Source organism: Plectrocnemia conspersa, unplaced genomic scaffold (assembly GCF_051122295.1).
Source record: "Plectrocnemia conspersa isolate PC_06_02 unplaced genomic scaffold, ASM5112229v1 ptg000012l, whole genome shotgun sequence".
NCBI lineage: Eukaryota > Metazoa > Arthropoda > Insecta > Trichoptera > Polycentropodidae > Plectrocnemia > Plectrocnemia conspersa.
Window position 1 is genome coordinate 234,314 of NW_028277176.1, and position 60,948 is coordinate 295,261.

Here is a 60,948-nt window from a genome sequence, read left to right on the forward strand (position 1 = left end):
CAGTTCGATCGTACCCCCATACTAGCTATTTTGAGACTTTCGGAAGAGTTAACGCTCTTAACTGTTTGTTTTCGAAGATAAAAATTTAAATTTTAAGTATCGCATAGAACTAACGTGCAGCCCCTATACGTTATGTTTAAAAAAAATATATAATTTTTTTTTAAAATGGCGGCTAATGTAAAAATTCAAAGTGTCATAACTTTGCTAAATGAAATCCTACTAAAAAATGTCTAATACAAAAAGTGTTTGGAATTTTAATTTGCATATTAAAGCAATTTTTTATTATTTTTTTTTTAATAAAAACCGAGTCTTACTATATATTGACCGAGACCTCGAACGAGCTTTAATGCGACTCTGCATATAGTTAATGCTCGTACGAGGTTTTTATTTAAGAAATCGACTTGAATTTTTATTACAAAATAGAGCTTTCGACTATACTTACGATACTATAAAAAAAAATTAAAAATTAAAAAATAAAAGTATTTTTTTTTCAAAACACGTTTAGTGTGATGAGTCGATCGACCCACCATACATACGCTCATAAGATTTTCAATATAGTTAAGGTCAGTGTGAGCTTATTTATACATATTTGAATTTCAATTTTTGTGACAGTATAGAATTCTTAAGCATCCTGTGTATGTTTGTTAGCAAAATCCATTTTGTCAATTTTTTGCAAAATTGCGACAAGTATTGAAATTCAATCACTTATAACTCAGTAGTGTTGAATTTCTTTAAAAAGGTTTCTATACATGAAATGTTTATAAGCCTAAAGTTTATCAGAATAAAATATAAAAAATATATATTTTTGCTTGAAAACAAGCGATGTATCAGTTCGATCGAACCCCCTTACTAGCCATTTTGAGACTTTCGGAAGAGTTAACGCTCTTAACTGCTTGTTTTCGAAGATTAAAATTTTAATTTTGAGTATCGCATAGAACTAACGTGCAGCCCCTATACGTTATGTTTAAAAAAAATATATAAAATTTTTTTTTAAAATGGCGGCTAACGTAAAATTTGAACGTGTCATAACTTTGCTAAATGACATCCTACTGAAAAATTTTGTATGAAAAAGTGTTTGAAATTTTAATTTGCATATAAAAGCAATTTTTAATTATTTTTTTTTTTATAAAAACCGAGTCTTACGACATATTGACTGAGACCTCGAACGAGCTTTTATGCGACTCTGCATATAGTTAACGCTCGTATGAGGCTTCTATTTAAGAAATCGACCTAAATTTTTGATACAAAATAGAGCTTTCGACTATACTTACGATACTATAAAAAAAAATTAAAAATTAAAAAATAAAAGTATTTTTTTTTCAAAACACGTTTAGTGTGATGAGTCGATCGACCCACCATACATACGCTCATAAGATTTTCAATATAGTTAAGGTCAGTGTGAGCTTATTTATACATATTTGAATTTTAATTTTTGTGACAGTATAGAATTCTTAAGCATCCTGTGTAAGTTTGTTAGCAAAATCCATTTTGCCAATTTTTTGCAAAATTGCGACAAGTATTGAAATTCAATCACTTATAACTCAGTAGTGTTGAATTTCGTCTAAATGGTCTCTATACATGAAATGTTTATAAGCCTAAAGTTCATCAGAATAAAATATAAAAAATATATATTTTTGCTTGAAAACAAGCGATGTATCAGTTCGATCGAACCTCCCTTACTAGCCATTTTGAGACTTTCGGAAGAGTTAACGCTCTTAACTGCTTGTTTTCGAAGACTAAAATTTTAATTTTGAGTATCGCATAGAACTAACGTGCAGCCCCTATACGTTATGTTTAAAAAAAATATATAAAATTTTTTTTCAAAATGGCGGCTAACGTAAAATTTGAACGTGTCATAACTTTGCTAAATGACATCCTACTGAAAAATTTTGTATGAAAAAGTGTTTGAAATTTTAATTTGCATATAAAAGCAATTTTTAATTATTTTTTTTTTTATAAAAACCGAGTCTTACGACATATTGACCGAGACCTCGAACGAGCTTTTATGCGACTCTGCATATAGTTAACGCTCGTATGAGGCTTCTATTTTAGAAATCGACTTGAATTTTTGATACAAAATATAGCTTTCGACTATACTTACGATACTATTAAAAAAATTAAAAATTAAAAAATAAAAGTATTTTTTTTTCAAAACACGTTTAGTGTGATGAGTCGATCGACCCACCATACATACGCTCATAAGATTTTCAATATAGTTAAGGTCAGTGTGAGCTTATTTATACATATTTGAATTTCAATTTTTGTGACAGTATAGAATTCTTAAGCATCCTGTGTATGTTTGTTAGCAAAATCCATTTTGTCAATTTTTTGCAAAATTGCGACAAGTATTGAAATTCAATCACTTATAACTCAGTAGTGTTGAATTTCTTTAAAAAGGTCTCTATACATGAAATGTTTATAAGCCTAAAGTTCATCAGAATAAAATATAAAAAATATATATTTTTGCTTGAAAACAAGCGATGTATCAGTTCGATCGAACCCCCTTTCTAGCCATTTTGAGACCTTTGGAAGAGTTAACGCTCTTAACTGCTTGGTTTCGAAGATTAAAATTTAAATTTCAAGTATCGCATAGAACTTACGTGCAGCCCCTATACATTATGTTTAAAAAAAATATATAAAATTGGTTTTCAAAATGGCGGCTAACGTAAAAATTCAACGTGTCATAACTTTGCTAAATGCCATCCTACTGAAAAATTTCGTATGAAAAAGTGTTTGAAATTTTAATTTGCATATAAAAGCAATTTTTAATTATTTTTTTTTTATTAAAAACCGAGTCTTACGACATATTGACCGAGACCTCAAACGAGCTTTTATGCGACTCTGCATATAGTTAACGCTCGTATGAGGCTTCTATTTTAGAAATCGACTTGAATTTTTAATACATAATAGAGCTTTCGACTATACTTACGATACTATAAAAAAAAATTAAAAATTAAAAAATAAAAGTATTTTTTTTTCAAAACACGTTTAGTGTGATGAGTCGATCGACCCACCATACATACGCTCATAAGATTTTCAATATAGTTAAGGTCAGTGTGAGCTTATTTATACATATTTGAATTTCAATTTTTGTGACAGTATAGAATTCTTAAGCATCCTGTGTATGTTTGTTAGCAAAATCCATTATGTCAATTTTTTGCAAAATTGCGACAAGTATTGAAATTCAATCACTTATAACTCAGTAGTGTTAAATTTCTTCAAAAAGGTTTCTATACATGAAATGTTTATAAGCCTAAAGTTCATCAGAATAAAATATAAAAAATATATATTTTTGCTTGAAAACAAGCGATGTATCAGTTCGATCGAACCCCCTTTCTAGCCATTTTGAGACCTTTGGAAGAGTTAACGCTCTTAACTGCTTGGTTTCGAAGATTAAAATTTAAATTTTGAGTATCGCATAGAACTTACGTGCAGCCCCTATACGTTACTTTAAAAAAAAATATATAAAATTTGTTTTCAAAATGGCGGCTAACGTAAAAATTCAACGTGTCATAACTTTGCTAAATGACATCCTACTGAAAAATTTCGTATGAAAAAGTGTTTGAAATTTTAATTTGCATATAAAAGCAATTTTTAATTATTTTTTTTTTTATAAAAACCGAGTCTTACGACATATTGACCGAGACCTCGAACGAGCTTTTATGCGACTCTGCATATAGTTAACGCTCGTATGAGGCTTCTATTTTAGAAATCGACTTGAATTTTTGATACAAAATAGAGCTTTCGACTATACTTACGATACTATTAAAAAAATTAAAAATTAAAAAATAAAAGTATTTTTTTTTCAAAACACGTTTAGTGTGATGAGTCGATCGACCCACCATACATACGCTCATAAGATTTTCAATATAGTTAAGGTCAGTGTGAGCTTATTTATACATATTTGAATTTTAATTTTTGTGACAGTATAGAATTCTTAAGCATCCTGTGTATGTTTGTTAGCAAAATCCATTTTGTCAATTTTTTGCAAAATTGCGTCAAGTATTGAAATTCAATCACTTATAACTCAGTAGTGTTGAATTTCGTCTAAAAGGTCTCTATACATGAAATGTTTATAAGCCTAAAGTTCATCAGAATAAAATATAAAAAATATATATTTTTGCTTGAAAACAAGCGATGTATCAGTTCGATCGAACCCCCTTACTAGCCATTTTGAGACTTTCGGAAGAGTTAACGCTCTTAACTGCTTGTTTTCGAAGATTAAAATTTAAATTTTGAGTATCGCATAGAACTAACGTGCAGCCCCTATACGTTATGTTTAAAAAAAAATATATAAAATTTTATTTTCAAAATGGCGGCTAACGTAAAAATTTAACGTGTCATAACTTTGCTAAATGACATCCTACTGAAAAATGTCGTATGCAAAAAGTGTTTGAAATTTTAATTTGCATAGAAAAGCAATTTTTAATTATTTTTTTTTTAATAAAAACCGAGTCTTACGATATATTGACCGAGACCTCGAACGAGCTTTTATGCGACTCTGCATATAGTTAACGCTCGTATGAGGTTTCTATTTAAGAAATCGACTTGAATTTTTAATACAAAATAGAGCTTTCGACTATACTTACGATACCTTAAAAAAAAATTAAAAATTAAAAAAAAAAAGTATTTTTTTTTCAAAACACGTTTAGTGTTATGAGTCGATCGACCCACCATACATACGCTTATAATATTTTCAATATAGTTAAGGTCAGTGTGAGCTTATTTATACATATTTAAATTTCAATTGTTGTAACAGTATAGAATTCTTAAGCAGCCTGTGTATGTTTGTTTACAAAATCCAATGTGTCAATTTTTATCAAAATGGCGACAAGTATAAAATTTTAAACACTCGTGACTTAGCAAAATAAAATCCTACTGAAAAATGTCGCTTTTAAATAGTGCTTAAAAGCTTAATTTGCATAAAAAAAATTAAATATTTTTATTAATAATTATATCAATATAAAAAATAGTTTTCTATATTACTTTGTGAAATAAATAACATATAACTTGCATATGACACAATTTTATCATAAATTCCAGTAATAAAAACATTTTATACCAACGTTTATTATAAACACTATAAGTTATTTTATAATATTTTTTTTTATATATTTTTTTTGTGTAAATATAAATATGTAGTTTTAAATTACATTTACTAAATAGAAAGAAGCAATCAACTAAAAAGATCGACCCTCTAATCTGTTGCTTTAGACCAAGAGGGGAGAGTAAGCACAATATGCGCTTTATTAATTATAATAATTTTGAGATCTTTGCCTATTTTTATTACAAAAATATTTTGATTTATATTTGTCAAAGTAAAGGTTTTTTTTGCTCTGCATAATTTATCCTAATAATTAATAAGGGTAAAATTTTTTCACTGTATTTAAAATTTATAATAAACTTAACATATTTAAAATCTACAAAAACTTATAATATTTGAATCCATAATAAATTTAAATTGATTTTTAAAATTGAAATAAATATTATGAATAAAACTTGACATTTTATTGTGAAACTTTATAATTTAAAAAATATTTGAATAAGTGCTATACAATTTTGTGTAGTTTTCTTTCGAAGGCGTCAGTAAGAGGGATTTTCGCAACACTATGTGTTTAGTAGTTGGTTGTTAATACTTATTTTGAAACTTTGGTTCTTTTTGTTAGAAATGATTTTTCAAGCGAAATTTTAAAAATTCTCTAAAAACTTTAACTTTAAATTGCCAACGTTCGCCAAAATTGAAGTACACTTTTTTCTGTATAGAGAAGCTAATACAAATCCACCTTATTTATATTATATTTAAAATCCCGTATAAACTAAACAAACATATTTTTCTAAAGTTAACAAAATATTTTTTTTAGAATTTGATCATTTTTATATATATTTTTTAATCATTTATATAATAGAATTTTATTTTTAGTTGTTAGCGCACTTTTTTGATTAAATTGGATTTAACGCCGCAATGGCTGCGAGCCCTTTAGACTTAAGTTCGCTTATATGCTTATTAAATTTAAGCTTGGAGTCCATGTGAATTCCGAGGTATTTAACGCTCGCATTCCATTCTATACACTTTTTCTGCTCGCTTTTAATAGTCGGGGGCAAAGGTTGTCTTCGAGTTGTAAAAATGATAGCATCTGTTTTGTCCTAATTTATTTTAATTTTCCACTATTTGAAATAATTACTTAAGAGAGTTAAGGATTTTTGCAATTTTATTGAAGTAGGCTTAAGACCGTAAGAGCTACTCATTATTCATTATCGAGCGTATATCATCGGCATACATGGAAAGACTAATATTTTTTAATTTAGGTATATCATTTGTGTATAAAATGAAAAGAAACGGCCCAAGTAAACTCCCCTAATGAGCACCAGCTGGGATGTTCGATAAAATCAGTTTCGTAGTTCGTTCTCAAGCGCGCCCAAAACCGGGATTTCCCTTAACTGTCAAATTTGCTTACATGAGACAGCTCTTATGTCATCTGGCAAGCGCGCGTTGCGTGCAGTTTGGTGTAAATAAATAAACAGTGAAATATGTTATAATCACAGCATTTTTCTTACAAAGTGTTAATTGAAGATGATTCCAAATGATGTAGCATTGGAATTATAGACGATATAAATAAAACTATAAAAATGAGTGTGCAAGTAATTGTTTGGTTATATGAATAATATATCACGGTTATTCTAACAAAATTACTATTGACTTTCTTGGATCACATATTAAAAAAACAAACAGCACTGATTTGGCAATTAAGGGTATACATACCTGTGGTGCTATGGCCAAAACGGTGTAGGGGCGACGCGCACGCGGGAGTGAGAGGTCCCGTTACAGGCTATTTCGGCAGCCGTGTCATGGCGGGCGAGATAAGATTCGTGGACGTTGTGAAGCCGTTCGGCGTGCTGGACATCGCGCCGATCGTGCCGCTGTTCCTGGAAGGACGCGCGAGCGTCGTCTACGCCCAAGCGGTCGAAGGTGTGCGAACGGATGCCACGCAACTGAAGGCTACCCTGGTCAAGGCGCTCGGATTGGAGTCGCTAGACGCATATAGGAAGTTGCAGGGGATGCGGTGGGACGGGGAACCGCCCGAAGTGTTCATGGAGGAGCTTCGGCGCACGGCCGCGAACGCCGGAATCACGGACGGGGCGTTCCTGATGCGGATTTTCTGTTCGGGTTGCCCGCCGATGTAGCGAACGCCATCCGAGTTCGCGACCCCGACTGGAAACTGTCGACGGCGGAGCTGATCAACGCGACGAGACCGTTGCTGAGGAGTACGTCTAGGGATCCTCATCGCGAGGGGGCGCCTTCGGGTTTCCGCGGCGATATCGTCGAGAGCGCCAACGTGGCGGCAGTGGTAGCGTAACCTGGAGCGCTCAACGTGAACGAAAATTGGACGAGGCTGACAGTCGACGTGACGCACTACGAGGGTCGTCGCTTCTTGACGATTGTGAACTGCGGTCCGTCTAGATTCGGCATTTGCAGAGTGCGCGACGGAGATAGTGCAGCACCTTGAAGAAATATTCTTGGAGAGGGGCCCCCCACGTGAGCTGCTGATGGACAACGGTACGTCGTTCAGATCAGAGAAGACGGCGGTCATGTGCGAGAAGTGGAATGCACTGCGTCTTTTCAGAGCGGCGTACCGACTGCAGGGGAACGGCATCGTAGAGAGGCACCATAGGACGATAAAGAGGACGGCAGCTAGGAGCAAGATATCTCCACTCCAGGCAGGGCCGGCCCGAGGGGCAGGCAGTACAGGCGATCGCCTGGGGCGCTAAATCTTGTGGGGCGCCGTGATACCAAATAAAGGCGCAATATTCACTTAAAATTATCAAACAATATTGTTAAAGAATATAATCTGATATTTTTTGTTTTCACTACTGTGTACTCTTTAGGTTATTTCACGCGTAAAAAATCGCGACGAAAATAAAACTACAAATTCTTAAATACCCACAATCGCAAAAAAGAGTATGGTGTCAAATATATGTAATATTAAATTACTTTAATTTGAATTATATTTTTGCGCTCATGTAATGAGTAATTAAAGTATTATTAGGGTGGCGGGGGGGGGCGCAAATTTAGTTTTTGCCTGGGGCGCTAAATAACCTAGGGCCGGCCCTGACCTTAGGCCGTCTTCTGGTACAATATAGCAGCTAGAGATGCGGCGGAGGAGGACTCTACCCCAGCGAGGCTGCTACACAAGTACGAATGGAGACACCCCTTAGCACCAAGGCCCGAGCCATCCCCAGTGCAATTACCTTTCACGGTGTGCGAGAGAGTCCTGATCAAGCCTACGCGCCCGTCGTGCACGGAAGAGTGGACTTCAGGGCACGTGACGGACATCGCATCGCGGAACAATGTAGTTGTCGACGGCGTACCGCGGCACGTATTAGACCTGAGACGGGCTCCTCCGGAAGACACTAACACGACCTGAGGATCCTGGCTACAGTGGAGCGCGCCGTTCCAACCCGAATCCGAGCAACCGGCAATGGAAGATCCAGCAGCGGAGTCCACGTCGCAGTCCGAGAAGACAGAGACCACCGTTCGACCAGCGAGGAGTCGAAGACGCCCACACCGCTTGGAAGACTTCATGACGTAGACATCAGGAGGGCGTGTGTTGTTATGGCCAAGACGGTGTATGGGGCGACGCGCACGCGGACGGGAGTTCAGTTGGTTGGGGACCGCGGGAGTGAGAGGTCCCGTTACAATACCAAAGTTAATTAAATATATTACAATGGTAGTAATAATGAAAAATCTCATATTAGCGCTAAGAAAAAGTTACATTTTATCCACTATATAGTATCGTTTACAGTTAATTTTCAGAAGCAACGAAAGATCTAATAACATTTACGTATGGCATACAATTAAAATATGACATACAACTTATCAGTTTAAGAAGTGATACCAATCTACGTGTTTAATCCTATACGGCATTGTTCCACAACCTTTTTTGTTCCCCATTGTTCCCCAGCCACCGAAGCCTTTCTAAAAGTCGTATGCCCCACCGCATAATATATACGATACATTTATAGTGTTCAATATTAAAAAACTGAATTATTTAATAAATAAAGCCATACATATTATGCGTTTTTTGTTATAAATTAAACAAACACAGTGAGTAAAATTTCAAAACATATAATTGAAATTTCGACAACTAAAAAAATTTAATGGAATCCTTGTCCTTATTGATGCTTGCTGCAAAGAAATTTTATATCGGGATATAATTTAGTTAGCTTCAGTCTTAAGCCCCCTCGATTTGTTATATCCAACCGATTTCTTTTCTTTAGCAACAAATCATTAATAGCACTAAGTTCACATTCCACTAAATACGACGATGGAAACGATAAAAATAATTTTCTTGCATGTGATGTAATATTCGGATATTTGGTTTCAGTTTTCTCACAAAGCCATTACTCCTTTTATATTAAAATCCGAAAATGCACTTAAAAAAAGAGCACTTCAAAGTAATCAGAAATCTAATAAATAAATATATAATATGTGGAATAGCTGATAATTGCCGAGGTCTCCCATCTGAGGCGTGGGCTCCACCGGTGGGGCCTACACCCCACTTTGGGGAACACTGCTCTACTGTAACTTCCGTTAATTTTATTCTTCAGTGGTCGTTTAAATTTCATTTATGGATTATATTAGTAGTAATAACGTGTTCAACGTTCAACTCTTGATAAGGGTCTTATTGTTTTTAACTATTTTTCAGAAGCAATGATAGAACAATTTGATGACGACAACAATGACGACTATATGGCGACAACGTAGAATTGGTATATATAAACAAAAAGTTTAAGTTACTGTCAGCAAGTATTATCTTTTTATAAAGAACATACTACATAAGTTTGATGTAACTGAATATCCTGAATTTGGCTGTTACAAAAGAGAAATGATTGCACAGAAGAAAAATAGATAAAAAAAAACCATAACGTAGATATATATTAAAAATAAGCCACTCTTAGATATTTTGGCTATCGATTATTCCAGGTATGCAATCACATATTTATGATCATTGTAAAATGTCGTTCATTAAATAACATACAAGAAACTACACATGAATAAGCTGTCCGTTGGCTGATATATATAGCGTTCCCATTGCGACAGCACCGATTTGATTGACTTTAACTTTCGATCCTCATACATACTAAGTATATATTACACGTTCACGTTTAAAACGTACCTGGTTTATTTGTAATTTGTCAAATCTAACGAATATGTGCGTTAAATTAGAAGCAATGATAATTTGTATGTATTGTAAAAGGAAAAACTCACTTTTCGGCCTCGGAGCCCGCCGACAGGAATTCAAAATTTGAAGATTTGATTACGAAGATTATTTAGTTTAATTAATGCATTATTATAATCCTTACACACATTATGTATATATTTCATTTTCATAGTTATAACTTCCCTAATTAGCCCTTAGACCGCCGACCGGTAAATTCTTAATTACTCGCTGTACGCCATGCGTTTTTAGCGATATAATTTTTTGGCTACTTACTCTGTTTAACACATCATTACAGCCAAAATACTCAATTTTTATATTTTAAAATTATATATGTATGATTAACACGATTTAAACATTCTAATTATATCAATAAACAAACATTTTTAGTCGTATTGTTGGAAATATGAAGTGAACAAAACTAAATCAATTGGTCGGTCCGCGTGTTGGCTCGCGTGCACACACCTACACACACATGCACGCGCGCGGCACTATACAAGCGAACGACAAGCAGGGTCATGCTCACACTGAGACAATTTTAATATATAAATCTGCAACGCATTTTTTCTTCGTCTGACCTACATCCTGTTATAAAAATTTACAAATCGACAAGATTTCTTTGATGCATACAAAATCACATATATCGTACACAAAAATAACCCTAATAACCAAACCGTTTGATTTTGATCAATGGTGTTTGCAATTGGTTGTTGTTGAAGGTTGTCATATTTCTTTATATATAAAAATAATAAAACTTGATAGCAAAATACGATGTTACATTTAACTATATATAATTATATGTATAATTTATAATATATACATATTCTTCTTCTTCTTCCACGGCGCTACAACCGGTGATCGGTTTTGGCCTTTCCACCTAATTTCTTGTAGGGCTTCTAGATATATCTTGAGTTTTAGTATTTCTTCCGCTATTGTTTGAATTTTCCTGGTTGTAATATTGCACATTCCAGCTTCCAAAATTGAAGTCCAATCGTTTATCTAGATTTCGATCGTCTAGAATCTAGATCATTATGAATCGGGGCGGATTTATTATTTCTTTGTGATTTTTTTCATAACTATTTGGATTTATCCACGTTGGTTGGTTTGCTCCATGATAGAAACCCTCCTCCTTTATCCGGGCTTGGGACCGGCAAGAGTGCAACATATCTACACTCCAGGCGGAATATGTAATATATAAATATAAATATATTACACACACACATATATATACAATAAATAATAAACTTTTCGACCATCGTGACGCATTGGGGTAACCTGTTAGGTCACGATGGTATTAATTTAATGTAAATAAATAAACATATTACAAATAAATTATAAAATAATAGAACAAGTAAAATAAAATGATTCTACGACAAGGAATCGTTTTTGTTATTATTATTATTATTTAATATTTACTAAGAGTTAATATTGATATTTTATTAATTATATCTTATTTATATTTATTAATAAGTATTTAATAGTAATTATTATTATTTAATTATTACAAACAATAAAAACCAATCACAACAGTTGACAATATTAAAACAGTCGAAATAACGTATAAATATATTCACAAGTATTTACAAATCACAATTATCATTGAAATATTGATCACATAATTTAATTTCGATTCATAAAAAAAAGTATAAAAAAACGAATTTCCACGATGCGTTTGTGCTAACCCTAAAAGTGGCCTAAAGAAGCACGATCGAAACCGCGCGCGAAATACAAACGACTAAAATTAAGGCGTGACTTTATAATTATATATACCACTGTTTCATAGCAAATTCTATAAATAAAATCACTGAAATCGTTTACTAGGAACTCAAACTGATTTTTAAAACATATATTGCCAACTTTTACCTTTCCGTTTCTTTAAAAAACGAAGGTTTTAACGAGCGCATCATATCATGCGCTTGGCATTGAAAGGATTAATTTGCAATCTGATTATTTGTATTCAATCAAATCAAACAACGCGCATGACAAATTAATGAAAATTATTGTTGCATAGCAAAATTTTATTAATACATGATAATTATTTAAAACTGTTGTCACGTTACTGTCGGCCATCTTGTTTAATATTTGAATGCTTATTTTTCATTGGTCGACAACAAAAGAATATATTAGCGGAGGCTCGAAAATCATTGTGCCAACTATATTTTTATTTTTATTAATTATAATTAAATATATTTCCTTTGTTTATACCGTTCATACAAAGCGATACGATTTACAGAGTAGAAAATTGTGCATAGAATGTTTCATTTTACGGCTCCGATCAAAACTAAAGGAATCCTACGAGAGTAAACAACTCATCTTTGTAGCAAAACAGTGTCGAAATTGAGTCAAATAAAAAACAAAAAGGAACACGGTGGCATATTTTATTCAGTCAAAGTTGGTTATTAATTATAGTAAAATAAGCGTATTCGAACAGTAAACGGGTACGTCGACGCCCGAGTAAATCACAGCCCGGAGAAGTCTCATGCTCCGAAATAATAAATCAGGTACTCTTCTGTCATCTGAAATCGTAAATGAAAACGATCGGAATAAAACAGATACGTTCGAAATTCCAAAACGCGACAAACCAACCTCGCCGTCGAACGACGTGCTCCGTTTTCGGCGTCGATCAGCGGATGTCCTCTCGCAGCGAGGGCTCTCTAACAACAAAACAAAATACGATAAATCGTGGCGAACGTCGTTCAACGTATGAAGTGTGATTACATTTAGCTCGCTTTGACCAGTCTTTGGGAGTCCAGTGGAGGCACTTAGGGTCAATCCTTACCGCCCGCTTCTCGGTCGCCTTCTTGTGCGAAGCGATGGTCTCCTGGAAGAGAGGAAGCAGCGGTGTAAACACGATCGATTGTAAAACGAGCATACGGACAGTTTCCTACATCTATAACCCGAGACAGGCGACATTTATAATACACAACTCGATAAATAATTATACATTTGAAAAGGGGCGATTGTCACCTTTTTCTCTATTAACCCTCGAGTAGGGAATTAATTTATACACATTTATTATTTTGTTAGTATACACAAGGGAGTGAGTTAATTTGTGTATTTTTCCATAATTATTTCTGTTGTTTATTTATTATTTTATATAGCATTTATAGTAATTTATAGAAAAAAAATGAATGATTCTCAACAAACGTTTTATTGCTTTAGTACTTTTTTGTATTACGTCGTTAACGGTTCGGCTGTCCCGAAACGATATCGAGTGTTTCACTCGGTTCGAAATAAATCGCCTAACAAAAATAGAAATCGACGGAGCGATTCCATCGCTCGGTTTCGCTTCGGGACAGTCAAGTTGACTCGACGCCACATACTGCGGCGGTAGAAGTGTCTATCTTCTGCGTCCATCCATCGTGATTAACGTTTACTATTTAACACGTTGAATACGTCAAACAAGGCTCTTGTGTCGATACAAACATAGCCACGCATTGAACACGGGAGCCGTGTTCAGTTAGATTATATGTGACAGAAAATTCTTTAGCAACGCTAATGTTGCTTATATTTATTCTCAGTGAGCTACGGTTAGGTCGTTCTGATCCTCTTCGAATTACTTGCATAAAGGCACACCTACACGCTACAAACAGTAAACGAATATTTTAGAAAAAAGAAACATTTCTCTGTCATAAATTGGTTTGTATTTTATTTTTTAGATTATTTTGTGAAGTCATTATTGGCAAAAAAATATTTTTTTAAAGTTAGTTTTAGTATTTCGGTGTTTTTGTGATTTTGGATGATATTGTGATGTCAGGTTCATCAATTGAAGCACTTTTATTTTGGAGGGATTAACTCATAATATTAATCATAAAAAGGCCAGTTTGAATTATTTTGTTTAATATGGAGACGCCTGCAGCCCATGAACGCCAGGAAAATTTATGAACTATTTATCAGCGAATAATACCCATCAATATGTCGAACTTATGTTAAGAAATTGATTGTGATTTAGATATTGTTGAAAATGCAGCTGACACTTCGACACTGATAATTTGTGAAAATAATTCAGCTGCGACTTCCGACAATCTACCATTATGTACTTCTGGTCCATTTATTCCAGTAATTTACGACTTTGACGATTCGTCATCTGGAAGTTCAATATTATCGCTAACAGAAAATTGTTCCGAGCTTGATTTTTTTGAACATTTTTTGAATAGGGATATGATGATGACTAGAAATCGGCATCTTACTATAGAAGAACATTGGTCAACTAATCCTAGAAACGTCTAGAAATAGATACGAGCTTCTCTTAAGTATGCTTCATTTTTCTAATTCTGAGACACAAGTTGCAAATTATTTTTTTTTTCTAGCATACAAGAAATACATTTAAAGAGGAACCCATATCAACATTTATATATTGATAAAAGCATCGTAATGTTCAAAGGTCGTCTTCAGTTAAAACAGCTTCTCACCATGAAAAGGCATAGATTTGGGATAAAGATGTTTATTCTATGTGATGTGAAAACATCTTATATAATAGACTTTATTATATACTATGGCCAGGGGACAAATATTACTGATGAACAGGGCTTAGGAATGTCAGGAGCAATGGTTACGACACGACTTAGATTATGTTGGCAAAGGAAATAATCTTTGGGTAGACAATTGATACAGTGGTCTGTCATTGTTTGAGCATCTTCACGCTAATAAAACCAACACCTGCGGAATTGTCAGAAAAATATACCAAAATTCAATAATAAATTAAAGAAAAGGAAATACGAATTACAACACCGCGGACCTTTATTAGCCCTAAAATATATATTTCATGTAATGTGACTTTGTGTGTAGTTTATGGCAAACTAAAAACAATAAATAGTAATTAAAAATGTATATTTTATTATAAGTCTATTGTAAGTACAAAAGTATGAATATAAACAGTAAATTATGTTTATTTCGTTAACGCAGTGGTGATGGCGAAGACTGCATGTATTTATTTACTTGTATTTTGATTGGCACATACGTAATTCAATTTCGTAATTTTCATTATTTTTTTGTTAAAAGAAACACCTATGTCTAAGTTATTTATTTTTACATTTGAATTTGTAATTATTTTCTAAATCTAAAAACTGTTTTTGATTTCTGTAATTCTTACAGCGGATGTTGTTAAACAATAAATCGGGAAGCTTAACCTTGTTTTTATGACATTTATTTATTTACGCTTTTTTAATTATGCAACGCTTGAAATTTTAAATTTCACTTTTATAGCGAACCAGATACAACGTCTGTCCGGAGACGCAGCAGACGCGAAGATGAAGACCCGCTGTGCCTTGCTCGCGAACTAAGCGGCTTTGTACAATGACGCCGCATCCCTGCTACCGCCTTCAACGCGCGGAGTGGGGATACTTTTGACGCACCCGACTGGGAATATAAGGCGGTGCCAAAAGCTCACTCGACACATTCGACTTGACTACACCTCTTCGCTAAACGGTCTCCTTCGAACTCGGTTTTACACCTCGCCTCCTGTCTGAGCAACCATCTCCAGGACACGCGCTCGAGGATAAATATCGGCGACTAGTGAAAGGGTTTAGCTATGACAACAAGGTTCACCATCAAACATGTCACAAATACTACTGGAAGGTTTCATAAGGGCCACTTTGTACAGTTCACTGGACAGCGTGTGTCAAGAAAAAACAGTTATTTTGTGGTAAAAAATATTTTAAGTTTTTTTTTTATATAAAATAAATGTAATATTTAATTTTTAATTTTTTGGTTTTATAATTTATAATTATGAAAGCAACAAAATAAAAAAAAAAAATAATTTAAATATATAATAAATGTATGTTTTTTTTATTTTTTAATACAGGAAACGTTCTGAACATGATCACGTTAAGTGAAATTTTGCAATCAACGGGGGATTTTTCAAAAAACCGTAAAACTCGAAAAACACCATTTATTAAATAAACATTAGTAATAACAAAAAGGCATACATTAAATAATTAATAATTTATACATTTTGTTCCACGTTGCAAAAAGGAATCTAGATACCCTTGTTTGGCCTCTACGTTTATTGGGCAAAATTTTGCGAAAACTGTCAAGAAATGCATTACAGCCACGTTTAACAGTACTCACCCGCTCGTAATTTTCGTCGTTCTCTTCTAACAACTCCATGCATTGATTGTGAAGAGAAAGGGCCTTTTCGATGGTTTTAACCAGGGCTGTGGAGTCGTAAAAAAAAAACACGACTCCGATTCTGATATTTACCAATAACACGACTCCACTCTGACTCCGACTCAAAAGAGTTTAACTTTATCAGGTTGTTTTCTTACCTTTGCAAATAGGCAAATTTTTCATGTTATAGGCATAAAAATAAAACAAGATCAAGCTTTATTAATTATTTATTTGAATTTATTTATAAAAACATTGCTTTTATTAAATCTGTATTAGTAGAAGATCTCAAATCAGGATTGAGGATTTTAAGAGCGGAAAATAACCGCTCTACGGATACTTGGGTCGGCGGCAATGCTGGAACGGTCAACGCTGAATTTTTTACGATTTCTGGAAACCCCCGCTGTATTGCCATTTTAACATTTAAATTATAAGCTCAGTCAATTTTTTCCACCATTTTCAATGCACTGTAAGATTCATTTTAAAAATTTTAAATAGTCTCCTTCGTGTACTATATTGGAACTCAAACGAGGACGTTTAATTTCCTCTTGTTCATTGAGATATTTTTCAAAATAGTCTTCAGATTCAGCGGTTTCGAATGAAGATGATGATAATTCAAGTATTGATTGATTAAAACTGCCTGATGTCATCTCGTTTCCTAATCGAAGGCCTTTCATACGAATGGTTAATTCAAACAGAGCGTTCTTAGCTCTATTTATTTGTTCTTCCGTCAATCAATGTGGATCGAACCATGGGGTCAACATAAATCCCAGCCAATAAAATATCATTGTCCAGTAAATGTTTTTCTCTGCATAGCATGGCGATTTTTATTCCATCGGCAATAGTATTACTCTGAATTTTAGACAAATGAAAAATAATGCTCTTCCACTCCTTGAAAAATTTACCAGGAGTCAAGTATTTTTCTTGCAACACTTTTGTAACGATATAAGGATAGCGAAGCAAGACTTCAAGTTCCTCTACTTCTTTCCATTGCATTTCAGTCATAGTCACATTCCGGTTGGCAATGTCCTCGAGGTAAAATTTAAGTTCAATAAGTCGCTGAATCATTAAGTATGTACTACCCCATCTAGTAACTTGATCCAAAATCGCCCCCTTTCCAGCTCTTCGCTTTATTATGGCATGTATTTTTGGTGATCTTTTACACATTTAATATTCATACGTTACACATTCATTATTACGCAATTAAAATTTCATAAATTTCGTAATTAAAAAAAATGCATTTTATAGAAAAAATGGTCGGAGTCGCTCTTCACGTTCACGACTCCGACTCCGACTCCGGCCAAAACACTATGACTCCAGGACTCTAACTCTGACTCCGACTCCACAGCCCTGGTTTTAACAGTTAAATTTCGCACGGAAACAGGTTCGGGGACGTCATTTTCTAGGCACATATGGCAGTTCATTTCCTGCAGCTCTTCAATAGTCAAGTCCATAAATAAATTTTGTGTCATCCAAACCTTACAGTTGCATCGCCAAAAAACTGATAAATTTTTTTTTAGAGTAACCTGTAATGGCACGAAGATTTTGATTGGTAGATCAACAAAGGTTTCAATTTTAATTCTCCGGATGAATTTCCACCGAGAAGAAGAGTTAGACGGTCCTTGGATGCTTTAAATCCATAAGCAGTCTTCTCCTCTATGGAAATAAACATACGTGTTGGCATTCGTTTTCAATAAAGTTCAGTCTCGTCAGCATAAAAATTAAATTTGGTGGATAATTTCTTCTTTCTACAATTTCACGGAACTCCATTGGATATTTTTCAGCTGATTCTACATGTGCACTAGCCGATTCACCGATCATTTTAAGGTTATTCAAGTTTGATCGTTTTCTAAACCAACCTTTGCTTGCTTTAAATACTTCTTCTCCTCCATGTTAAGATTTTAAATGATTCCAAAGACTAAGTGGTTCGCGATATAACGAATCCAAACTCGCCGGGGTCGCGATGAATGTACCTGTATTCTAATTTTGACATAGCTATAATTAGACAATACTTGCCTGCACATGCTCAAGCCGCCGGAAATGAGTCAGACATAAACAAATCCTAAATTATTTTTTACTTTTTGTAGCTTTTATTGTGTATTTAAAATTTGCAAAATTCGTCAACCCCTAATGAATGTCCCAATAATTTGTAAGCAATGAACGTGACACAACGGAATCTACCTTACCACTTAGACAGTTGTCTTAATTTTTAAACCGAAGGGAAGCGGACTAACACCCGTTTGGTTAAGGTTTTGAATCGATTCAAAATTTAAATTTTACTTCCGAGATGGCTTTTTAAATTATTTAACCGCGCGAAGTAAAAAAATAATCAATTGGATAATGGAATGACGTCGACGAAGTTATCGCCTATTCGGAATCGGACCGCCAAAAAGTTATTATAGCATTCGATGAAAAAACGTCTCACCTGACTGACGGAGATTATGTATTGTCCCTTGTAGTAGTTTATCAGGTTGAGGTTCTGCAGCGTCGATATCACGTCCTCCTTTTTGATGCTGGTCAGTTCGCAGATTTCGCTGAAACGAAAACCCACCCATCAGCCCCGCGGTTAAGGCGATCCGTTGTCGACGGCCGCGAAACTCACTTGATGGTCACCAGCGGCTTCTCATTTTCGCCGATGGGCTTCATCGCCGTCAGGATGTCGAGGATGGTCTGCGCCCAGTAGCTCCTGTACGAGAGCAGGCCAAGATCGGACAGCGGCTTCTCGGGCGACCCCGTCTTGCCCTCGAACTTGGACAGCTCGTAGCCTGCGGAGACGCGCATGAGTGAAGCGACACGGGGAGAAGCGGGAAGGAAGGACACTCACTGAACTCGATGAGCAGCTTGCCGTAGCCCTTCCTCTGGTAAGGAGGCAGCGTCAGAATGCAGGCCACGTTGTAATCCTCGGTGCTCTCCTTCTCTTTGGAGAAGTAGCCGACTATGTGGAAGCCCCGCGGGTCGAACTCGGTCATGACGTAGAAGAGGAACGGGTCGGTGTCGTAGTAGAGCGTTTTGTGGTCCAGAAACAGTTTGGCCAACAGGCAGAGGTTCTGTGCGTAGTTTTTGTTCTTCCGACCGTCGATCTCGAAGAAGGATATGGTGTTCTTTCTGTAGATCTCGTTGCCCGGCGGATGGCGCAGGTTGCACTTGGTCTGCGGAGAAAACGGTCAGACGAGAGAAGTGAGGGGAGGGGACGCGGGCAAGCACTCACCAGATGTCTCTCCAGACACTTCCGGCTCTTGCGGTATTTGAGGCAGAACTCGCAGATGTAGATGCATGCCAGATGCACCATCTCCTGCAAATTAGAGAGTCAGGTAGAGATGGCGGAATATGATATATTTCAAATGGTTATATAAATTATAATGAATTAAAATTGTTTAACCGCTTTCCGATCACAGTACTTTTTTGAAAAATGACTTAAAAACTTCTTGCACGGACCCACCCTTTCCTATGCAGTAATATAAAAATATGCAGTCATTGTAAAATATATTAAAATATTCGTACAAATTAAATTTATAAACAAAAAAAGGCTTTGAAAACAAAAATTCTCGAGAAATTTGCTGATTATTGAGATGAGAATTCACTAAATACAAATTTCCGAGTTAGCTCATGCATGACCGGGAAGGAGTTAATATACTGAAGTTCTGTAAATTTCTATGGGATTGTATACATCATATTTTAAAAATCTTTTATTAAATATTTATTTGATTATTCTTTATAAGTATAGAGGTATGTGACTATCGCGTTTTATGATATTCGTATCTATGTGATTATTACATAGATGCAATATTCGCCAAAAATGAAAAATAGTTGCGTAAATTGCATAATAAGTCCATAGATGCGAAAAATAAAAAAAAAACAAAATTACTATTAAAAATATTTATTTGAATCTTCAATTTGTTTATTGTTAAAAAATAATGTTTCCTAGACTCTCCGTCACACTATAATGTTGGTACTTGCTCTGTATCTTTCGCGGTTATGTCACGTGTGTTATGATGTTTGCGTATTTTGAATTGCCCGCTTATTATAATTAACATAAGTTCGATATCACACTGAGCTCATATTAAATATTAAAATAATCATATAATATCTAATAGATCAGATTAAATTAAATTTTATTTTCTTCCAAAATAAAACGGGCCGAACAATTATAAATAATATTTCAATGTGCAGGTGTTGCAATTGCCAGTTAGATTGGAAGAAGAAAGATAATTTAGTCAAACGTTTAAAATTAAGCAATCATCTGAAAAAAGCATCGACTCCATCCACAAGTAATACTCGTCAATCAACAATCCCCAGTATTATAAATAAAAAAGCAAGACACTGTTGGCATGCGTCTTAAAGCTAACATACCGCTGGCAAAGTTAGACAGGGCGTCAATATTTTAATCAATATATTAATGGGTTCGGTGAATTTCTGCGTGCATATCATTTACGAAGAACGAATGTACCAATATGTGGTCAAGAACATGAAAAAAAAACTATCCTATCCCAATATTGATCAATGAAATTTCTGATAAAATGGGACAGTGTGTGTTTACAGTTTTATTTAGAACGTCGCTACCTGCAAATGAAAAAAAATAATATTCGGCATCGTGTAAATTTTTAGACACGGCTAAATCTCAATTATTGAATTAATACATTAGCAAACTTAAAATGACATTTTTGAATCTCCAAAAAATAAAATCAACTTGTGGATTATTTTTAGAAATATGTTACCCACATCTAACAGCAACATTATTTCCTAGTCTGGTTATAACTCGTTGGAGATAACTAATTTGAAGCGTTGATAGCTTCTTATTTAAATTGTAATGCAAAAAATGTAACCAAAGGAAAATAATAGAAATGTACGAGTACTGATACATTGAAAATTCAATGTAAATATGTAAGCGAAACATGTGATAAATTTATTAATTTACTTGATAAGTTGGAAGAGTCATCTTACCCGTTTTCCCATTTATTGTGGGAATTAAATTATAGTAGTAAAATGTTCTCTTTAACATAATATTGGTGGCATTTGGCCCATGGAAACCTAGGAGCTACTTCTTGCAACCGGAGATAACATTAAAATCGAAATAATAGATACGCCTAAAGATATCGAGTTATACTAACACTAAACCAGACGTTTAATCCGCGTGTAGCTGGAAGTAGGTGTAATTTTAGCGCAAATGAAACATTAGAAACATTCCATTATGTTCAACAATAACAAGCGCTAATGTCTAGAGGGATATTGACATTTTTTTCAAAATTTTATATCTAATATTATAAGTGGGATAAAACCACACTCTTCAATTATTACTTGCCACGAAAACAAAACATGTAGAGATTGGTGTCCTACAAATAACGTAGATGCAAAATGTATTTTAACCCATCCGCGCTGACGGGGGATGCGCGTACCCCAACTTTTGATTTTTTCTTGAATAACTCGTTTGATATTAATACTATAAATTTGAAACTTGTATTTGTTAAAAAAATGTCAAGGATTAGATTTCAACAATAATCATCACATTTTTTAAATTTTAAATACAGAAAAAGAATAGAAAACTACTATTACCAAAACTATTAGTATGTAACAGACGCGCAGAGTACCTGCCTCCCCCACTCTATGGCCCAAATGATAGTGTTACTGTTTCGGCGCACGGTGCACACGGTGTCCTTGTCCCTCAAACAATATTTTGTCATCTTGAATATTATTTATTTCTTTGTGAGTATATTCGCTTATATAATTCGCGAAAGAAGAATAAATATTTTGTGATATTTTTTCAAAAGACTCGGATAAAAGTGGTCACGAATACGATAGTGATATTGATACTCATTTAGCAGACATGGGTAAAAATTTCATGTCTATAAAAGATGTATTTTTACCATTTTTAACGAAAGAAATAATTACGCAATTATGCAACGAAGCAAACAAATAGAAATTTTTAGTGTTCTCAGATTTGATGATCGATTGACAAGATTTGAAACATATAAAATATGGGCAGCGGCAGACTCTAAAAGTGCATATACTTTAAATTTACAAGTATACAGTTTTTTCACTTCTATACTATATATCAGGGTTTCCCAAACTTTTTCAGCGACGGAACACTTGGCAAATCCGAAAATTTTGGTGGAACACTTAGCTTATTTTTTATGTTGGGTAATTCATAATAGTATAAATTGATGATTTTATGTTCTTAAATTACATTTTTTATATCAGGCACAATATTGGTTGTATTTTCATATCTGCCGTCTATTTCTGTATTTTGTTTTTGTTGCAATATATTTATAAAATCCCACTTTGCATAAATACGTCGTGGAAAACGGAAGTAAAGAAACGAAAGCTTGTTTTGACACATTGGGGAACTCTTCATCCAGACTCACCCAGAAAAAATTTAATGGCTAATCTTTATATTTTTGTTTCAAATCAGTCATTAATTAAATCAATTAAATTCTCATAATCTCTTACGCTTAAGCTCACTGGTTTAACTAACACAGAAAATGAATTCCGAACCCAGGAATCGTCCTTACTAGTTTTCGGAAAATATTCCGAAAGAGTTGTTTTCAAGTTATATAGGTGTTCTAAAAATATTTGTGTAACTTCTTTATCAACTTGAAAATTCAATTAATTCAAGCATTTATCTAAGGCAGGAAAACAATCAAAATTATTAGATTCAACTGATAAAATCCAAAATTGTATTTTTTTTATCGAGAAATTCAATTTAATCTCTTTTTTTCCTTGTAATGATAAGTTAACATCATTGCACTTGTAAAAATATCATGTAAAAATATCCGCCAGATATGCAAGATGTATCAACCAGGAAGGATTTGTTAAAAATTTGATAAAATGATGTTGCAAATTATTTTGTGCCTTCAAGAAGACTAATAATTCATTTCGAAGTTCATAAAGTCTTAATAGTGCTTTTCTTCTGGATAGCCATCCTAATTCAGTATGTAATAAAAGTCATTTATGTTTACTACCCATTTCATCGCACAAAATTTTAAATAATATGGATTGAAGTGGTCTACATTTTACATAGTTTATCATTTTCACGGCTTCATCCATAACATTTTTAAATTTGTGGAGTTTTTTTAGTCCACAGTTCATGCATATACAAAATACAGTGACTGCTAGTAGCTCTTGTAGCTACTTTCAGGATACGTGATACAACACCTTTCATTTTTCCTACCATTGCGCGAGCACCATCTGTACAAATATCAATACTTTTTTCCCAGCTTATCTCTTGTTTTGTAATGTAATCATTAATACAGTTGAATATATCTTCTCCTGTAGTTTTTCCGTGTAGATATACACACATGAGTAAATCTTCAATACATTTATCATATGTGTAACAAACAAATACCAATAGCACAGCTAGTCCTGCGACATCTGTAGATTCATCCATTTGCAATGCATATTCACTGCAAAGTCCAAGTCGACGAATTAACTAGTAGAAGTATCTTTAATACGTCGTGAAACAGTATTATTTGATAATTGTATTGCATCAATTTTTTTAATAGCCTGTTCATTAAGAACACATGATACCATGTCTTTCGCACATATGGCTTAATGAGTGTCTCTCCAATTGTATGAGCTTCACCATTAAGTTCAATACGATAACTCACGCGAAAAGAAGCTTCTGTTGCATTTTCATTTTCAGTTTTAGCCATTGTAATCATTTGAAATTTGGACTTTTCTAGTGAGTCACGATGTATCTTAAAAAATTGCATGTCTTTTCCTTTGTAATCAGAGTGTGTCATTTCGAAGTGCCTGCGAAGCTTAGCTGGAGCCAAAGAACTGTTTGCGGGTATTTTTTGATACAAAACACACATTGCATCAGGAGCATCTGAATTGCCAATATACGAAAATCCAAAATATAAATAACTTTCATCGTACTTCCGTTTTGGTCTGTTCATAGATGACACTTGTTCTTTCATTTTCGATTTTGAAGAAATCACAGTTTTTGGATTATTTTCTTCGATGTAGACGTATCAGTAGAAGTATTTAGCCTTTATTTCGTCAAATTTCCTGTTTACAACCAAAAATCCATAGGTAGTTTTTGAATAAATGTAAATTCTGTAATTGAAATATCTGTATTGTTAGCAATCATACTAAATTAATGTACAAGAAAATCGATTCATTATTATGCAAATTTTATTTAATTCTTTTACATTTCCAAAAGTATACACCCAATCCTTTTTAAACGCAATAAATTAGTTTCAGAAATTAACACGTAGAATAAAAACGCGTGAAAAATTATTAGCAATAACCTTTTGTAAATTTGACAGATTGGATCCCGAGATTGAAAAATCACGACAAGTGAATTTGCGTGAATTAATCGTGTAAAAAGTGGCATTCGTGGCACCAAAAAATGAAATCACATAAATAAAATTAGCGTAACAAGCACTAATATAGTGTGATTAATTAACAAAAAAAATATTGTTTAAATTCGATCTAATGTTAAAGTTAAAAAAAAATTTCTTATGAAACTTTTCCCTCCAGAATTTATACACGTCAATATTGAATATTTAACACATGTTTTTAAGCTTTTTATCAGATTACGAACAATTTTTATGTATTATATTAGCAAGAATAACAATTTTTTTAATTTTCTCTAAATTTTTGTGAAATATCTATTTAGGCTTCGCGGAACACCTATTTTGGATCCGCGGAACACTGGTGTATAGTTTGGGAAACCATGCTATACATAATACATAGCTAAAAAGCTATTAGAAAAAAATGTAATCATTACTTGGATCTAAGGATAGAAAAAAATTCCAAGAAAAAGTTCCGTTGCAATTGGCAGCAGACGATAAGATAACAAGGATGGATTTTTTAAATATTTAATTTGAATATATATAAAAGTCGAAAGATGTCACTAGTTAAAATATAGAAAAAATTAGAGCGTACCTGCGGATAGGGCGCAAAGTACCACGGCTTGATCTTGCGCTTTCCCAACTCGATCATCTCGACGTTCTTCATGCGGGTGACGACATCGTCGTGGCCGTGCGAAGTCATGCTCCCCGATTGCCTCGGCCTGACGGGGACTTCGGCTCCGTCCATCGAGTCCTGAAAGAGCGGTGAGTGTGAGTGTGAGGGTGAGGGTGAGAAAGGATAAAAGACGACGCTCACCTCGCTCTCGGCGGCCGTGGCCTTCCTCTTGCGGTTCATCTTCTTCTGTAGGGCCGCGTCCAGCACCGCCCCGCCGTTGACTAGTTCCGCGGCCGCGACGGGACTGACGGCTCGGGGTCTGTCGCAGACCTCGGCGGCGATCTTCTCGGGGACGGGCGCGCGCTTCTCGTCGGGCGGCGCCGACGAGAGAACCGTCGAGTCGGAGAACCGCCGGTCGTCCGACGGAGGCGGGGGCGCAGAGGCGGCCGTCGACGTCGCCGGCGGCTTTTTTGGAGTGCAGGCGCCGGTGCCCCCAGTGCCCCCGGAGCCCGCCGGCCGAGGGAACTGCACCTTTCTCGTGTCCAGCCACGATTCGGTAACCCATTCGTCCAACCGTTTGTTGACTGAAAATTTTGAAAATTCTCGTCTATAGTTGGAGACAAAATACTCACAAACACAAGACTACAGTCGACTCACAGTCGACGTAGTGCACGTAGTAGCCCTTGTCTTTGATGCTGATGATCTCGGCGAGCGGCCAGTCCTGTCCTCCGCGCATGCGCACCGGTAGCCGGCATCCTTCCACCAGAGAAGCCTGAGGACAAGGTTTCGGTTTCTTAGCTGCTTCTCACGTCTATGCCTTTCGCTTTCGCCGAGAGGCGCTCACCGCCGAGTCGCAGATGGCTATCGCTTCGTCGTCGTGCTCGATCATCCCGCAAACGCAAACGCAGTCGCCAAACGTCTAAAGCCGCGGCAGACCATAGACAATCCGCTCCGCGCCATATCGCCTAAATCTCTTGGCCATATCGCCGAAACTGATAATCAAAATAAAACTAGACTTTAGGATTTTTCTGCGCCCAATTAAATGAAAATGATTTTAGTAATTTTAGTTACACTAGTTGAATCTCCTGGCTTTTTTACGTCGTACTATTTATTTTTAACAGTTTACTTACTATTATATATTCTCCGAGTGTCTATTGTATTAACTTGTTTTAATCGGTATAACTTATGCTTTCACTCGAGAGTCATATTTTTATTCGTAACTACTTTTTCCGTTGCGTGCACCGCTTCCAGCCCTTATGGGCGGGCACCCAGCTTGTATTTCTCCCGAGCATCATCCTTGTCAAAACACCACCACCTCATCTTCGGGAGCTACTCTGCTATGCTTTTGAAAGGTCACTTCCCCTCAAGGGTTTGATTTAACCTCATGAGGGGTCCCTCGCATCCCACGCTATAATCGGCGAACTCCAGCGTGTGGTCGACTGACGCCGACTGAAGGGTGTTGACGACAATCAAACTATTCACGAGGATTTCCAGTTTTGGATTCCGAAACGTGAGGGCAATCATCCGGCTTCGTAATACGCTGGCATTGCACAATGATCTATTTAATTTCAGCTACGAATAGACACAATTTTTACCCTTTGGACGTATAGGAATGCATAAACAATGTTGCAAAGCACGCTCATTTATCGCGGCATTATTACCCCCATAATAACCAGAGAACCCACACCCATTTGTGCATTATGGATTTCACAAACAAAACGCCATCGAGCGACAAGAAAAACGCCATTGTTATCACCTCTTTGCATTATTTGACCTTTGGAAAGTGTTCATATAGAAAATTTCACTCTTTTAAAGCGGGAACATATTTTGTTGGTCGACTGTTCTCTGCATCGTTGTGATTCACGGATACGTACCGAATCAATGGTACAAAAGGTCCGACTCGGGGAGAGACACGGCAGACGGCAGGGAAACGCCAGGGAGACGAACATTCGGAAACTTCAGAGGACCATCCCGAGGACATCGTTCCTCCGCCAGCTTCTCTACCAGCGCTCGGAACAAAGAATGTACGACTCTCCAATATTTCGTCATGGTTTATGTATTATATCTAAATAAATTATTACTAACTTTCCAGCATCTATTTAAGGCTGCAAAGTCACACCCTTTCAGTCTGAAACCTCGAAGAGTTAAAGTTTAAAATAGCACGGCTGACCTAGATATGGCAGCTAGAATGACATGTGCAATTGTCACGTCGCTATTTACCGTTTGAGAATAGTTCTTGTGACAAACAGATAGACACCTGTATTTTCTGTGTCTATGATATTTCGATCGAACGTTTTAAAAAATTGCTCTCGTAAATATCGCGACTTATTATTTATTAACCGGTTTGATCACCCGTTTTATTTTAATTTGAAGTTTAAGGTGATAATGTTTTGAAATAATTCAAAAAAATATCGTTTATTCATACCGAGCGCAAAAAATAATTATATCTTCTCAAAAGTAAAAAATCCACGTCAAAAGCAATGAAATCGTGCCGTCTACACGATTTTATTACTTTTGACGTTAATTTTTGACTTCTGAGAAGTGATAATTGTCCGTAAAGTCCATAATAATATCGGTAAGGATGGCTATTATCATATTTTTAAAACATAGTGTAGTATTGAAGTACAAACAAAATATGTAGCAATATTTCAGATACGACGTCTGTCTTTAATTCTTCTTTACTTGGCTTAGTTTCAGTGGTGTAGTTATGGGGGGGCGGAGGGGGTGGGCTGCCCTGGGCGGCACTTGCTTGGGGGCGGCATATTCGCGATGGGATCGTCTAGTGTGGTTCTTAACCCTGAATGCACTAAAGCATACATAAATACACGAATAACAAGAGCTTAATAATAACCAATTTATTATTTTAATAAAATATTTAATGACCCCGCAAAAATTGTATGAGGGGGGGGGCAATTTTAAGGATCGCCCTGGGTGGTACATACCCTAGCTACGCCACTGCTTAGTTTGTATTTTGAACTTGACCTAATGAAAGTTCTAAAATTGTAATTTGTTTTAGAACTTTCTTTGGATCAAGTTGGGCTTGGTTAATTCGTCATGGTTAGTAGTATCAACTTTGTATATCTAAAATACAATTGAAGTATTAAAAATCATGACGATGACTTTTCGTCAACCAATTACCAACTTATACTCGGAATGAAAGCATCCAAGCCTAGCTAGTTCTGTAGTTCTGACTTTTATTATAAATAAAGAGTTGGTTACTTTTTATTTAAAATTAAGTAATAAAATAAAGAGTAAAAATTTAAAAATGTAAACGAAGTCAATTTAATGTCCATATGGCTATTTCATTATCAGATACGTTTTTTTTTGCTTTATTTTTCAATCTGGTATCTTTTTATTGCGCTTCTTGACAAATCTGAAAAAGTCTGAAAACTTTTTACAACAGGTTCTGAGAACTCCCAATTTTTCCACAACCGGTTTTAGAGAACCGTGGGAACCGGCTACCAACCCACCGCTGCTTGCGGGCCTTTAAAATGTGAAAACACTTTCTTTTATAAGTCATTGCCACTACAACAAAATATATCGCCAGTGGCAATATCACAAGATGTAGCGGTAAAAAAGCATTATATGAAATTTGTTTATTTTTTTATAAAAAAATATTTGACTTTTATTTTTACATTATTGGGTTATGTATAAAAAAAAGGTTGAGTATTACTGAGCTAGACGGCTGCGTCGTCCAATTTGTGCGTTTTGTATCTACTTATAAAAAACATCACGACATGTGCGATAAAACCCGCCCGCAACGTATGGCTCTTACGCTCGGTAATTAATATTTTATTCAAATGACTTTTTTCAGAGTTCTCAAACGGACTAAATGTCCTCTTATCTCTCGATTTGGTAACGCTGAAAGTCAAAAAGGAAGAGTTGTAAATGTTTTTTTAAACTCACTCGACAACACATTAACTTAATAGTTTAACAGAGCACATATGCGCTTATTTTAATATAAAAAAGAGTAAGGGACTTTTAATGTTAGATATAGAAAAAGCTTTCGACACAGTATGTCATGACGGTATGATGCATAAACTATAACATAAATAGTGAAACAACATAAAGTTATGTTGTTTCACTAAATGATGAACACTCGAACCCGCGTAAAATTCCAGTTAGAGTTCCTCAGGAAAATTTGCTCGGGCCGTTCCTCTTTATCTTGTATAGGAACGATATGCTGACGATACAAATATTTTAACTAGTGCTTACGGTATTTAACAAATCGCGAATAAATTACAAAAATCTTTTGCAATACTAAATAACAATTTTGAGAAATCGAAAATTAAAATCAATCGAATTAAAAAGCAGCAATTATTTTCACAATCCTTTGGCACAACCTCTCCTGAATGAAGAGGGCAATAACGTAAAATGGAAAGCAAGCGTTAAATACATGGGCTTACATCTGGATTCCGAGCATAAGTTTTAAAAACATATTTTAGAATTTCGCTCTAATGGGCTTGCCGTCGTTGCAGCGCTTAGACCAATATTTAATAATAAAAAAATGCGCTAACTCTAATTTTTTTATTTATAAACAATGAATTATACCCATTTTAATATATGCCTGTCCGGTGTGGGGTAATACCAGTAATACTATTTTTTCAAAATTACAAGTATTTCAAAATGAAGCTGTAAAAATAATAAATAATAAACATTTTTAAACTAATCTAAAAAATGCGTATTAGCCTTCAAATATCAACAATTATAAAACACTTATTTTCATACCAGAAAATATTATGAAAATATCTAGCCTACTAATCTCATATATTGATGATAACAAGCACAAAATGACAAATCTTGTTACACCGTGATCTAAAAATGGATACCCAAACTCAGGGGTACCTAACCTGCCCCTGCCACTATTTGACCGCGAAAGAATTTTTCGCTTTACATTTTCGTTGTATTACTTTTTATTATATTTTAACGAGTTTCTAAAATATATATTTAATAAATATATAATTCAAATTCATTTGTCTGCATAAATCGTTATGTTTATGTTGTCTGGTTACTATTTTTTACTTCTCTTCTCCTTGTTTGGCATTGCGATGCGATTGTCACGTCGATCGGATCGGAACCGCAATTTATTCTGCAAGAATTCGTCTGCTCTCTTTTGTCTCCATCACCATCCAAACAGCTGATGTATTTTCCGGAAGACATATCTTCGCCGGAGACAGCGTGATTATAGATATTTCTTCTTTTAATTTTAAACGCACTGCAGCCATAGATAAATAATTTGAGAGGTAAAAAGCGAGGTACGTAAAATAATCGTTAAGGTTAGTGCTAGGGATAGTTATTGTTATATGCATACAATGTGAACGAGACCTACGTTAGATGCAGTTTATCATCTGTTTCTAGTTGTGTAGTCATACATTTTATATTATGTAGTTTATCAGTTGACAGGTGATTCTTCGTGAAAAAATTAAAATAATCGTCGCGCGCGAACAGCGTGTTCTCTGAATCGCGATAAGATTTTCCTTCCGCAAAACGCGCTTCGTTTCGACCGCGCCGCGAAAGGGTTAAGAGGAAAACGAACGATAGATCGTTCGGACGACCTGCCGGAAAATTATCGCTCATTATCGTCCGGCGCGTAGACTGAGCGAGTCAGTCGGCGATCGGATCTCGACGCGAAAAGACACCGATCGATTCAGACGCGATGCGTCTCGATCTCGTCTTGCTCTTGGCGACAGCCGCCGAAGCCTACAACATCCTGGCGGTGTTTCCTCACACGGGCAAGAGCCACCACGTCATGATCGAGCCCCTACTGCGGGGGCTGGCCGAGAAGGGCCACGAAGTGACCGTCGTTGGCCATTATCCCATGAAAGACCCCCCGGCCGGCTACGTCGACGTCAGTCTCGCCGGCTCTATGAAGCTCAACGTGCACGCCTGCGACTTCGACGACTTCTTATTTCTGAAGGGCGTAGGGAGCGTCCTCAGGCACGCGATGGCCACCTACGAACTGTTCGATCTGGCGGCTCGGACGTGCGACGCGATGTCGGGACACGGAGCAGTCGTCGAGCTCCTGGCTTCCAACCGAACCTTCGACTTGATCATTGCCGAGCAGTTCAACAGCGACTGCGCCCTGGGGATCGTCGGCAAGCTGAAGGTCCCGGCCGTGGGCATTGCCACCCACGTACCTATGCCCTGGACTCGGAGACGCTTCGGCATGCCACAGCACCCCTCGATCGTTCCCAACCACTTCCTGAAGCACTGCAGAAATCCGTCCGCCTTCGAGGCGATAGAGTCGTTCTTCGCCGGCGTATATTACAACTTCGCTTACTATATGAGTACGCACTACCTCGAGTTCGGCTACCTGAAGGAGCGCTTCGGCATGACCCGGAGCGATTTGGACTCCGCCTCGGAGCTCTTCAGCCTGCTGCTCGTCACCACCTACTTCCCCCTTCACGGGTCGATGCCTCAGGCGCCTAACGTGATCGAGATAGGCGGCGTGCACTTGCCCGAGACGACGCGACCTCTCGATAAGGTGCCTTATCTTCGCGGTCGCTAGATCGTAATATCAGCGATTTCCAAACATTTTTCAATATAAAAATATAAAGCACCTTTCACCCTCCCCCCGCCCTTCTACTCATACTCGCGAGATGCAAAAGTAGTAAAACTTTTTGATCATTAACTATAACTCGCGCGACATGAAAGTTTGTTGGGAATGTTTTAACAAAACTGTCATTTAACGATATTTTTGCACGGCACTTCTAAATTTGCTATCAAGTAGGGGAGCACCTATTTATGCCATAAGTTTTTTAAAAGTGTTTTTCAACCTTAAATTATACAAAAAAAAAAACATTTTACAAGGCTCAACGGTGCATGACACTTTTAAGTACCCAATGCACACAGACAATTTTCTTGAAGACTATAGATGTCAAGCGCGGTTAAAGGGTTAATTATTATAAATGACTGTTTTTTTAAGAATATTTTAGTTAAAATATTGTAGTCATTATAATTTATAATTCTTCAAGGTTCGATCGGTAACAACAATACAACGACGCTAAATTCGTTCATGAAAGGGACTAATTTAGTATTCCGAATTTATCCGCTAAGTTACCTTCGTAGATACATGGGTAGATACGTCGATCGTACAGACGTTTTAAAAATGAATAGTGGAAATAAAAAAGCACCTAAGTGCCATTTTTTAAATTTTGAGATACATCTGTTTTGATCAATATTTACATAATATAACATAAAACTGAATTATTTTCAAAAAATCACATATGTTTATGTTTATTTGCGCAAAAATAAAATAAATTATACTGGTTTAAATTCATATATTGTAGAACGTCTTATGTTCCAGTGTGATAACCATAAATAGGATATAAGTGCCGTTCTTAATCTTATTTAAAAGAAACTATGGGTATGATTGTTTTTGCTTCGACACGTGTGACTCTTATGATACAAAAAACATTCAAATAAAATGGCTTACCTCTTCATCTGGCAGCTTTCTGAATGGAATAATTTTTTCTTTGGATATTACATATCCTTGTCATGTATTTTTTCAATTTTCTTTCGTGGTAATCTGTTTTTTCGCCTATTTTTAACGCCTTGTTGCACGGCATTTCCTCCCACGGCAAACATTTCTACGCAACTTACAAAGACAGCGTGTGGCACTTGAGCCCTATTTAATAAATTACAACAACTAATACAAATCAGCTGTTGATATACGTACGCTATTAAAAAACGATTTTAATGACTTAGGCCATATTTTAAAACATTGGCGTTTATATATAGAACGTATTTCTGACATAAACCCGATTTTGGTTTTTAGCACTTTTTTCTTATTTTCTATTTTTATTTTCGGTATTCAAATATCCTTAGCTTATCTTTAAATACGGTCGGTTTGACGTTCCGCTCTAAAAAGACGCCATTTCAGATTTTTATAGGGGGCGGGGGGGGGGGGCAAAACTTGCCCAGTCAGTGATATAATATTTCGATTTTATTAAGATTTATAGTATTTCATTAAATGACATATATTTTTCTGGAAAAATTGAAAAGGGCGATTATGCCCCTGATAATTAAATGAATAAAGATTTGCGCTGGTGGCGGAAGTCAGGAAACGGTGAGGCAGATGCTTTAGAAATAATACAAAATAATTTAGTACTGTCCTGCTACTCTATTTGCTTAATTACACCATATTTATTATAAATATTTAATTCGATACACTTATATAATTAATTACATATAATTTGATTCATTTATAACTAGGACGGATTAGCATAGTCCGTAACGTCTCAGACTAGAACTCTGAGTTTACGAGTTCGAGCCCCGGCAGCGGCACTCGAATTTTTATTTATAAAAAATGCTATAATATTAAAAAAAACGCCCCCAGCTGCAGTAACATCTATTGGTTATAAATTGTATTACACATAATAATTTATAATTATTAATATAGATGTCACCGATTCCCAGACTTTTAGACTGGTGGGTAATACTATTCATTATATCTGATTGACTTACTCAGTTAGTACAGATTTAACCTGTTGTGACGCATTGGGCTCATACCTAATAGGTTACAACGGAATATTTAATAAAAATAAAATATGTATTTATTTTTAATAAAATAATATGAGGTAATTGATCTCGACCATTAGCGGTCTAAACAAAAGTAATAGTCGCTTGAAACATAGGATCATACAGTCGTATTATTTACATCTATAAGAATAAATAGTGCACTTGATTATTATCAGTTTCGCATATTTTAAATGTCGATATAGCGAGCAGCAGCGGAGAAATCTAGCGTAAATATTAAAACTATTTATAACAATATTATATATTATTATTAAGCATATCTAAACTAAATTTATGACCAATAGAAGAGCGCAAAAAACAATTATCTCTACTTAGAAGTAAAAAATTCACGTCAAAAGCAATAAAATTGCGCCGTCGCGGTTTTAGTGGGCAAGCTCGGTAATTTAGCGTTTATACTATAACTTATATTAATATTCTCGCGCTCTCCTATTGACCGAAATTCGGTTTGAATATAGTTGGACCAACACTCTCATATCAGAAATTCATAGTAATATCGATAAGGATCGCTATCATAGTTTTAAAACATAGTGTAATATCCAAATGCAGACAAACTATGGAGATGCTACGTCTGTGTGTACTTCTTATTCCACTTATTTCCCCCTGAAAAAGATGTTAGCTTTGTTTGCATTTAGGCGTGGGCTTTAAAAGCAAATGTATGTTTCGCAACTGTCAAATATATATCTACTGGTAAAAATGTATTTGGACCTTATTAGTGATAATATAAATTCACTAAAAAATCAACTGTAACATTTATAAATCTCATGTAAATAAATAATAAATATGTAAATGTATATATTACTACGTATGGAAAAGTTTAAATCAATAATTTTACTAGCACTTGCCAGATAAATTATAATTTCACTGGTAAAAATATATATCTACTGGTGAAAATTTATTCCGATGTGATTTCACTGAAATGACATATTTAAAAAAATATTTTCACTGGTTTCTTTTAGATTTTCTTTGAGGGATAACCCTAAAATTCCTGATTTAAAATCCAAGGGGGAGGCAAAAGTTTGTTAGTCGGTAGTCGTTTTTTTTCAATATTTCAATTTCAATAAGATTAATAGTATTTCATTAAATGACATCCATTTTTGGCTGAAATTCAAGGGGGGGGGTGCAACCACCTCCCCCCCACACGTATTTTGCATCCGACGCTGTTTATTTTATAATTTAAAATTATCGATCGAAGGGTCGAAATGGATAATCGTTTCGGATAAAGCTACACTTTTTTCTCTTCGGATTGTTGTACTCTCGTCATTGATGACGATCCTTTTAAAAAACGGACTTCTAGACATAATATAATCCTGTTCCTTGCATCGCCGTTTTCTAATTTGTTTTACTTTTATTTTAACAAAACAAACAACTTTATATCTCAAAACTTAAAATACTCGCAGGCGGTGTCGTTAATAGATAAATAAAAACTTAAAGATAAATAAACATCTGCGGTAAGAAAAAAGTGATTATTGAGATATACTATTAACTTTAACATACTATTGTTGTTTGAAAAGAGCAAGGAATCCATAATATTAGAATAGTAAAGTCACAATCGTGGAGTTGGTCTACATTTTGATTTAAAATAATAATACGTTTCGCTAAAACTTATATTGTGTTGTTTGGGGTCCTAAGGAGATGTCCCTGTAGGTCTATGAGGTGCAAAACTTACAATTATTTTTTTAGTTTCATCTGAAATATTTTGATCGAAATCATTTTTCGCAGTGTTTATAAATTCGACAGCATCAAATATTTATTCTATGTTTTCAACCTCGATTTCTTTATCCGCTACATTTTAATTTTCATGTGTTCCAGATTTTTCATGTTACTACAAATTTAATGGCACTTTCCCCTTTGATGCTTTCCTCAATTACATCAATTGCTTTGCTAAAACTATTAATATTTTACCCTAGAATAGATTCAGTTTCGGTTTTTAAGTTTTTGTACTATTTTTTTTATTTTGTGCACCACTCGCAACTTTATTTTTTTTAAATCAAATTACGCAATTTAAAAATAATTTAACCTTAATATATATATATAAATTGTTTAAATAAAATATGTCCGTTTAATTCTCGTAAAAATATTTAGCATTGGCCTTGAAATATCTCGGTCACTTGTAACTATTATCATTAATCAGATGTTCAATTTATAATATTTATAGCGTAAATAATATCGCTGATGACGTATTACTGAAAACATAAAAAAACTGTGAATTGTAAATCAACACAGAGATCACTTTTTGAGCAAAAAAGTTAAAATCTTGGAGTACGTATGTATGTATATGATTGTTGATGATCTTATTGTAGCTCGATCTCGAAAATGTATTAATCTGTTTTAATTTTCGATATTTTAATATTGAAATTAATTAGTATTTTTTATATTGAATGTTTAGAAAACAGGGCTCTGATATAAGGTAACTACGCCACTGCTCAGTACATCCATACAACTTTTCCGAATCGACATTTCGTCTATAATTACAATTGGAACGATCGCATTCGGATTTCAAACTGACGCAGGAAACGCGTATTATTCGTTCTACTGAACTTGATAAAAAAACATGTTTATGCAAAGATTCAAAGTTCCGGTGATTTTTTTCTTTCTATTTATTTCGATCCGGAAGTCATAGCAATGTGTACAATCCATCATTATCTATACATTTAGTTTGTTAATAAGAGATAATGACGGTTATAAATCGTGGAATTTTATTTTTCGTCTCTTCGTTCGAGTCCAAATATTTTTTTATTTCGTGTAGCAAAGTTAATTATTTATTTTCGGGTCGATGTTCGAAAAATTTCGTTCCTTGAATTTGCCGTCCCTCAAACACATAATCAAACATACTTAGTAATAAATGAAAAAAACGTGTAAAAAATGTTATTATGTTCCCCGACCACTTCAGTAGATCAAAAATTCCGCCCGAGGCGATTCCCCCTCTTCGCTACGTCACTGGCTCTGAACATAAAATAGAGTATTCGGCATTATATTTTTAGGTCTTTGGACACTTCGCAGGAAACCTGTATTCAAACCTTTTACAGTAATGCTCTATTAATATATTTTTGATGATCCGACCCCGCCGGTGAATTTATAGCACCGTCCTGTTTCCTGTTCATCCTCGAAATAAAAGTTTACGCTTCGTCTGTGGCATTTCCGAAAAGTTTCGAAAGGTCTCCGACAGCATCGTAATCAGTCTGGGTCAGCTCAAGAATATTCAGCGCCCCTGGCTCTAAAAATCATCTAATAATTATTTATACATTCAGGGATCCAAATTAAAAATCGTTTTTGAAATAATTATTTTAAGTTACGCAATACGTATTTTTGCTCGTATGTTAAGTCAAAAATAAAATAGCTCGTATCTCGAAATATTCGTAAATCGAGGTTCGTCCGTATTATTTATTTTCAACGTCACTTTATTGCTTTAGAATGCAGTGATACTTGATGAATATTTTTTGCAACGTTATCAACTAGTTTCGATAACTTTTCTTTATCCAACCATCAGTGACTATATCAAACATGCGATGGTTAAACGAAATATTGCTAATGTTGCTTTTCTGTTTCATACAAATCTGTGAAAAAAATTGTCTTTATTGAAGCTAAGGAAGTCAGTTCTTTGTCAGTCCAATTCCTTGAAACATATCTGTAATATCAGTGCTTTTATCCAAGTCTATGGAATAAAACGTATTACTTGTACGTGTTTAGGACAGATTCTTTTTGCTACGCTTTTAAAACACACTTGAATAAATTTTCGCCATATTTTTTATTTAGAAATAAAATTTTCTACCACAAACTAATGAAGTAGGATTTTTTCTAGATCTTTACTATTTTGTATACTTTGCAGCATATCAAATTTTAAACAAATTGAATATAATGCCTTTAAAAATTAGGTTTGGTACTTGTTAAGAATGTCGGCGCCACGCTCAGAAACCAATAGTCATGAACTATTCGCTGCTAGTTTGCCTCTAACGGCTACGAAAGCAGCCAACAGCGTTTTTCTACATAAATATTTTACTAGAAAATTTCACGAAAAATTTTATAAAGCAAGTTTTATCAAATAAAATTGAATTTGTACAAATATTTTTAAAAGTTTTACCACTAATTGCTTTTGTATAACGCTGCATAAGTAAATGCGGGTTATACAAAAGAGAAGACACTCAGCTAAGAAACCTTTCCGAAGGTGTTCGTGCCAGATGTTTGAAAATATATATATTATCTAGGAAGATTGAAAGTATTTGAATGACCATTTTTTGCGATTTTCTTATACTCTAACCGGCCGGCGGTTTTATCTTTGATTTGGTGATCTAATAACCCACTCCGATAACAATAAATTACGCATGGGAATCACAGAATGCAAAACGATTTAGGGCTATTGTTATTTTTCGAAAATCTAAAAAGTTTTTTTTATATTGTTTTTTGTAAAGTAGCAACATGTTGAATAATGCTAAAATTCTAAAGCATAAACAAAAAGCTGAAATTCCGTCTCTGCTATTCTTTTTTGGTTTTTATTCGAGGGATAACGCAAAAAAAATTCTAAGAGGGAAGACAGTGGTCATTTTTTTAATGTTTCGATTTCATTCAGATTCATAGTATTTCATTAAATGAATTTTCGCTATTCCGAAATTTGCTAATATGTGGGTGAGGACCCATTTATGACATAAGTTATTAAAATATTATTTCAATTAATTAAAGTGTTTTTCACCCTAAAATTATATAATAATAAAAAACATATCAAAAAGCTCAATGGTTCGTGATATTTTTGGTGCCCAATGCATACTTGCGATTTTCTCGATGACTTCTGTAGGCGTCATCCGCGGTCAAAGGGTTAAATGAACAAAAATTCCATGATCTTTTTTTGTCAGATGGACGGCGCTACTTATGTTTATATTATACAAACTCGCGCAGGCCCTGTAAACAGTTCAGGTGATGGCTTTCGGCTTGTTTTAATCCTCGGTCGAACGACAGGAGTATAACAAATCATAAATGCATTTCGTCTAATTTAAAACTACTTAACATTTACGCGCTGTTTTTAATATTATTTTATCATTTCAGAAGCTGCAAACCTTCTTGGACGAGTCTCCTCAGGGTGTCGTGTACGTGAGCATGGGCTCCATGATTAGAGGCAACAGTTTGCCGGCAGAGAAGCTGGCTGAGTTCCAGAGGGCGTTCGCTGCCTTGCCATTCCGAGTGTTGTGGAAGTGGGAGAGCGAGACGATGCCCGGAAAGTCAGCCGATGTGATGATCGAGCCGTGGACGCCGCAGTTTGACGTACTAGGTAAGCGGACCGGTTCTTCCGGATCTAGTTCTATTTCATAGCGCCGATCTTCTCTTTCGAATCCAGGCCATCCTAATGTGGCGGCTTTCGTGTGCCACGGCGGGCTGCTGGGGCTGACGGAGGCGCTGCACCACGGAGTGCCGGCTCTGGTGATCCCCTTCTTCGGAGACCAGTTCCTCAATGGAGCGGCAGTGCGAGAGAGTGGCCTGGGCGAAGTGCTCGAGTACGACGACGCGAACGAAGAGTCTCTGAAGGCGGTTCTGAAGCGCATCACCGCGCCGGAGTGAGTCTCCGTCCATTTTTTAACACTTTTTTTAATTCTCTGTACCAATCAGACATAATGAATACATACAAGTATTAAAACCACTATTGTAGGAATCGGTGACATCTCTATAATTATTATGTGTATTATAATTCATAATCGAGAGATGTCACTTTGCAGCTAGGATTGTTTTTGTTTAATAATAGCGTTTTATAAATAAAAAATTGAGTCTGCTGCCGTGGCTTGAACCCGCGTGTCTCTGTGTTATCAGCCGACACCGTACGGACTACGCTATTCAGACTTCTACGCGGTTAGGTCTCGAGGTCGCGTCGAACTCGTAGATGTGAGATTTACGGTCGACTGGTAAATATTGCGTCGCTATATCGGGCTACGAGGGCGACTAGTAATCTCATATCTGTCGCGCCAGCCTTCCGAAATTCTTGGAAACGGTTCATACGCACGTAGTTCTCCAAGAACGTTGTCTTCTAACCGGCGCGACGCCTTAAAAAAATTAAAACATCTTTTCATACTGCGAAGATAAAATAAACACAACGTTGCATAAAAACAAATAGTATTGTGAGACATATTATGTTTAATCTAGCAAACGAATTAAAAATAATAGCTTTGTATGTTTACAAATTACACATAATAGCTTAGTCGAATTTACAAAGTATAGTAAATAAAACAAATATAATTAAGCAATAATTCAACATGCTTATCATATATACGTATGAGATAATTTATGGTATTTTTGATGTAGGTTTTTCCAGAAGATTTTCAATGACTAACAGAATTTCTCCAATATGGTTTTCGAAAAAACTTATTGGCGTTCTTTCTGTCTCTTGAAATCCAGGAAAACTGCTCCAATGATTTTATTTGTATCCTTGGCTAATCATTTATAACTACTTGTATGTAATGCAGTTTTAATGATACTATGTTTTTCTCTGAATCTCGATCCTTAAATTTGTCCCCCCCCCATACATTTTTTGCAGGGTCATAAAATCAGCATTTTTTTTAAAATAATAAATCGGTCATGCTCAAGTGAACTTGGAAATTTATGTTTTGTGAATTCTAAAAAATATTTTCAAATGTTTTACAACCGCTGCATATTTTTATACCGCTGCATAGAAAAGGGTGAGCCCGTGCAAGAAATTTTTGAGTAATTTTTAAAAAGGACTGTGACCGGGAAATGGTTAAGGTGACCAGTAATGTAAATAAAGAACGCTAAATCTGCTTGCCACTTTTGGTCGTCAAACTGTGGAACGGACGCACTATTTATTTTTATCTTTTTTTAGAACCGTTTCGAATCGTTGCATATTCATTTTAGACATTGAACAGGAATTCCCCAAATTTTCGATGACTTTTTTTATTTGTGTTTATTCAATGCGACACAACAGACATGGCCTTTTCTAATTGCATTGTTTTTGCACATAGATTTTCCTGGTAGATAATGCAATGATTTATAAATAATTTAGAAAAATCTTTATCTTTCATTTTTTGTATAAATAAAGCAGTAACACATTTATTTCGCCCCATCATTGATACTGCATCATCTGTTGCCAGTCCAGATAATTTACTTCATGTGAGATTACATTTTTTTTTAATTATGTCTCCTAGTTTTCAAAAATGTCCATTCCGGGGGTTGTAGCTTTTATCGTATTTACCAACAGTTCCTCTATGATGTTAATATTTTGATCAACACCGCGATTAAATAAATATTTACAATTGTGCCGAGACTGTAATGTCGGTGTTTTCAACGAAAGCTAAGAAATAATACTGAAATTGAGAAATTTGACATTTTAAAGTTTTCTACACAATCATTGATTGCTCATCAATTCGTCTCTACAGCGAAGCAGTATCAATTATATTATTTTTCCGGTATAAGCAATCCCACTCTTTCATATATGTATACCTAAATTGTTTTATAAATTTGCCATCAGAATACGATTTTAAATGTTGCTATTTGCAGAGTAACATCATAACTTGTTTTTGTTTTGTTTTCGATTTTATTGTTGTGTTTCATAAAAATATTTTGCTGTCGTTTTAAAGATTTTCGTTAAGTAATAACTGTATATATTCTTTCTTTATATTAGAGGTTGTGTTTCAAAAGCCTTTTTAATTTATACTCTTTCTTGACTGAGCAATTTCAGTGTAAATTAGACATAACGTTATGTCTAATTTGCACTATAAACATAATGGGTCACAATGTTACGGTAACCAATAATTGCGATGGGACACAGCGTTCATGGTCATCCTTGTTGTCAATCATGAACTTCTGTATTACGAATTTAGAACTGAAATTCATTCTCTTTTCAGGAACAGATTTTATTCCAGATAACATTTTTAATTGATGTAAGTCTGGTATTTTGAACCCTTCTTGGTGTATATTTAATTTAATTTTGAGATCTACTCTTTTATCGCCTTATTTATAATAATTTAGCGTGCAATTCTCGAATACCGTTTCCTAGTTTTATCTCGTATTCGATATCTCAACTGACACGTTTTATATTCCTTCGTTATTTTATGACAGGTAATTGCCCATTGCATTGTGTTTTATCGCATATTTCATTACGTCACGTTAAGTTCTGCGACGTAATATTTAAGTGACAATATAGCATTGTCTCGAATTATCGAGAGTATAGTATGTGTCACCGTTTCTAGTGGAATTCGTCGGCTCGTCAAGATTGTTATACACCAGGATACACCTTATGTGTTTCGAAGCACGATATGAAACAGTCCAATGACCCGAATTTAAAGACGAATATCGTATAAATTTATTAACATGTACAAACAGGTGGTCCAATTCGTGTTTCCTATGTTGGTAGCACTGTAAATCAGACAGCTGTCAACAATCACGCGTGTTTTAAGTGTCAAATGTTAGTTTGCAACATTACATTTAAGAAATGGATCGTTTAACCACCGCTCAAAATTGTTGAATTGTTCCACAGAAATAACAAGTGTAACGAAATTTAAGATTATGGGCAATTTTATCGTCTTACTGAGCGAACAATTCGCAATGTAGTAATAAAAATAAAGAGTTTGAAAGCGTTGGATATAGGGTGAGGCCTGTCATAATCGTGGCGTCCGTTCTGAAGACCTGGAATTGTCGATTCGTCGGCGTTCGCAGCTTTTGGGTTCTCCTAATGGTTACCTTTGGCGCATTTTTCATCTGGACTTGCACCTATACCTGTATAAAATTCAGACAACACAACAACTGAAGCCCAGAGACCATGGACAGCGAATAATTTACGCATATTGAATGTTAGAACAGCAATAAGTTGATGCTGAGTTTTCACAGAAAATATTTTTTCTCATGAGGCACATTTTCACATCTATGAGTATGTTAATAAGCAAAATTTCTGCATACATGGAGATGAAAGCCCTCACGTGATTCATGAGAGACCGTTATATACCAAAACAGTGATTTTTTGGTGCACATTGTGGTCAGGCAGCGTCACTGGGCCTTAATTTTTTAAAGCGATGAAGGTCGAACCGTAACAGTCAACGGTGACTGCTATAGGCGCATGATAAGCGATTATTTTTGGCACTAAATCCAAAATATTGATGAGGAAGACATGCGGTTCCAATAAGACGTAGATGTTGAATTTTTAGGGTTATGGCCCTAGGAGTTTTTTTTTAAACAAACTAATTAATTATTTACAATTTTTTAATTCATAAATATTTTTGTATTAGCATAAATTATCACTAAACCTAGTATTTTATATTTATTTTTAAAAAGGGCATGAAGAGAAATAACAGGTGACTCATTAATTAGTCGCTGGCGTTTAAAGGGTTAATGGGGTGGGGTGTTCACTCTCCTGAATAACGCTCGTTTGCTGCCGTTCGCGAGCACATTACATATATACCTTAGCAGTTATATTCGCCACCCATCTTATATATGCTCAGAGAATAAAAAGTTAGACCCAAGTTTTAAAATTCTTATGAATGGTTTTGTAGTTAGATTCATCAATAATGAATGTCATTTTTTGCATCTTTTACTATAAAAAAGCTTATTGAGCTGCAGTAAGATGTGGGTTTGAAGCTGTACATAAAAGTTTATCTATAACTGACTTTTAAGAATATAAATCTCAGTTTTTGGGACAACTGTTGTGAATTTTTCTTTTCTCTGCAAATTTTCTCTCAATTTTTTCTTTGAAAATGATTTCGTAATTAAAATCGTCAGACATATTGGATTCAAAAGTCCCCAAAATTTATTATTGCTGTTAGTAGAAGACGTTATTATATTTAAAAAAAAATGGGCGATAAGATAACAATCTTCTAAAATCTAAACCGTACCTCGGTGCAATGAACCTACATTACCCTGTGTACTTATGCGCACAAGTACGGCGAATGACCGATCGCAGGGCACCGAGTATTGAAAATAAATAGACCGCAGGTGTGATGTCGTTCGATCAAACTAGTAGATATTGCGTCCCTATATTGTGTAAGACTCTACATCTCATGAGCGTCTGTCGTTTTTTCAGATTCTCGGCAAAGGTGAAAATGCTGACGGCCATCTGGAACGATCGTCCACAGAAACCGCTGGAAACTGCCATTTTTTGGATAGAACACGTGGCTAAATTCGGAGGCAAACATCTTAGACCCGCCGCGGCGGACCTATCTAACTTCAGATACTACATGTGCGACGTCCTCTCCGCTCTGGCGCTCTTCGTCTACGTCCTTTATAAAACTTTACGACTGCTCATGCGGTTAGCCTACAGACGAAACAAACTAAAGAACGAGTGATAATTTGCGTATTAAGTTGAAAGTGCCATATTAAGTTAAGTTCGTTTTAGACAAGCTAGTGAAAATAACTTATCGAATAAACAACGTTCGTAGCGAATACCTCGTTTTAATTTTCTTACTCGCAAAGAGGTGGCGTTAGTCACTTCCAATTTTAAATTTACGATTAACGGACGCATCGTTTCTAAAACGACATTGAAATGAAAAATAAAAACAGCGATAACTCTTTGGAACGCTATCGAAATATATAAGATCACGTATTAGATCACAGTACATTTATACGTTCATAAATATAGCAGATTAACGATTCGGGTCAATTTAGCAAATATTCGAACCAACAATGAAATTTATTGAATTAATACATACGACAATTAATTATTTACATTCATCCGTTTTTTCCGCTATTTTTAATAAATCCTGTTCTACGTCGCAAGCGCTTTATGCCGCTAAACGTACCTGTTTCTCAATTCGCCAAATTTCCTTTAAAATAATAAATTTTCTATGAATATATTAAGTTTTTATTTTAGACTGTTTGAGAGACATCTCTTGTCCTTCCGATTAATTTTTAAAATTTAAAACATGAACCGCCAGTTCAAAAATAAAGGTAAGTTTTCATATCCCCATGGGGATAACAGTATGAAAAAAAATCCCACATGTGCGGGGCAATTTGATCAGGTCGTTAGTGCTCGAAACTTTGCATTCTTGATTATTTAGTACGATCTTTGATGTTTTCATTGTACCAACATGCGAAAAAAACTCATGTGGAATCGATTGTTTCGGGGTTGAAGCTTTGAATTATTTTGTTCACTTTGAATCCGTTTAGTGTTTTATATGTGTTTGGTGTTGTCAAGTGTGCTTGTGCAGTGTGAAGTATTTTGTTGTTTTCATAATCATAGCGACAAAGAATTAGATTCGATATTTGATATAGCAAACGACAATGATAATTTGGGATATCCCGACGCTTCTGCCATCAATCTAGCAACCATTGACCCAATTTTCGAATGAAAACGAGATGAATTTGTACCGCAAATGCATTCATTTGATTCAAGTTGATTATTTCAAAAACAATATCGACGGTGATGTCATGAATATGATTATATCGGAAACAAGCAAACAGTACATATTTGCCACTAAAAATGACACGAACTTATTATACGGGTTGCGAAAATGTAGTTACAGTCGATAAAATGTATGTATTCTTGGCATTGTGTATGATTATGTCCCGTAATTCACACTAGTTAACACTAGTCAACCGATTGTCTCCTCCAATCTGATATGCACTGAAAAATTGAAACCGATTACGTAACACAATGTTGCGTAATCGGTTTCAATTTTTGCTCCGTATGCTACATTTTACCGACAACGAAAAACAAATAGTTAAAGACAGTCTTTTCAAGATTAAGCCAGGATTACAGAAGCTAAAATTAAGGTTATCAACATTATTTTATCGTATAGACGAAAGTTTAATTTTGTTCAAGGGTCGATTATCTTTTAAACAATACATTCTGACAAAAAAAATTGATTTGGAATATAACCATGTGTTATGTGATTAAAAAACAGGGTATGTGCTTGATATTATTGTATATACGCGTGCCACCACAGAGCGAAGCCATCTTGATAATATCAGCATATCTGGAAATGTGGAAATGACACTTATATCGGCATATCTAGGACGCGGTCAGACTCTGTATGCCGACAACTAATATACAAGTCCTGTATTATTCGAAATGTTGTACACAGAAAAAATAAATACTCGTGGGACAGTTTGTCGAAAAAGAAAATGAAAAGTGTAAATAATGTAATGTGCTTCAATGTGATGTGCTGTGTTAATCCATGCTTCGGCATTTATCATACAAAGAAAAATTTACAGATGTTTTCATAAATTGATTTACTGATTTCTTCAATGTTCGTAAAATATAAGTACCTACTTTTGCTTAGTGTTCTGTTATAATAGTTCGTAAAAATCAAATATAAATAAAATAAGTTAAAAAATAAAATTGAAAAAAGAAGTGTGTGTGGAATTGTTTTTCGTGTGCTGGTAACCTGCTATGCTCTGTTTTTGACTCCCGATTCAACCTGTACTTCTGTCAGAAATGTTTGGATAACAGTCAATATGTAAGTAATAGCATGTTTTACATTTAACATATTTTTTGTTTTAAACACAATTAAAATATACGGCGTAGGGCACATACCTACATAAAAATATATGGCGTTTAAAAGGTTTGATTTAATTAAAAATATTTTACTACATTAAATTTCAACTTTCAATGCGATTAGCAAATTATCTTAATTCATTTTAAATTGTTTTTATATTTAAAATGAATTATTTTAAATTGTTTTTAAAATAGACAATACATTACATTTGAAATTATAAATTAAAAAATAAGTGATAATGTAGTGTGTATTTTTAGACAAATCATCCTTTAATTCTTACATAGCAATCTGGCAACTTTTCAAAACTGCCTTATATTTTTAGATTTTTTTAATAATATGAAAGTCACTACAAGTTATAATTTTTAATTTAAAAAAAATAGCACTTAGTTACGACTAAGAAAAAACGCATATTGGCTGAATCTATTATTGTTTTCATTACATTCCTTACAGTTTATTGCAAGCACCTATAATTAAAAGTAAACATGTGGCAACACTGATGCGCGAAAATTATAGTCTAATGACGAAAAATAAAAACCAATATCTAAAACTCAAACCTTATATTTAATATTTTTATCTTTTCTCCAGAGATGGCACTTTTTCTATTATTATTATTTATTATTTTCTATATTACGAAGATAGGTCTTCGCCCCTATTTTTTGTTTCGTAATCCTTTTTTTTTATTTGAATAAACAAGTGATTAAACTTGTCGCATTATGGCCAACGACACTCGGTGGTGTTCCTAACCGGCCACCCATACAAAGTAGGCCCGATGCTTGGTATGGTTGTTGGTCAAGAGATGGCACTATATTTTCTTTAATTATTTTTTTCAATATGACCCCCTAAATCTCATAAAACGCTCGTAAAACGTCAGTAGACGTTTGTAGTATTAAAGGGTAAAAGCTAAAATCTCTCATATATTCGTGAATATAAAGTTTATTTATACATTTTCTTAAAGTAAAACGACTTTCTTATATATTTTTATTTTATCATAATTTGATTTTTTTAAGAAAATACAGTTGACCACATAGGAAATATTTTTATGGTTTAGTAACGAATTACCATTAATTTAAATAAAATAAAAACTGATGTTTTTATAAAACTTCCCAATGAATGAAAATTAATACAGCAGTCAGAAAACATCTGTCGATTATCTCAATTTTTCTTGCTAATACTCTTCCCACACATAGCTTCCTAATATATCAAACAGTTTGATTGAGATCTTTATTTATAATATTGAGTATATTCACCAATGAATCATTTTTTATTTTCTAAAAGTTAACGAACACCCGTAAACAAGTGCACTTTACTTTAAAAACGCAGATCTGAAAATTGCGTTAAAAACCGATATTGTGCACATATTAGAAATAGGGACAAAGATAATAATAACAATTTAACCATTCTGCAAATTAATCGAATTCCAAAGTGACCACAAAAAACACTAAAGGTAAAAATATTAACACCGTTAGAGCCACCACAGTGAGTTAAACAGTGTGATGCTTCGGCTTTCGTTCGACTAGGAAGTCTGACATAAATGTAAATTGAAATTTAAAATAAACGGTGACGCTGCGATGATCAGACCGCTCGGTTACGTTACCGAGCGTTCCCACTGCGACGGCGTCGACACGATTCTATAACTTTTGATGTAAATTTTTGACTTCTGAAAAGTGATATTTGATTTTGCGCCCTCCTATTGACCAAAATTCAGTTTGAATATGATTTAACTAATACTTTTATTTCTAAAATCCATAGTAATATCGGTAAGGATAGCTATCATATTTTTAAAACATAGTGAAATATCATTGTGCAGATAAACTATGGAGCAATATGCGAGATGCGACGTCTGTTCCTCTTCTTCTGCTTATATTCCCTTGACTAAGTTAAAGCTTGTTCTAAGTTCTAATACTATAATTAGTTTTAGAACTTTCATTAGGTTAGGTTTGGGTTTGAACAGTAAATCGACGTTTCGCAACTGTCAAATTGAGTTTTAAAGCATCATATAATTTAACTAGCGTCTATCAGTTGTGAAACTGTATTCCAATACGATTTCACTGAAATAACTTTTTTTTAAATATTTTCGGAATAGATTCGAGAATGTTTTTATTTAGATGGCTTAGAATCAGGGGGGGGGGGCAAAAGTTTGTCAGTCAGTGATTCTTTTTTATTAATATTTCGATTTCATGTATTTTTATGGCCAAATTTAAGGGGGGTATCTGCCCCCTCCCCTTAAATGATGACCTTGTCTTCAATCCAAAATATAATAAATAACAAAAACAAATACAACAGTGAATTATAATGCACATAATAATTTATCTTTTAAAAATGAGTTCCCTTAATAAACTTTTCAAAAGTAAACGTAACAGCGTTGGTTAAAATGACATACTAATTTATCAGTTGTACAAATATTATTCTATACCATGCAACAATAACAAAAAGTGCATAGCAAAAATTAATGAAAATATGATGTCTATAAATATTGGTTTAACATTAGCACTATTTGAGAATGACCGAACAAAGTGAAACAAAATAAGACAATGTTGTTAAAATGTTCTCAATGTCCCGCATTACTATTAGATGCCAATTTGATAGTTCTGAGAAACCCACTGCATGCATTATTTTAAATGTTGATCTTTAGCACTTCTTTTGAGTGTCTGTACACTGGAATGAAACACTGAACGGTTCTAAAGCGATATATTATTATAATATATTTATAGAAAAATAGTAAAATATCTTTTGGAATCTAGTCTCTTTTGGTCTTTCGGTTCGAGCCTCGACAGACCCGAACAAAAAACAACAGCATTTTGTAAGTAACGAAGGCTACGACGATGGCGACGAGCGCGAAGAAGGCCAACACGTCCAACAGCAGATACTGCACTAGAGGCAGGTCGACGGAGGCCGGTCTCAAGTGGTCTCCCCCGTGCCTGGCCACGTGCTCGATCCAGTACACGGCCGTCTCTAGTGGAGGCTGCGGCCGGTCCCTCCAGATGGCTGACAGTCTCTTGGCGCTTTTCTGCATGCTGAAAAATAACAAATAAATTTCAGTACAGTTTCAGAATCTACATCACAGAACAGAGAATCTACTTATTTCGGCTGACCTCGACGCACGTCAGTGAAAACTGTTCTTTCCCGGAAAAAAAATACAAGAAATAGTTCAAATATGGAATTGGCTTGAATTCCTTCAAGAATATGGCTTGGCTTTATTCATTTAGGGAAATGTGATACTATTGAAAATATTCTAAGTTTAACATAAAACAAACCACGGTTTATAGTGTGGGTAATGAATAGAAAATATCCCACTGGTAATGATCGCAAGAAGCACGTACAATTGCTGCCTATTGCAGGTACTTATAATGCGACATTAAAAATATTAAATGCAGTTTCTTTGACTACCATCAGGAGAATCAATCTGTTATCTTGTTTCAAACCGGCGGGTATTAAACTTTAACTCCTTTAAAATCCCTAGAGAAAAATGTAGACTATAAGAGAAATTGAAAAAAATATTTTATAGATAAATATGATTTTGTGTTATACGTTGGAATATAACGTTTTTTTGAGAACACAATGATTCCTGCTATAGTATAATCAGATATCCATGAAACTTAAAAAAAGGCAAAATACTAAATGTAAATAAGTAAAGTTCGTTAGCCAACTATTCATTCTCGGTATGGGTGAAAAGTTAAACGATTAAAATTCTCCATAAACAGTAGAAATGTTTGAAGTACAAAAATCAGGCTGTTAATATAGAAATTTATTTATACAGTGATTCATTAATTGCTGGCGAAAATCATAAATAAGAATATGTGACGATTGCAGGGGAGTTATTGAGTACAATTTGATATGGAAAACAATAAAAAAATAATTAATTTTACGCAGAGAAATAACAAAATATGGAGATTGATGGAAATCATATGATAGCAGAAAAAATAAATACATATTACATTGAGAGTATGGAAGAGATTGTAAATTCAATACATTAGTTCAATAAATTAGTACAATACAATAATGAAATATTGAATGTAAAATTTGGTGAATTTAAATCAATATCTTTAGAAGAAATTCACGACATAATTTGTAAATTAAAAAAAGAACCAGTACTGACAAATTGGATGTAAATATAATCAAAGAAACATGGGAGATTCTTGGAACTAAATTACATAATTTAGTAAATAAACCACTCTACAAAGGAGAAATATCTGATAATTTGTAGATTGCTACTATTATATCTATACTTAAAATAACAAATAGTAAAATTTTTGAGAAAATGAGACCAATTAACATGTCACATTGTAGAGAAAAAACGATGGAAGAAGTAGTAATCAAACAATTAAAAGATTTCATTATTGCTCAAAACATTCTATGAGAAGAACGATTAGGATTCAGAGAAAAATATTCCACTGAGACTGCATTACAAGTTATATATTATATGATTAATTGTTGGCCAAACGCTCATTTCTTCTCACTCATTCTCGTCACCTAACACACGAGAGAGCGAAAGGGAATGTATCTCACCGTGCGCGCCTGTATTTTATATATATGTTGTGATTATGTTTGTTTAGTCTTTAGTGTATATACAATTAGCTATATTAGATATATCAATAAATCATTTTGAAGCAAACACAGTAGATACATTTTGAAACGGCCTTGTAGAAAACAGATTCTCAACCATGTAACGATATGCTTGTAGAAAATTGGTTTCACCGAAAAAGAAAAACTATACCTGGGACCCAGAACTCGTGCCAGCGCATCCGAAAAAGTGGCTTTCGTGATGTCCTTGTAGTGGAGGGTGACTCCCAGGCCGCTCTCCTGGGCGGCGGCGGCGTTAGCGAACTGGTCCCCGAACAGAGGGATGCACACCACTGGCACTCCGCAGTGCGCAGCCTCCGTTGTGCCCAGCATCCCTGCGTGCGAGATGAACGCCTTCACGTTAGGATGACCTGAAAGACGATCGCGTCAATATCGCTACGCTGCAGGTTCTACTCGAGCCTGCGCCTCTCTCTACCCACTCAGAATATCCATCTGCGGCAGCCACTTCCTGATCATGACGTTGTCGGGCTTGCCGTCCATGGTGTCGTTCTCCCACTTCCATAGTACCCTCTGCGGCAGTCCCGAGAACACTTGTTGCATAGCCGCCAGCCTCTCCTTCGAGATGGACGTGGCCTTGATCATGGAGCCCAGGCTGAAGTAAATCACTCCACTGGGCGATTCGTTAATGTACGTCTCGAGGTCCTGCAAAACGAGATAGATTAATTGCTTCCGAGATTCACTCGAGGCGTAATATGATGACGATAGCGACAGATATTGCGCTGTACACGAGTTATTCCGCGTTAAGTAAACAGTGCAATATTTTGCACAAAAGATACACAGCGAACATTATATTAGTTTTAGAATTATCTCGCATTAATAAGAATATATACTGTTGAAGTTCTATCGCGTTTTTTCCCACGTGAATATAAGATGCAATCTCCAACTAAATATATTATTTTAATTAATTTACAACTTCATACTCTGCGTACACAATACAATTATTTCGAGAGTAATGACAGTATAATTTACAAGGCAGTGACTTGTAAATTATACTGTCAGTTAATAATTCCCAGTAACTTTTTGATATACGGCCAGTAAAGCCCCGATCGCGGCGCAATCAACCCGCAATAGTGACACTAACAAAACTTATTACAAAAAATAGCAATAAAAATATTTTAAGAAAACGAAGCAAATATTTTTTTACACTGATTTTTCTGCTTTATCGCGGTTTTTAAGATATAATTTTTCGCTAACGAAAAACATTAGTAAACGGGCGTTTTTAATGTTAGATTTAATTTATATCGAAAAACAGATCAATTAATTACTTTATTTTGTAAATATTTTCATATTATAAATATTGTAAAAAATAAAATAAGCTAATGTATATAAATTATAATGTAATTTTAATTAATGGAACTTATCGCCATTTTTTTCACACAAAACGTATCTCCATGCAAAAAGAGAATCGGGTATTATTTCACGGGCAAAAATTGCATACGTTAACTATTCTCCGCTACGATGGCGGAAGTATTAATATTTTTGTAAAAAAATGTATTGTTATATTTTTTCATAGTTATTTTAATAATATTTTTCACTTTTCTACGTTGATATATTCACAACCGGGCATAGCGTGTCGTAACAAAAAACGGGGATATTGTGTGACGTCGATTGCCAGAATTTTGTTATTTATCTATTTTTATATCGATAATTTTTTTACAAACCAACTACAGATTTTCTATCGATATACGGAAGTTTTTTTTCAAATGCTGCCAATGCATATACATTTAAAAATAAAGTTATAAATTATTGTTGTACATTTTTATATTATTTTTTCCTTATTAGGTAGATTTCTTAAGAAATATACCTATTGCAGAGAGACTCGTGACACGATTTTAAACGTATAAAACTATAAATTGAAATGAATGAAATGATATATAAAAAGAATAAAATTTAAAAAAATTTCAACAAAAAATAAAAAAATTGTTGTACTTTTTGTTGTTGTAATAAAATAAAACTTAAGGTACTTGTTAAGAGTGCCGGCGTCACGCTCAGAAGCCAATGGTTATGAACTCTCCGCTACGTCACTTTGCTGGTTTGGCTCTAACAGAATTTAAGGTTAAGAATATGACCTGTTCATGACGTGTCTTCTGGAGAGTACGTTTATTTGGTGAATGGACTATTTCTCACATGGCAACTGATCACACGAACATTGGTCACGCGGATTATTGTTCACAAATCGACCGCTCATAATACACTTTTCTCAGTAGTTGCTAATTATGACGGGAGTTAAAAAATATATTTGCTATGTAATAATACATTGCATTAGTTTGCTTTTATTTATTTTTTAAACGATCAGCTATTATATATAATAATTACTAGCTGTCGGTCTCGCACTATCATGAGGTACCATAGCTAGTGAGTGTACAAATACCGGACCCTAAACTTTTTGGGTTATACATATTTTTTCGATTCGTCCTGATTTTTTTTTAATATTAATTTGTTAAAATTATATATATTATATATATATGTATAAATTGAGTGAAAATGTGCACTACACTGTATACTTTTATTGTCATTTAGTTTTAAAATATTGAAATATAATGGTTTCTCAAGCATTTACTTATCAAATTACAATTTTTGTGTAAAATTAATTTTCGCACTTACGCGATCGATAGATATGCGGTTGATCCAAGCACATTTTCGACCGCTCCCGCGTTACCGTGTGAATGTATGTACTATGTAAATGACTACTTTACATTTTTTATGCTATTGGATGATTTAGTTCTATCTATAGACAAATTATGTAATATGTAATGTTTCAATGAAATTAAGCATACTATGTCATTGATTGTATTTTAGCTAATTTTTGGTGTTTGATTACCCGCTTTCTTAAAATCATGTTTTTTCAATGTATCTATATCAAAATATTATAGCTTGCTATATTGATAAGTTATATAAATTACATAAAGTATACATTCAATTTAACACATTGATTGTACATTTACTAATTAGAAAAAATACATTAATTGATTAGAGCCATTCGAGAGTAAGCCTATTATGTGATTTAAAATATATTAATTTAGGGACCATTGTCATTTTTTATTTTTATTTATTCACCTTATTCAAGCAAATGTTTTTTCTGTGCAGCATAATATATTTAAATAAATAATATTAAAAAGTCTTTAATACGGGTCATTATAATTAAAAACCATAAAAAATAATGTTTTTTGAATCCCTATTTTTTTTAACTAAGTCTAATTCTATTGTAAAATGATTTTAAAAATATTGTTATTTTTGTTTTGTTTACATGTATATTATAAACCATATAGAACATTACGATTAATAATTTGAACATAGAGCGTTTGAAATTTGAAGCGAGCGCGTCCGGAAGCGGAAGCGGCTCAAAACAATTATATATAATATGTTTATATTTATCACCGTTCATTGATATATTTAGTTAAAAAAACCACCAGCTTTCATAACGTTTTAATAATTTAATTAGTGATATGCTTTTGATTTTTAAGCCAAAAATACTTAATTGCCACACTATTATTTAACCCGGATAATTAAAAAAAATAGTGTATGAATATTTCTGCTTTGAATTCTGTTAATATTAAATTAAATAAGTTAATATGTATAGTGTATGAATCTTTATTCATTTCTTAATAGAATCAATTAATTCTGTTAATTTTTCGATATTGTGACCAATGTTCGTGTGAGCAATAATCCGCGTGACCAATTGTCATGTTAGCAATGATCCCCGCACCGTTTTTTATATGTAAGTAAAATTAAAATATTTTTTTTAGACGAGTATCAGATGAGTCTTTGCTCAATGTCCACAGTAGAAAATATTAATTTGTATATGCAGCCTTTGACAATTTTTTGTTAGGCAATGCGGTCATAAGATCTAAACCGTATAGTGTAACGGAAAAGAATTTTGAAATCGTTGCAATATCGCAGAGGTGAATGTGTGTATTTTTAGCATCTCGAGACGCTTCGTTGCGTAACATTGCTTCATATTCCAGACGTAAAAAATCAATAGAGAATCGACGCTTTCGCCGGTCGAAATTCACAAACCGGTTTCGGCACTGGGACAAGGTCCCTTCCGAAACGAGACGAGTTCTCTTTCTGACAAAATTTCACGCGAGCTATCAAAAACGCTATTTTGCTATTTATATCGCGCGTGACCTTCGCTCGACTTATCGTAAACACCGACTGAAAGATAATGTCGACCAGACCTGTGGTAGTTTTTTCGGGGGTTTGACGTGGACGCCTCCGACTTCCACGGCGTTGGGCGGAAACCCGAAGGCGCCGCTCAGCGGGAAGTACGAGTTGATGAGGAGCACTTCGACGGTGCGCCGATCCTCGGCCGGGTCTTCGTTCAGATGCTTCTTCAGCAAGTCTCCGGTGACGCCGACCGATCTCAGTCGGTAGCCGAGGCGCATTAAACCACAGACGACCGTCGACGAGACCCTCTGCCAAAAGGAGGGCCTGGTGCCGTATCCCAGATTGTGACAGGGGACGTACGAGGGGTTGGAGCTGATGCCGAGCCTGGCGTAGTGCCAGGGCATGAGCGTATCCGGGGCGAATCCCACGGCGGGGATCCCGAGACGGCGCGTTAGCCCGAGGGCGCAGTCCGAGTTGAACATCTCCACGAGGGCAATGTCGAACTTCTCACCGAGCAGCTCCTTCACTCGGGGGTTCTCCAGCAGGGAGTTGCACGCGTCGACCCCGCAGCTGTAGAGGAACTCGCTCTCGACCGCCACCTGCACCATGGACAGTCCGGAGGGGATCATATCCAGCTCGTTGAGGTCGACGACGTCCTCGGACATGGACATGTCGCTGCCCAAGAGCACGTCCGTCCTATTCGCCGTCCTCTTCGACGAAGGGAAGTGGCCGACGTAGGTCAGAGAGTGCCCTCTACCCGGAAGGGCGTCCAGCAGGTTCTCCACGCCGTAGTAGTGGCTCTTACCAGTGTACGGGAACACGGCTAGCACGTTCAAGGCGAAGGTCGCTCGGAAGAGGACGAGAGCGAGGCAGAGGAAGGGCAGCGCGTGGCGGAAGGTCGACATTATATCGAGTGAGTGCTCACACGACGCGACCGCCGTCGAAGCACTTTTATGCCGCACTACGGCGTTAGTGCGATTTCCGCCTGCCGTTGCGTAATCACTATTGTTCTCGCGCGATTATTCGAATTCGATCCGAGTTTGTTTACAACCTGTCATCGCGCGCCATGCGTTTTGTAAACATAATATTATCGATTAGCAATTGTTACAAAAATCATTTTTACAGGAAATAATTTATTTAATAACTTTAAATATTAAAACATAATAAATTTATATTATAAATAAAAGAAAGGTTTTCGTTCCAGTTCAATTAAAAAAATATGTACAATCTATTGATTCGGTTCCGGTTTTCATTTCGAAATAAAATATCGGTTTTTACGGTTTTAAGTTTTCGGTTCATCTCCGAGTGATTATTTGTTTTTAAATATTTTTACTTGTATTAAAAACTAATTTTCTATTATATTATTATAAGCAAACTATAATAATATAATAATTATTTAAAATAATTATTATTATTTTATTTTTCAAGAATAATTGATAGTTAATTCCTACATATTGGCCTTCAGACCGCATAAGAAACCATACTTTGGTTTAGCTTAAACGAATCCCAGATTTTTTTAAGGCTCAATCGAATTTTGACCTTTCATCTAATCATTCTCCTATTCTAATTAGAGTAGACCCCCTAATAACACGGTAAATTAAGGACGTGCGATTTGGGTGCGTGTAGTTAGGGGACTAGAAAATATTCATACAATATTTGTGGTTAGATATATTTCCTTTTGCTAGCTCACATATAAAGTATCGGGTGCGAGTGAGAGAGGAGAGCATGCTCTTAGTCCATATTTACGGGACATTGTTTAAATCAGTGAACGTCACACTATCCAATTTTTAAAGCCGAGTCACAAGAATAAAGTCGTATACGAGGCATGAAAATACTGCAATAACGGTTATTATCGGGAAACTTAGAAGCTTAGAAGTGATCGATAACAGTTTTACACGTATGATATATTATTTAAAACTGCAATTAAAAACATTTCAAAAATGAATAAAATATTTTTGTTATATAGTGATACAAATTACATACATATGTATAATACATATAATTTTACATACATAGAAAATATACATATTTTAAAATACAATTAATTACATTTAAAAAATAAAATCACGGTCAAGTTGGAAGTCAGTTTTCTTTGATGACTTTCTAATGATGTAGAAGAACATTGGTAGTTCATTTCAATTTTTAAAAAGTCACTTTGAAACATTGTGAGTGTACCGAATCCAAAGACAGTTTGCGGTGAACTGATACAATAAAAAATCATACTGCAATAGTGCATCGACATTCTTTTTGTGAATGCGAGGGAGAAGCGATATATTCTCGCTTCTCTTGTTGATGTGGCAATGCTCATTTCAAGGTTTTTTGTCTGTGTCACATCTGGATATAAAAATAAATATTTCTGTCCATTTCGCACAAAATAAATAAAAAAATAATATATATGTAATATTACAGTTACTGGTTGTCAACTCCTACCGTATCGTTGTGTAAGTTCCAGCGTCTGTTGTGACGCTCACTGAGCTAGATATTCTCTTCTGGCTCTTATATAGACGCACGTCTACTACATCAGGGGTCAAATTTTAGAAAAATAAGTATTTAATATTTTTTAAATTAACCAATATTAGTTTAGAATCACCTCAAAGTTAGATTCATCAGACCAAATGACTTGCGTCTAATCTTCATATATCCAATCTCGGTGTTTTTGCGTCCACTCTAACCTTTGAGTTTCATTTATTGTTGTAAGCCACAGTCTGTGTTGGGATTTACAACCTCAGAGTCCAACATCGCTAAGCCTTTGGCTCATAGTCTGCGAAGAAATAAATGGTCATCCGCTTGCAGACTTCAGCAGCCAGTTTTGAAGACGTTTTTCGATGATTTTAATGAACTCACGAACTAAGATTCGATTTTCCTGTTCAGTTGTCTTTCGTTTTCTTCCACTTTTTGGCTTTAATTTGTAAGGGCCACATACGTTGAACCGTTTCAATGCATTTGGACAGCGTGTCGTGAACAATTAATGTGTTTACTAATTTCAGATTTATTTAATCCTTGCGAATGAATACAATTATATTCGCTCTTTTAGCTTCACTTTAATCGCAATTTTTTGCCATTTTTTTTAATGTTTGTATAATATTGAAAATAAATTATTAAATAAAAAAAGTTATAAAGGCAAAAAAATGACGCAACGGAACTTAGCAAACATAACGACCTGCAATCTCATTTTAAAACTCAAGTGAGCAATAAAAAACCACAAATTCTTTTGTTTAGTTTTTAAAAGTACGGTTAAAACTACTTTTAGGGGTGCTCCATTATTATGGCAAACAATCACACAATTTTAGGGGTGCTCCATTATTATGGCAAAGGCTGTATATACTGTTTTGAACTTTCTGGCAAAGTTTCGATGCAATGCGCTATTGTAACTTGCAATACTTCTGTCTTGTTTATAACATGACGACATAATCCAACATTACAGAGGCACCGTCAGTGAACATTGAGCCGTTTACATTCATTGATATTTGTTGTTTAAACAAAAGTATTTAATGTGATTAAAAACATAAATTGCTTTTTACATCGACTCCAGTGACTCTCAAAATATATTATTTTTTTATTGTAATGCTTAAACCGCTCACACGGATGATGCTTTGAGTAAAGCTTAGGTCTACGACTGGTTTTCTCGGGTTAAAAGACACGAACTTACGATTGCAGAGCAACCTCGTTCCTGGCGCTCGGCAACTTTAAAGACCGTAAAGATCGTCGCCTTCTACATGGAAGTATTGAAAAGGTTGAGGAAAAGCATCAGGAAGAAACGGGTGGATCTTTGGCGCACAGGGGATTGGTTCTTCCATCATGACAACACACCGGCTCACACCGCGTTGTATGTGATGACACCGATTATTCACTCGCACTACTCACCTGACCTGGCCCCTGTGACTACTTTTGTTTCCTAGACTCAAAAGGGACATGAGAAAAAAATGTTTTGGAAGTGGGGGAGTTAAAAGACATCCCATTATGTGAGTTCCAGAACTGTTTTGAACAATGAAAAAAATATTTGGACAAGTGTATATTAGTCAGTGAAGAGTACTTTGAAGATGATCAAAATTTGGTGTAAAAAATTGAAAAATAAAAAAATTAATGAAGAAGGTCTCGTAATTTTTGGGTCCCCTCTCGTATTACTACACATAGAAAAGAAATCGTGTAATTTTACTAGCAACTGTCATATAAATGATTTTATTACTAGTAAAAATATGTATCTACTAGTGAATATGTATACAGATATAATTCAACTGAAGTGACATATTTAAAAAAATATTTTCGAGATACTGTTTTTTTTAGATTTTTGTGAGGGATAATATCTGGTTTAGAATCAGGGACGTCATTTCATCTTTTTAATTATTTGTATTAGGAATCCTAGTATTTAATTAAATTACTGATTTTTCTGATTAAATTCGATTCAAATGCTTCCACCTGCCCCCCCCCCCCCCTCCCCCCAAATTATGAGTCGATGTAAATACAGAAGTGATCTACGAGTGAGTTGATTAAAATTATATAATAAATAATATAACGACAGATTTACAACAATAAATTAATAAAAATAAATTTAATTGCGTATTGTTCGATTTTACTGTGTGTTTGATAATAATTAACTAATGCGAAGTGCACGATAAATTTGCTTTATAGATTATTATTAACGTTACCACATTATCGATTAACTCCGTATCTTATTTTGATAGATTATTATCAAAGGAGTCGTGCCACTTATTAGTAAACGTTTTAATTATAAAACATACAATAAACGCGGAAGTCAAAACGTCGAATTCCATCGCTAAGGTTCATTGAAAAAATGTCACCTTTCGACCATGCTACGAGTTCAAAGTGTCTTCTACGTTTTTTTCGCAAGAACGCGGATTCTATCGAATGCACCCCGCGAACTCTCGGCGTAAAAATAAAGCTCCGCGACCCACTTTTATCGCGTCGATTGTTACAGGTGCTTATCTAAAGATGAGACGATTTTTCGTACTAACTTTGGACAGCGGCTTCGGTCTCTTGATGTGCATTCCTCCCACCTCGACCACGTTGGGCGACCTGGGAACTACCCCACTGAGGGAGTGGTGCGCGTTCAGCAGAACGAGACTCGTGTTCCTGGCGATGTCTTCCAGGTCGGGAAATTCTTCTCCGAAGCGCCTCCGCAGCATCCGCTCCTCGACTCTAGTGCTGGCGAAGAAGTAAGTCATCTTATGGTAGTAGAGGAAGGCAGTGTTTTCGACCCTCTCCCAGAAGGTCATCCTGCTGCCGCGCTGCGAGAAGTACATGGGCACGAACGAAGGGTTGTCCACCGAGCCCATCCTCTCGCCGCCCCAAGGCATCATCAGATGGGAGGCCAGAGCCACGTGCGGCGCTTTGAACTTGTCCACGAAGCCCAGACTGCAATCGCTGTTGAAGAGTTCAGTGATGACGGCGTCGTAGCGATCGTTCGAACCGTACAGAGACTCGACCGCCGGCCACTCGAGGAAGACATCGCAGACCCTCAGACCCAGCCGAATGTACTCGTACACGTCTTTGAGGTGAAAGTACGAGCCCAGGATGCTCCCCTTTTGCCTGTCGAACGTCATCAGAGCTTCGTAGATGCGGTAGGAACCCGCCAAGTCTATCAGTCTGTAATTGGGCGGAGGATCTTCGAGGGCGAAGTGTGTGACGGCCGTCAAGTTGTGCCCTCTGTCGAGCAGCGCCCTGAAAAGGGGCTCGAACGCGTAGTGGTGACTCCGCCCCACGTGCGGGAACAGAACCAGGATGTTGTAAGAGGAGCACGTCGCGAAAAGCGTGCACAGAGACAGAAGCACCGATCGTCTCATTTTCGATAACGTATTCGCGCGACGGCCGTCGAAGATAGACTGAGTGCCGTCGGGCGACAGATTGCGAAATTGAAACTTCAAAACGGAGCCGTCGCCCCCGGCGCCCGATGTCGAAAATAAATTATTACGATAGCCACCCCGATCGACGTAAAGCAACGGCTTTCGTCGATCGACTCGACATATTGATATATATATTAAATATTAAAAATACACAAACGTGTAAATAAAATCAGGGCTTTTTATACTTCGATTTTCATTCCGGTTATAGCGGTTCAA

At 35.2% G+C, this 60,948-nt stretch overlaps 3 protein-coding genes and 1 long non-coding RNA gene across 7 annotated transcripts; 2 read left to right on the forward strand and 2 right to left on the reverse strand.

Moving 5' to 3' along the window:
* Positions 1–12,578: 12,578 nt before the first annotated feature.
* Positions 12,579–26,168, reverse strand: Tip60 (Histone acetyltransferase Tip60). Of its 2 annotated transcripts, XM_088200648.1 has the most exons (11): positions 26,074–26,168; positions 25,887–26,001; positions 25,431–25,813; positions 25,209–25,367; positions 19,531–19,614; positions 19,147–19,471; positions 18,925–19,087; positions 18,748–18,856; positions 12,936–13,038; positions 12,804–12,871; positions 12,579–12,733 (listed from the first exon to the last, which is right to left on the reverse strand). In XM_088200648.1, coding segments are annotated over exons 1-10 (1,488 nt in total). In that variant the 5' UTR covers positions 26,119–26,168; the 3' UTR covers positions 12,579–12,733; positions 12,804–12,869. The 2 variants fall into 2 exon arrangements, with proteins under 2 accessions (XP_088056774.1, XP_088056773.1); XM_088200647.1 differs by having other exon boundaries at positions 25,209–25,813.
* LOC148227865 (uncharacterized) lies at positions 13,504–15,639 on the forward strand. 2 transcript variants are annotated; one of them, XR_015811725.1, is made up of 2 exons: positions 13,504–13,579; positions 15,423–15,639. It is a non-coding gene; the product is annotated as an uncharacterized LOC148227865 (long non-coding RNA). The 2 variants fall into 2 exon arrangements; XR_015811724.1 differs by lacking the exon at positions 13,504–13,579 and adding an exon at positions 13,715–13,856.
* A 4,636-nt stretch (positions 26,169–30,804) lies between the features above and the next one.
* On the forward strand, positions 30,805–44,129 carry LOC148227866 (UDP-glycosyltransferase UGT5-like). The gene is made up of 4 exons (XM_088200649.1): positions 30,805–31,713; positions 38,802–39,024; positions 39,091–39,307; positions 43,771–44,129. Exons 1-4 carry the CDS (start codon positions 30,886–30,888, stop codon positions 44,030–44,032), a joined length of 1,530 nt encoding a protein of 509 aa, XP_088056775.1. The 5' UTR covers positions 30,805–30,885; the 3' UTR covers positions 44,033–44,129.
* Positions 44,130–48,857: 4,728 nt separating this feature from the next.
* On the reverse strand, positions 48,858–60,718 carry LOC148227867 (UDP-glycosyltransferase UGT5-like). Of its 2 annotated transcripts, none has more exons than XM_088199509.1 (4): positions 59,845–60,718; positions 51,184–51,406; positions 50,898–51,114; positions 48,858–49,197 (listed from the first exon to the last, which is right to left on the reverse strand). In XM_088199509.1, the coding sequence occupies exons 1-4, from the start codon at positions 60,670–60,672 to the stop codon at positions 48,921–48,923; spliced, it is 1,545 nt and encodes a 514-aa protein (XP_088055635.1). In that variant the 5' UTR covers positions 60,673–60,718; the 3' UTR covers positions 48,858–48,920. The 2 variants fall into 2 exon arrangements, with proteins under 2 accessions (XP_088055635.1, XP_088055634.1); XM_088199508.1 differs by lacking the exon at positions 59,845–60,718 and adding an exon at positions 54,943–55,852.
* Between the last annotated feature and the right edge of the window lie 230 nt (positions 60,719–60,948).

Bases quoted from the DNA above. Each gene is read 5' to 3' on its own strand.
- LOC148227866 (XM_088200649.1), top strand. From the start codon at position 30,886: ATGCGTCTCGATCTCGTCTTGCTCTTGGCGACAGCCGCCGAAGCCTAC. The intron at 31,714-38,801 runs GTGCCTTATCTT...TTATCATTTCAG, and splicing joins CGACGCGACCTCTCGATAAG to AAGCTGCAAACCTTCTTGGA. The intron at 39,025-39,090 runs GTAAGCGGACCG...TTTCGAATCCAG, and splicing joins GCCGCAGTTTGACGTACTAG to GCCATCCTAATGTGGCGGCT.
- LOC148227867 (XM_088199508.1), bottom strand. From the start codon at position 55,776: ATGTCGACCTTCCGCCACGCGCTGCCCTTCCTCTGCCTCGCTCTCGTC. The intron at 51,407-54,942 runs GTCTGGTCGACA...CTCGTTTTGCAG, and splicing joins CCCCGAAAAAACTACCACAG to GACCTCGAGACGTACATTAA. The intron at 51,115-51,183 runs GTGGGTAGAGAG...ATCGTCTTTCAG, and splicing joins GCCGCAGATGGATATTCTGA to GTCATCCTAACGTGAAGGCG.
- Tip60 (XM_088200647.1), bottom strand. From the start codon at position 26,118: ATGATCGAGCACGACGACGAAGCGATAGCCATCTGCGACTCGGCG. The intron at 19,088-19,146 runs GTGAGTGTCCTT...GCGTCTCCGCAG, and splicing joins CAAGCTGCTCATCGAGTTCA to GCTACGAGCTGTCCAAGTTC. The intron at 18,857-18,924 runs GTGAGTTTCGCG...TTTTCGTTTCAG, and splicing joins AAGCCGCTGGTGACCATCAA to CGAAATCTGCGAACTGACCA.